This window comes from Procambarus clarkii, chromosome 64 (genome assembly GCF_040958095.1).
Source record: "Procambarus clarkii isolate CNS0578487 chromosome 64, FALCON_Pclarkii_2.0, whole genome shotgun sequence".
Lineage (NCBI taxonomy): Eukaryota > Metazoa > Arthropoda > Malacostraca > Decapoda > Cambaridae > Procambarus > Procambarus clarkii.
Genome location: NC_091213.1, coordinates 17,931,128 through 18,003,216, shown reverse-complemented (window position 1 = coordinate 18,003,216; position 72,089 = coordinate 17,931,128).

The following is a 72,089-nucleotide window of genomic DNA, read 5'->3' as shown; positions in this document are numbered from 1 at the left end:
GCCGCTGCTGGTTGTACTAGCCGCTGCTGGCGGTACTAGCCTCTGCTGGTGGCACTAACCGCTGGTGGTGGTACTAAATTATGGTGGTACTAGCCGCTGCTGGTGGTACTTGCTGCTGCTGGTGGTACTAGCCGCTGCTCGTGGTACCTGCCACTGCTGGTGGTACTAACCGCCGCTGTTGGTACTACCCGCTGATGGTGGTACTAACTGTTGCTGGCTATACTAGCCGCTGCTTGTGGTACTAACCGCTGCAGGTGGTACTAACTGCTGCAGGTGGTACTAACCGCTGCTGGTGTTACTAACCACTGCTGGTAGTACTAACCGCTGCTAGCGGTACTAGCCGCTGCTGGCAGTACTAGCCGCTGTTGGCAGTACTAGCCGCTGCTGGTGGTACTGACCGTTGCTGGTGGTACTAACCGTTACTGGCGCTACTTGCCACTGCTTGTGGTACTAGCCGCAGCTCGTGGTACTAGCTGCTACTAGTGGTACTAACCTCTGCTGGTGGTACTAACCGTTGCTGGCGCTACTTGCCGCTGCTGATGGTACTAACCACTGCAAGTGGTACTATCCACTGCTGGTGATAGTAGCTGTTGTCCTTGGTACTAGCCGCTGCTTGTGGTACTAGCCGCTGCTGGTGGTACTAGCCGCTGCTGGTGGTACTAGCTGCTGATTGTGGTAATACCGACTGCTGGTGGTACTAGCCACTGCTGGTGGTACTAGCCACTGCTAGTGGTACTAACCACTGCTAGTGGTACTAACCACTGCTAGTGGTACTAACCACTGCTGTTGGTAGTAGCTGCTGCTCTTGGTACTTGCCACTGCTGGTGGTACTAACCACTGCTGGTGGAACTAGCTCCTGCTGGTGGTACTATCTGCTGCAGGTGGTACTATCCGCTGCTGGTGGTACCAGCCACTTCTGGTGGTACTAACCGCTGCTGGTGTTACTAGCCACTGCTGGTGGTACTAACCACTGCTGGTGGTACTAGCTGCTGCAGTAGGTGCTATCTGCTGCTGGTGTTACTAACCGCTGACGGTGTTACTAGCCACTACTGGAAGTACTAACCGCTGCAGGTGGTACTATCCGCTGCTGGTTCTACTAACCGCTGCTGGTGGTACTAGCCACTGCTGGTGGTACTAACCGCAGCTGGTGGTACTAACCATTACTGGCGCTGCTTGCCACTGCTGGTGGTACTAACCGCTGCTGGGGGTACTAACCGCTGCTGGTGGTATTAGCCACTACTAGTGGTACTAACCGCTGCTGGTGGTACTAACCGTTGCTGGCGCTACTTGCCGCTGCTGGTGGTACTAACCGCTGCTGGGGGTACTAACCGCTGCTGGTGTATTAGCCGCTGCTCTTGGTACTTACCGCTGCTGGTTGTGCTAGCCGCTGCTGGTGGTACTAACCACTGCTGGTGGTACTTGCTGCTGATGGTGGTACTAACTGTTGCTGGTGGTACTAGCCGCTGCTTGTGGTACTAACCGCTGCTGGTAGTAATAACCGCCGCTGGTGGTACTAGCCGCTGATGGTGGTACTAACTGTTGCTGGTGGTACTAACCGCTGCTTGTGGTACTAACCGCTGCTGGTAGTACTGACCGCCGCTGGTGGTACTAACTGTTGCTGGTGGTACTAACCTCTGCTGGTAGTACTAACCGCCGCTGGTGGTACTAGCCGCTGATTGTGGTACTAACCGCTGCTAGTAGTACTAACCTCTGCAGGTGGTACTAACTGCTGCAGGTGGTACTAACCGCTGCTGGTGGTACTAGCCTCTGCTGGTGGTACTAACCGCTGCTAGTAGTACTAGCCACTGCTGGTGTTACTAACCGCTGCTGGTAGTACTAACCGCTGGTAGTGGTACTAGCCACTGCTGGTAGTACTTGCCGCTGCTGGTGGTACTAACCGCTGCTTGTGGTACTAGCTGCTGCTCGTGGTACTAGCCGCTACTAGTGATACTAACCACTGCTGGTGGTACTAACCGTTTCTGGCGCTACTTGCCGCTGCTTGTGGTACTAGCCGCTGCTGGTGGTACTAACCACTGCTAGTGGTAGTAGCCGCTGCTTGTGGTACTAGCAGCTGCTGGTGGTACTAACCGCTGCAGGTGGTACTAACCGCTGCAGGTGGTACTAACCACTGCATGTGGTACTAACCACTGCTGTTGGTACTAATCGCTCCAGGTGGTACTAGCCGCTGCTGGTGGTACTAGCCGCTGGTCGTGGTACTAACCGGTGCTGGTGGTACTAACTGCTGCAGGTGGTACTAACCGCTGCAGGTGGTACTAACTGCTGCAGGTGGTACTAACCGCTGCTGGTGGTACTAACCGCTGCTGGTAGTACTAGCCGCTGCAAGTGTTACTAACCCCTGCATGTAGTACTAGCCTCTGCTGGTGTTACTATCCGCTGCTGGTAGTACTAACCGCTGCTAGCGGTGCTAGCCTATGCTGGTAATACTAGCCGCTGCTGGTGGTACTAACGACTGCTGGGAGTACTAGCCACTGCTAGTGGTACTATCCACTGCTTGTGATAGTAGCTGTTGCTGGTTGTACTAGCCACTGCTTGTGGTACTAGCCGCTGCTGGTGGTACTAACCACTTCTAGTGGTAGCAGCAGCTGCTTGTGGAACTAGCCACTGCTAATGGTATTAGCTGCTGCTGGTGGTACTAGCTGCTGCTGGTGGTAGTACCAACTGCTGGTGGTACTAGCCACTGCTGGTGGTACTAGCCACTGCTAGTGGTACTAACCACTGCTAGTGTTACTAACCACTGCAGTTGGTTGTAGCTGCTGCTCTTGATACTAGCCACTGCTGGTGGTACTAACCACTGCTGGTGGTACTCGCTCCTGCTGGTGGTACTAGCTGCTGCAGGTGGTACTATCCGCTTCTGGTGGTACTAACCGCTGCTGGAAGTACTCGCCGCTGCTGGTGTTACTAACCGCTGCTGGTGGTACTAGCTGCTGTTGGTGGTACTAACCGCTCCTGGTGGTACTAACCGCTGCTGGTGTTACTAACTGCTGATGGTAGTACTAGCCGCTGCTGGTGGTACTAGCCGCTTCTGGTGGTTCTAGCCGCTGCTGATGTTACTAACAGCTGATGGTGTTACTAACCGCTGCTGGTAGTACTAGCCTCTGCCAGTGGTACTAGCCGCTACAGGTGTTACTAACCGCTACTGGAAGTACTAACCGCTGCTAGCGGTGCTAGCCTATGCTGGTAATACTAGCCGCTGCTGGTGGTACTAACCGTTGCTGGTGGTACTAATCACTGCTGGTAGTACTAACCGTTACTGGCGCTGCTTGCCACTGCTGGTTGTACTAGCCACTGCTGGTGGTACTAGCCACTGTTAGTGGATCTAGCTACTGCTGGTGGTACTAGCCGCTGGTGGTGGTACTAACCGCTGATGGTGGTATTAACCGCTGCTGGTGGTACTTGCCGCTGCTGGTTGTACTAGCCGCTGCTGGCGGTACTAGCCTCTGCTGGTGGTACTAACCGCTGGTGGTGGTACTAAATTCTGGTGGTACTAGCCGCTGCTGGTGGTACTTGCTGCTGCTGGTGGTACTAACCGCCGCTGTTGGTACTACCCGCTGATGGTGGTACTAACTGTTGCTGGCTGTACTAGCCGCTGCTTGTGGTACTAACCGCTGCAGGTGGTACTAACTGCTGCAGGTGGTACTAACCGCTGCTGGTGTTACTAACCACTGCTGGTAGTACTAACCGCTGCTAGCGGTACTAGCCGCTGGCTGGCAGTACTAGCCGCTGCTGGCAGTACTAGCCGCTGCTGGTGGTACTGACCGTTGCTGGTGGTACTAACCGTTACTGGCGCTACTTGCCACTGCTTGTGGTACTAGCCGCAGCTCGTGGTACTAGCCGCTACTAGTGGTACTAACCTCTGCTGGTGGTACTAACCGTTGCTGGCGCTACTTGCCGCTGCTGATGGTACTAACCACTGCAAGTGGTACTATCCACTGCTGGTGATAGTAGCTGTTGTCCTTGGTACTAGCCGCTGCTGGTGGTACTAACCGCTGCTGGTGTAGTAGCCGCTGCTCTTGGTACTTACCGCTGCTGGTTGTGCTTGCCGCTGCTGGTGGTACTAACCGCTGCTGGTGGTACTTGCTGCTGATGGTGGTACTAACTGTTGCTGGTGGTACTAGCCGCTGCTTGTGGTACTAACCGCTGCTGGTAGTACTACCCGCCGCTGGTGGTACTAGCCGCTGATGGTGGTACTAACTGTTGCTGGTGGTACTAGCCGCTGCTTGTGGTACTAACCGCTGCTGGTAGTACTAACCGCCGCTGGTGGTACTAACTGTTGCTGGTGGTACTAACCTCTGCTGGTAGTACTAACCGCCGCTGGTGGTACTAGCCGCTGATTGTGGTACTAACCGCTGCTAGTAGTACTAACCTCTGCAGGTGGTACTAACTGCTGCAGGTGGTACTAACCGCTGCTGGTGGTACTAGCCTCTGCTGGTGGTACTAACCGCTGCTAGTAGTACTAGCCACTGCTGGTGTTACTAACCGCTGCTGGTATTACTAACCGCTGGTAGTGGTACTAGCCGCTGCTGGTAGTACTTGCCGCTGCTGGTGGTACTAACCGTTACTGGCGCTACTTGCCACTGCTGGTGGTACTAACCGCTGCTTGTGGTACTAGCCGCAGCTCGTGGTACTAGCCGCTACTAGTGGTACTAACCTCTGCTGGTGGTACTAACCGTTGCTGGCGCTACTTGCCGCTGCTGATGGTACTAACCACTGCAAGTGGTACTATCCACTGCTGGTGATAGTAGCTGTTGTCCTTGGTACTAGCCGCTGCTTGTGGTACTAGCCGCTGCTGGTGGTACTAGCCGCTGCTGGTGGTACTAGCTGCTGATTGTGGTAATACCGACTGCTGGTGGTACTAGCCACTGCTGGTGGTACTAGCCACTGCTAGTGGTACTAACCACTGCTAGTGGTACTAACCACTGCTAGTGGTACTAACCACTGCTGTTGGTAGTAGCTGCTGCTCTTGGTACTTGCCACTGCTGGTGGTACTAACCACTGCTGGTGGAACTAGCTCCTGCTGGTGGTACTATCTGCTGCAGGTGGTACTATCCGCTGCTGGTGGTACTAGCCACTTCTGGTGGTACTAACCGCTGCTGGTGTTACTAGCCACTGCTGGTGGTACTAACCACTGCTGGTGGTACTAGCTGCTGCAGTAGGTGCTATCCGCTGCTGGTGTTACTAACCGCTGATGGTGTTACTAGCCACTACTGGAAGTACTAACCGCTGCAGGTGGTACTATCCGCTGCTGGTTCTACTAACCGCTGCTGGTGGTACTAGCCACTGCTGGTGGTACTAAACGCAGCTGGTGGTACTAACCATTACTGGCGCTGCTTACCACTGCTTGTGGTACTAGCCGCTGCTCGTGGTACTAGCCACTACTAGTGGTACTAACCGCTGCTGGTGGTACTAACCGTTGCTGGCGCTACTTGCCGCTGCTGGTGGTACTAACCGCTGCTGGTGGTACTCACCGCTGCTGGTGTATTAGCCGCTGCTCTTGGTACTTACCGCTGCTGGTTGTGCTAGCCGGTGCTAGTGGTACTAACCGCTGCTGGTGGTACTTGCTGCTGATGGTGGTACTAACTGTTGCTGGTGGTACTAGCCGCTGCTTGTGGTACTAACCGCTGCTGGTAGTACTAACCGCCGCTGGTGGTACTAGCCGCTGATGGTGGTACTAACTGTTGCTGGTGGTACTAGCCGCTGCTTGTGGTACTAACCGCTGCTGGTAGTAATAACCGCCGCTGGTGGTACTAGCCGCTGATGGTGGTACTAACTGTTGCTGGTGGTACTAGCCGCTGCTTGTGGTACTAACCGCTGCTGGTAGTACTAACCGCCGCTGGTGGTACTAACTGTTGCTGGTGGTACTAACCTCTGCTGGTAGTACTAACCGCCGCTGGTGGTACTAGCCGCTGATTGTGGTACTAACCGCTGCTAGTAGTACTAACCTCAGCAGGTGGTACTAACTGCTGCAGGTGGTACTAACCGCTGCTGGTGGTACTAGCCTCTGCTGGTGGTACTAACCGCTGCTAGTAGTACTAGCCACTGCTGGTGTTACTAACCGCTGCTGGTAGTACTAACCGCTGGTAGTGGTACTAGCCGCTGCTGGTAGTACTTGCCGCTGCTGGTGGTACTAACCTTTACTGGCGCTACTTGCCACTGCTGGTGGTACTAACCGCTGCTTGTGGTACTAGCTGCTGCTCGTGGTACTAACCGCTACTAGTGATACTAACCACTGCTGGTGGTACTAACCGTTTCTGGCGCTACTTGCCGCTGCTTGTGGTACTAGCCGCTGCTGGTGGTACTAACCACTGCTAGTGGTAGTAGCCGCTGCTTGTGGTACTAGCCGCTGCTGGTGGTACTAACCACTGCTAGTGGTAGTAGCCGCTGCTTGTGGTACTAGCCACTGTTGGTGGTACTAACCACTGCTGGTGTACTAGCCGCTGCTGGTGGTACTAGCTGCTGCAGGTGGTACTATCTGCTGATCTTGGTACTAACCGCTGCTGGTGGTACTAACCGCTGCGGGTGGTACAAGCTGCTGTTGTGGTACTAACCACTGATGGTGGTACTAACCGCTGCTGGTGGTACTAGCCGCTGCTGGTGGTACTTGCCGCTGCTGGTGGTACTAGCCGCTGCTGGTGGTACTAGCCACTTCTGGTGGTACTAACCGCTGCTGGTGGTACTAGCCGCTGCTGGTGGTACTAGCCACTTCTGGTGGTACTAAACACTGCTGGTGGTACTAGCCACTACTTGTGGTACTAGCTGCTGCTGGTAGTACTAACCGCTGCGGGTGGTACAAGCTGCTGTTGTGGTACTAACCACTGATGGTGGTACTAACCGCTGCTGGTGGTACTAGCCGCTGCTGGTGGTACTAGCCGCTGCTGGTGGTACTAGCCACTTCTGGTGGTACTAACCGCTGCTGGTGGTACTAGCCGCTGCTGGTGGTACTAGCCACTTCTGGTGGTACTAAACACTGCTGGTAGTACTAGCCACTACTTGTGGTACTAGCTGCTGCTGGTGGTACTATCCGCTGCTGGTTGTACTAGCTGTGGGAACCGACCTGTGAGGCTTATATTTATTTAATTTATATGAGTTTAAACAGAATTTATATTTACGTTAATTTATATATTTCGATAGCAATTTGTATGATGTTTAGTGGACTGTATTTCTGCAATATTCTCACAAATCGATCCCTAGACATTAGGGAGGATATATTAAATTTATGTATAAGCAGCCAATCAAACTGCAGTATTAAACTACATATATTATTAAATAAATGATGAGGCCTTATGTTATTGTACAGCAGGCTTAGTCCACCAGGTATAACTAGGATGTAGACACCAAATAATTCTCGTTTGAGTCTAGCTTCTAACACCCCTAGTAACTTATGTATAAAGATTATTTTTTGCTTCTTCTTCTTGTTCCTGTCAAAGGGCAGGAACAATTGTAATGAACGTATAGTAATGAACTCATTACTATAAGCCGGAATCATAATATATGACAGCTATATCAGATGAAACATTTATATATTATTAGTTAAGGACCAAGGATTAATTACCTGGGTCGAGTCATTCGTTCATGGCCTAACCGGAATTAATTATATCTACCTAACATTACTGGCAAATGATGACTTAGATAAGATTTCGGAAAGACACTTCCCTTGTGATTGTCGATAGCGTGTTGATGATGGTAGAAGCACTAATTTGATCTCAATAACACTTCGTCCATGAGAGAATTATAGGAGCTGAATTTGCTCCACAGTGAATCTGGTCTTTATACAATGGCTGACTTCCCTCACCACTGATGCTCCTGGCTCTCTTTGTCCTAGATGTCAATAAGTGATAGAAGGGTCACATTTACTTTATTTTGATACTGATAATTAAGTTAATTCAAATTATATGTTTTTATGATGTTATAAGTCCAATGACTACTGTATTTAAAATATTTTCCAACAGAATAGCTGGTGAATTTATAGTACTATGTGGCAATGATATCCCGTTTTCTATTGATGGAAAGTTCCACTACAAGCTACATCTTCTATGGGTTAACTTGTGTATACAACAGCAGCAATATTATCTGCCTATTGTATTTAATATTAGTAAATTGTGTCGGGTTTTCCGACACTAACTGCTGGTGGTACTAACCACTGATGGTGGTACTAACCACTGCTGGTGGTACCAGGCGTTGTTGGTGGTACTAACCACTGATGGGTACTAACTACTGATGGTGGTACTAACCGCTGCTGGTGGTTCTAACAGCTGCTGGTGGCACTAGCCTCTGCTAGCGCTACTAGCCGCTGCTTGTAGGATGATTAGAATCCCTATCATGACAGAAGAGAGCATTGTTTTTGTCTGCCGACTCAACACTTCTTTTGTGTTCTTTAAGTCTGTCATTCAGTGTACGGCCAGTTTCACCAAAGTATTAGAGAGGACAAGACGAACATGAAATAGAGTAGACACCAGCAGCATTAGAAGCAGGAGGAGCAGTGTGAACTAGATTTTTACGAAGTGAGTTAGTTTGTCGAAAGGCGAGCTTTATGTCAAGAGGACAAAAGGGATTAGTAAAAGTTTTGAGTTTAGATATGAAGGGAAGGCAGAGCACAGTGCTACTAGTGTTGGAAGCAGGTTTAGGATTAAAGAAATTTCGTTTAGCTTGAGGATAGGCACAGTTGATAAAATGCAAAGGGTAACCAAGGCGAGAGAATGATTTGTAGATAAAGACAATTTCAGAATCAAGAAACATACCACTATGCATGGGTTTGCGGTAGAGAAAGAGAACCCGGACACAGAGCTGTGAACGTGAACGTCAAAAAAAGGAAGGAGGGAATTAGATTCCCACTCAACGTTGAAATGGATGGAAGGAGCCAGATTGTTAAGAGAGGAGAGAAAAGGCTGGAAAAGACTAAGGTCATGAGGCCATAAAGCAAAAATGTCATCAACATAGCGAAGCCAGAGAGAGGGACGAGTATCAATAGAAGGAAGAATGAACAGTTTCGAAGTATTCCATGTAGAAATTAGCAAGAACAGGAGAGAAAGGGAACCCATAGCGACACCGAAAGTTTGAGTGTAATATTTGCCGTTGAAAGAGAAAATGTTTAGAGTCAACGCAGAGCCTAATGACTTCAGGGAAAACATCAAGTGGGAAGCGGGAGAGGAAGAAGGCCCTCAGTCGCCTTCTGTCTAAGGAAAGAGAGAACGTCATCAAGCGGAACATTAGTGAAAAGAGAGTCGACATCAAGACTAAGCATCTTACAGGAGGGTTGCAGGCGCAGTCTTTATATGAAGTCCTGAGAGTGACGAAGGTGGGGTGCCAAGGTAAGGCGTCAGAGTTTTAGAGAGCCAGGAGGCAAGAGGATATCTGACGGAGCCCTATGAAGAAATGATAGGACGAAGAGAAACACCAGGTTTATGAGTCTTAGGTAGACCATAGAAATATGGAAGAGAAGGGCAGATGACACGGAAACGTTTAATGAGATCGAAGTCAGGAGGACAAAGACTAGAGTGATGTCTTAGTTTGCGGTTAAAGGAAGTTTTAAGGCGATTCAAAGGGTTAGAAGTCAATTTTCTAACTGAAAGAAAGAAAGTTTTTTCCGAAAGGGTTAATTTCTTTCATCCTAAACCTGCTTCGAACACTAGTAGCACTGTGCTCTGCCTTCCCTTCATATCTGAACTCAAAACTTTTACTAATACCTTTTGTCCTCTTGACATAAAGCTCGCCTTTCGACAAACTAACACACTTTGTAGCAATCTAGTTCACACTGCTCCTCCTGCTTTTAATGCTGCTGGTGTCTACTCTATTTCCTGCTCGTCTTGTCCTCTCCAATATTTTGTTGAAACTGGCCGTACACTTAATGACAGACTTAAAGAACACAGAAGAAGTGTTGAGTCAGCAGAAACAGCCAATGCTCTTTTCTGTCAAGTTAGGGATTCTAATCATCCTATTGATTGGTCTTCCTCCACAATAAGTCTTTCCTGCCTCTACTCTTACACAGACGCCGTCTTGTTGAATCTGCTCTGATACACAACATTCCCAACATGAACTTGAGTCCTGACTTTGTTGCTGTTGACTCTGCCCTTTCACAGTATATACCCAAATGCTCTAAAGTTTCTAACAAACTTGGCCTAACATAAGCTTACCCTTCCATTTATCTTTCTTTCATTCCTTTTCTCTCTCTTGTTTTCTCTTACGATCCCTTTGTTATTCCTATTACTATTCCCATTTATTACACCTTACCTCTCGTACCTTTTGTCTTGCTTTTTCTTCCTCTAAGACTTCCTTCGCATCACCTCTCTCATGCCTATTTATTGCCTTCGCCTCCTTCCCTCATCAATATTTACAGGCTATTCATGCCCGTGCCACCTCTTATGTGTAGCTTAATCTTTATCATCATCTTCCCTCATCACAATCGACTTCAGAAGGGTCCAGGACGGATCCGAAACGTCGTCGTTCTTTCACTTTCTAGTGTGTGGTTTGGTCAACATGGCTTTTTGGAGCCATGTTGGCTCCTTGGATCCATGGAGTGGATTTTATTGGATAGCCCACTCGGCTGGTATACAACCTTATTGTTACATGTTGCAAGACTGTAACAAGGTTTACTCTGAGTTTTATTTGCAGAGAAATGCAAGTTTTTGCTTGGTTGTGTCATGGTAGTTAAAACAACCAGGTTAGCGTCCCACGCCCGTCCAGAAGGCGTGAGTTGGGGGTTGTTATAATATACAAAATGTGTATGTTATAAATTATACACATTTATATTGTGTATAATTGGAGTGAACATCTGCTTGAACGAACTCCTAACTCCATACACTCCAAGCAACTATAGTCTACAATCATCAGCAGATTTACTAGAATTAATCAAAACTACTCAGCCCGATGGAATCATTGCTTCCCTGGACGTCGAATTCCTATTTACCAACGTCCCAGTCGACACAACCATAGAAATGATACTGGACAGAGTATACAGAGACGAGAGCACCCCCAAATTAGACATACCCGAGCCACACTTGAAGAGTCTTCTCGAGGCATGTACAAACTTGACTTGTATACCATGCAAGGTGATGGAGAAGATCGTGAGAAAAAACCTGGTAACACATCTGGAGAGAAGGGACTTCGTGACAAATCGCCAACATGGATTCAGGGAGGGTAAAAATTGCCTTACAGGCTTGATAGAATTCTACGATCAGGTGACACAGATTAAGCAAGAAAGAGAGGGCTGGGCGGACTGCATTTTCTTGGATTGTCGGAAAGCCTTTGACACAGTACCGCATAAGAGGCTGGTACATAAGCTGGAGAGACAGGCAGGTGTAGCTGGTAAGGTGCTCCAGTGGATAAGGGAGTATCTAAGCAATAGGAAGCAGAGAGTTACGGTGAGGGGTGAGACCTCCGATTGGCGTGAAGTCACTAGTGGAGTCCCACAGGGCTCTGTACTCGGTCCTATCTTGTTTCTGATATATGTAAATGATCTCCCGGAGGGTATCGATTCATTTCTCTCAATGTTTGCGGACGATGCTAAAATTATGAGAAGGATTAAAACAGAAGAGGACTGTTTGAGGCTTCAAGAAGACCTAGACAAGCTGTAGGAATGGTCGAACAAATGGTTGTTAGAGTTTAACCCAACCAAATGTAATGTAATGAAGATAGGTGTAGGGAGCAGGAGGCCAGATACAAGGTATCATCTGGGAGAGGAAATTCTTCAGGAGTCAGAGAAGGAAAAAGACTTGGGGGTTGATATCACGCCAGACCTGTCTCCTGCAGCACATATCAAGCGGATAACATCAGCGGCATATGCCAGGCTGGCCAACATACGAACGGCATTCAGAAACTTGTGTAAAGAATCATTCAGAACTTTGTATACCACATATGTCAGGCCAATCCTGGAGTATGCAGCCCCAGCATGGAGTCCATATCTAGTCAAGGATAAGACTAAACTGGAAAAGGTTCAAAGGTTTGCCACCAGACTAGTACCCGAGCTGAGAGGTATGAGCTACGAGGAGAGACTACGGGAATTAAACCTCACTTCGCTGGAAGACAGAAGAGTTAGGGGGGACATGATCACCACATTCAAGATTCTGAAGGGGATTGATAGGGTAGATAAAGACAGTCTATTTAACACAAGGGGAACACGCACAAGGGGACACAGGTGGAAACTGAGTGCCCAAATGAGCCACAGAGTTATTAGAAAGAACTTTTTTAGTGTCAGAGTGGTTGACAAATGGAATGCATTAGGAAGTGATGTGGTGGAGGCTGACTCCATACACAGTTTCAAGTGTAGATATGACAGAGCCCGATAGGCTCATGAATCTGTACACCTGTTGATTGACGGTTGAGAGGCGGGACCAAAGAGCCAGAGCTCAACCCCCGCAAACACAACTAGGTGAGTACAACTAGGTGAGTACAAAGGAAGCCCCTTTCATCAGTCCACAAGGAGACATGTAATTACAAATAGACGGAGTAGCAATGGGCTCCCCCTTAGGAGTTTTATTTGCTACTTTTTATATGGGAACCATCGAAGATAGGGTCTTCAGTATCAGACAAAAACCAACTGTATATTGCCGTTATGTAGATGACATATTCGTAATAGTAAAAGACTCAGACGATCTAGAAAAGCAATCTAGAGAGAGAGAGTCAGTACTCCGATTTACACATGAAAATAGTGAAAATAACAGTCTGTTATTCTTGGATGTACTAATAACAAAAACAGGAACCTCTTTCAGCACCAACGTATATACCAAGCCCACCAACATAGGATTATGCCTGAACGGTACAAGTGAGTGCCCCCAAAGATACAAAGCCAGTGTTCTCAATGCTTATATTCATCGAGCGCTAACCCACTGCTCCGAATGGAGCAACGTGAGTAGGGAGTTTGAAAGAATAACTCAGGTATTGGTGAACAACGGATATAGCAACACGGAAATAAACGCTGCTATAAGAAGACACCTGGACCGATGGTATAATCCTGAACCTAGAACAGAAACCACAATACCTCCAATAAAATTATATTACAAATCAACCATGCACAGTAAACATAAAAAAGAGGAGAGAATAATGAAAGAAATAATCCATAAAGGAGTAAAAAGCACTACTCCTAACCAAAACATAGACCTGATCATATTCTACAAAACCAAGAAGACTCCTGACCTCCTTCTTAAAAACAGCCCGAAGCCGACGGAGAACCCTCTACAGCAGTATAGCGTTGTATGCATGTACACTTGCCCCCACGAAGGATGTAACCTTCATTCTAAGTACACAGCTATGACGTCGACCAAGCTGACGAGGCGTTTGACCTGTTATTTTCAATCCGGTGCAACCAGGAATCACATGAGACAAGCCCATGACATCACCCTAACAAGGGGGTGATGTGTATATATATATATATATATATATATATATATATATATATATATATATATATATATATATATATATATACATCACCCCATTATATATATACATATATATAATGGGGTGATGTATACACCCCATATACATTATATATATATATATATATATATATATATATACATCACCCCATTATATATATACATATATATAATGGGGTGATGTATACACCCCATATACATTATATATATATATATATATATATATATATATATATATATATATATATATATATATATATATATATATATATATATATATATATATATATATATATATATATATAAACTTTTTCGGCTACCTAACCTAACCTAACCTGTAAAGATAGGTTAGGTTAGGTTAGGTAGGGTTGGTTAGGTTCGGTCATATATCTTCGTTAATTTTAACTCCAATAAAACAGAAATTGACCTCATACATAATGAAATGGGTAGCTTTATCATTTCATAAGAAAAAAATTAGAGAAAATATATTAATTCAGGAAAACTTGGCTTATTAGACAAATCGGGCCTTGCATAGTAGGCTGAGAAGTGCGTTCTGGCTACTAGGTACGACATATATATATATATATATATATATATATATATATATATATATATATATATATATATATATATATATATATAAATATATATATATATATATATATATATATATATATATATATATATATATATATATATATATATAACAAAATGGTCCTGGGGACCATTCAGGCTTGTTCGCATACATACATATATATATATATATATATATATATATATGTTGTGGCATTACATGGCATTACATTGTGGCATTACAGATTACATTGCAACAGACGACCTGCTAGAGGCAATTAAAGCAACGTTAACCAGGACACTCACCCACATCCCAAAGGCCCCTCGCCCATTTGCTGCCGGGAAATACATGGACCGCATCGCAAAAGTCAACAGAGGGTCAAATAACCTTGATGCACCTGATACCATCAAAGCCTGGCACAATCTGCTACTTTTTGGCAATGCATGCTTAGGTGTACTAGACAGAGGAGGCAAGACACTGGCCTCATCCGTCAATAAAGCAATTAGGGATTTTACTAGGGCTGACAACCTAGTCCGCCTCCCCAAACACACCAAACACCGCCGAGGCAGACCAAGTACGACAATCAGCGACAACAGAAAATTAGGTACCCAAGTTAGCAAGAAAATTGAAGAGGGCAATACAGTCGGGGCACTCAGGTTGATCACAAGTGAGTACAAAATTTTGCCCAGGGATGAAACCACAGCCCAAACACTGAGAGAAAAACACCCCCTCAGGGCCGAAGGTGGACCTCCCCGACAGGTCAGGCTCGCCCCTAACCAGGAACCTCTCGTCCTCCGGGAGTCAGAGGTTTATAAAGCTATCGTTTCATTTCCCCCGGGCTCCTCAGGAGGCTACACAGGGGTAAGACCTCAACATGTGAAGGAAATGGTGAACCCTGTTCTTGGCCCAGCTGCAGAAGCGCTCCTGACAGAAATCACATCGTTTGTCAATAACTGCCTCGCCGGGTTAATCCCTGATGAAATCAAACCATTCTTCTTTGGTGCATCCCTATGTGCCCTGAAAAAGATGGGGGGAGGGATCAGACCCATTGCCGTTGGTAGTACCCTTCGCCGCCTAGTTGCAAGGGCTGCTGTCAGAAGTATCCGAATGGAAGCAGCCACCATGCTGCAACCCAACCAGCTGGGGTTTGGAGTCCCCCAAGGCTGTGAAGCAGCGGCTCATGCTGCACGAGCCTACATTAGCTCTCTTACTGAAGACCAGGCAGTAGTAAAATTAGATTTTAAAAACGCTTTCAACTCGGTCAAAAGGGAAGCAATCCTCACTGCAGTCCAGGAACATTGCCCAAGCATTCTCCCGTTTGTGTCAGCAGGCTACAGCAAAGACTCAACCCTCCTGTTTGGCAAACATGAAGTCACCTCAGCAGAGGGAATTCAACAGGGTGACCCACTTGCACCGTTCCTCTTTTGCATAGCGGTTCGAGAAATTACAACCAGACTGTCCAGCGAGCTCAACATCTGGTTCCTGGATGATGGCACTCTGGCAGGCACACAAGATTCCCTGCTAGAAGACCTACAGCTGGTGAAGACACGGGGGGAGTCCATGGGTCTCGTTCTTAACCCCTCCAAGTGCGAAATTATTGCATCCAGTGAAGTAATCATTAGAGCAGTGAAATCAGTTCTACCAGAAGCCTCAGTCGTTAAACCTACCGACAGCACACTACTCGGAGCACCTCTGGGCCACAATGCTATTGCTGCGGTCCTTGACGAAAAGTTTAGAGACCTAAAGAGGATGGAAGAGAGAATTGGGGACTTGGACTCCCACGATGCCCTCTACCTTCTCACAAAGTGCCTTACCTTGCCCAGGCTAACATACTTCTTAAGGTGTGCACCAACTTTTGGCAACCCACTTCTAAATCAATATGATGAGCTCCTCAGGTCAATATTCAGGAAGGCGCTCAACCTAGATTTAGATGACAGTCAGTGGGACCAAGCAACACTACCAGTGAGATTTGGAGGGATAGGCATACGAAAGGCAACTGAGGTAGCACTTCCAGCATTCTTATCCTCATGTACAGCAGCCAACGAATTGGTAGGGCAGATCCTACCAGAGCGTATGAGAGAGACAGCGGAAACTCATGATCAAACGTTCATCGAAGCAGCCAGACAATGGGACACCATTGCACACCCTCAACCCCGACCACAAGTCCCAAAAGACCACAAGCAGGCCCACTGGGATAGCCCCATAATGGAAAAGACTGTCACAGCAATGATTGACAACGCCGATGCTGAAAACAAAGCCCGCCTCTTAGCGGTAACAGCACCCCACGCCGGGGATTTCTTATTTGCGGTGCCCAATGCAGCCCTGGGAACTCGCCTCAGTCATGACGCTCTCCGCATTGGAGTTGCCCTTCGCCTTGCCGCCCCCATCCTCACCGAACATAGGTGCATCTGCGGAACTGCGATGGCAGACCAATATGGTCGTCATGGTCTGGTATGTCGTAAATCACATGGTAAAATTGCAAGACATGAAGAAGTCAACGACATCATCAAGAGGAGCCTCGCCACAGCCCGCCACAAAGAGAACCACACTCATCCAGACCTAACGACCCTCAGAAGCGCCCTGATGGGGTCACCTTGCTTCCTTGGAAGGATGGTAAGCAAGTGGTATGGGACTACACGTGCGCTGCCACACTGGCCAGTACCTACCTCCACTACAGCACACGTGAAAGCGGTGGTGCTGCTTCTTTCAGGGAATCGCAGAAAGTTATTAAATACAGAGGTCTAGCACACTGCTACAGCTTTGTTCCGATCGGCTCGGAGACCCTCGGTTCGTGGGGAAAATGTGCATTGAAGTTCCTGAAGGAATTGGGGGACAAATTGATCAGCGCTACAAAAGACCAGAGAGCAAAAAGTTTCTTGTTCCAGCGCCTCAGTGTTGCGATTCAGAGGGGATATGCCTGTTGCGTCTTGGGCACTAGTCCAACTTCAGAGGAGTTCGAAGAAGTGTTTGACTTGCAACAATGATCGAACCCGTCTGTGACATTCATCAATGTTTGCCATTGTTGTGTTTTTCAAGAGATCCATAACCTTTAAGCACCTTTTTGCATTATTATTTTTGTATCAACCCATGTATATCTTGTAACCATCAAATGCATAATAAAGTACAAAAAATAAAAAAGGAAGGGGGTGGTAGGAGAAAAGCACACAGAAACTGTATTGGAGGGGATCTAAACATTCCCTCTAATGTGTTATGCGTGGTTTCCTCCGAGGCTATGGGTCCCCCTTCTTCCAGCTAGAGGTGGTACTCCCTTCCTTATATGTATATATATATATATATATATATATATATATATATATATATATATATATATATATATATATATATATATATATATATATAACCTATAAAACCACCTTATGAAATATGACCGAAAAAGTAAGATTAATAATTCTATCACGAATTTTCTCGATCTTTCTTATGTTACTTTTCACTGTTGATGGTAATTGAAAAATCAATTCTCCAAAATTCATTTTTATTTCTAGTCTGACGCGACACTTGAGCGCGTTTCGTAAAACTTATTACATTTTCAAAGACTTTAGTTTACACACACACAACTGTAACTGAATAGAGCTTAAACATCTTCGATTTGTTATACCTGCATTTGGGTGAGGTGATATATTACAACAGTTTTGGATGAGGTGAAAAGAAACTTTCAACACAAGACAGAACACGAAACAATTGGTATTGAATGGAAGTAATTGCAGAAAGCCTATTGGCCCATATTTCTTGATGTTTCTATATTGGAGCGGAGTCTTGAAGTGGGTAGAATATAGTTGTGCATTAATTGGCTGTTGATTGCTGGTGTTGACTTCTTGATGTGTAGTGCCTCGCAGATGTCAAGCCGCCTGCTATCGCTGTATCTATCGATGATTTCTGTGTTGTTTGCTAAGATTTCTCTGATGATGGTTTGGTTGTGGGAAGAGATTATATGTTCCTTAATGGAGCCCTGTTGCTTATGCATCGTTAAACGCCTGGAAAGAGATCTTGTTGTTTTGCCTATATACTGGGTTTTTTGAGGCTTACAGTCCCCAAGAGGGCATTTGAAGGCATAGACGACGTTGGTCTCTTTTAAAGCGTTCTGCTTTGTGTCTGGAGAGTTTCTCATGAGTAGGCTAGCCGTTTTTCTGGTTTTAAAGTAAATCGTCAGTTGTATCTTCTGATTTTTGTCTGTAGGGATAACGTTTCTATTAACAATATCTTTCAGGACCCTTTCCTCCATTTTATGAGCTGTGGAAAAGAAGTTCCTGTAAAATAGTCTAATAGGGGGTATAGGTGTTGTGTTAGTTGTCTCTTCAGAGGTTACAGGGCGTTTCACTTTCCTTCTTATGATGTCTTCAACGAAACCATTGGAGAAGCCGTTGTTGACTAGGACCTGCCTTACCCTATAGAGTTCTTCGTCGACTTGCTTCCATTCTGAGCTGTGGCTGAGAGCACGGTCGACATAAGCGTTAACAACACTCCTCTTGTACCTGTCTGGGCAGTCACTGTTGGCATTTAGGCACATTCCTATGTTCGTTTCCTTAGTGTAGACAGCAGTGTGAAAACCTCCGCTCCTTTCCATGACTGTTACATCTAGAAAGGGCAGCTTCCCATCCTTCTCCATCTCGTAAGTGAAACGCAACACAGAATTCTGCTCAAATGCCTCCTTCAGCTCCTGCAGATGTCTGACATTAGGTACCTGTATATATATATATATATATATATATATATATATATATATATATATATATATATATATATATATATATATATATATATATATATATATATATTATATATATATATATATATATATATATATATATATATATATATATATTTATATACATATATATATATATATATATATATATATATATATATATATATATATATATATATATATATATATATATATATATATATTTATATACACATATATATATCTACACACACATATATATATATATATATATATATATATATATATATATATATATATATATATATATATATATATATATATATATATATATATATTTATATACACATATATATATCTACAAACACATATATATATATATATATATATATATATATATATATATATATATATATATATATATATATATATATATATATACATATATAAATTTATTATATACTCACCTAGTTGTACTCACCTAGTTGTGTTTGCGGGGGTTGAGCTCTGGCTCTTTGGTCCCGCCTCTCAACCGTCAATCAACAGGTGTACAGATTCCTGAGCCTATCGGGCTCTGTCATATCTACACTTGAAACTGTGTATGGAGTGAGCCTCCACCACATCACCCCCTAATGCATTCCATTTGTCAACCACTGACACTAAAAAAGTTCTTTCTAATATCTCTGTGGCTCATTTGGGCACTCAGTTTCCACCTGTGTTCTCTTGTGTTAAATAGACTGTCTTTATCTACCCTATCAATCCCCTTCAGAATCTTGAATGTGGTGATCATGTCCCCCCTAACTCTTCTGTCTTCCAGCGAAGTGAGGTTTAATTCCCGTAGTCTCTCCTCGTAGCTCATACCTCTCAGCTCGGGTACTAGTCTGGTGGCAAACCTTTGAACCTTTTCCAGTTTAGTCTTATCCTTGACTAGATATGGACTCCATGCTGGGGCTGCATACTCCAGGATTGGCCTGACATATGTGGTATACAAAGTTCTGAATGATTCTTTACACAAGTTTCTGAATGCCGTTCGTATGTTGGCCAGCCTGGCATATGCCGCTGATGTTATCCGCTTGATATGTGCTGCAGGAGACAGGTCTGGCGTGATATCAACCCCCAAGTCTTTTTCCTTCTCTGACTCCTGAAGAATTTCCTCTCCCAAATGATACCTTGTATCTGGCCTCCTGCTCCCTACACCTATCTTCATTACATTACATTTGGTTGGGTTAAACTCTAACAACCATTTGTTCGACCATTCCTTCAGCTTGTCTAGGTCTTCTTGAAGCCTCAAACAGTCCTCTTCTGTTTTAATCCTTCTCATAATTTTAGCATCGTCCGCAAACATTGAGAGAAATGAATCGATACCCTCCGGGAGATCATTTACATATATCAGAAACAAGATAGGACCGAGTACAGAGCCCTGTGGGACTCCACTGGATATATGTTACATTTTGTAAGTGTGTTCTGTATCCCTCCCTTAATACTTACTGGCACTTGTGCATATGTTAATAACAGGGATTATGGGATCATACCCCTTGAGAGTAGTAAATGTAATGGGCCTGTAATAGGTAATAGGTGGTCCTGTGGCAAGTACGAGCCTGGTTATAACACGGAGGTGATAACATTATGGGGGCCTGTGTCCGGGGAGATGTTCCCACATTATAATTACTGTTTATTAATTTAATTGTGATACTTGTAACTTGTATTAATTGTAAATGCCGTCCTAGGTAAAGTGTGTGAAACTAAGAGTTGTGTCATACCAGTCAGTGCTGCTGTCTGCTACTATGCCTGTGTTCACCACCACGCTTCACGATTTGAGGTAAGTGTCTTCCTTGAGCTTAAGGGTCAAGCAGGTGTTTAGCATTATTGTAATTTTACATTTTATTAAGTGAAATGTTAATAAAAGTGATTAGTTATGGAAAATCAAGTGGAGTTGTTGCTGGAGGAGCCAAACTTTGAGGGGATTAAAAACCTGACAAAGACTGCCTTGATTTATGTGGCAGGTAAATTAGAGTTAACATCTAATAACAGAATGGTTAAAGCCCAGATAGTGAAAGTGGTAGTTACCCACTTAGTGGAAGATGGTAGACTTGAGGAGGACGTTCTGGATGAACTAGCTGAAGGGTCAAATGATCAGTTAGCATTAAAACGTCTTGAGTTAGAATCTCAGCTTGAACTAGTTAGGCTTGAGTCTTAACAGAAAAAAATAGAATTAGAGGCTCAAAAGCAACAGAGAAAATTAGAGGCAGAGGCTCAACAGAGAGACATTGAGGCTCAACAAAGACAACAACAAGTAGAATTTGAGGCACAGAATGCTAGACTTGCAGCTCAGTTAGAGTTATTGGAATCAAAGCAGAAACAGTTAGAGGTTCAACAACAAATGGAGGCAGATAGAAATAGAGTTGAAGCACAGAGAATTGCAGCTGGCCATGGTAATACTAGTAATATTCAAAACAGTACTAACCCTCAGTCTAGAATTATTATATATGTCGACTTGCCAAAATTTAACGAGGAGGATCCTGAGGTATTCTTCTCTAATTTTTCTAAAATTGCAGTCAGCGTGAATTGGCTTGTAGATCAGTGGGTTGCAATAATGCAACGTCAGTTAAGAGGAAAGAGTCAGGAGGTATTCGCACCACTTCCTGATGCTAACAGCTTTGACTATGCTTTTGTTAAAAAGAGCATTTTAAATGCTTATCGATTAAATCCAGAGGCACATAGACCGAAATTTCGTAAATTAAAGAGGGCACCTGATCAAACTATTGCTGATTTTACTAGGTTAAAAGTAAAGTATTGTGTTAGATGGCTTAAATCATTTTCAATTACAGAGTTTGAGACTCGTAAAAACCTAATTACTGAAGAAGTATTGTATTGTCTCCCAGATAGATTATCCACCCTTATGGCTGAACAAAAAACCATTACAGATGTATATGAGCTCTCTAAGCTCGCTGATGAGCATGAGTTACTTACAAGGGTACAATTTAAAGCCCAGTCTAATAATTTTAATAGTAGAGTAAATCCTAATGCTCATAAAAATGTTCATCAGACCAAACCCAGTTATAATCCACCTGCTACTCACATGAATTCTTCTAAACCTAAGATTGAAGATACACAGTCGAGAACGCAACACCCCAGAAATGAGATTAATAAATCATCAGTGAGTGTGACAGGGTCAACCACTGACAGTAGATTTTGTAGTCATTGCATGAGAAAAGGCCATGTCATAACTTCCTGCTTTCAGAAACACCCAGAGTTAAGACCTACAGGTCTCATTTTTTTGTAGGGGTGTGCAAAGAGGAGTTAATAATGAACATGTTACTATAGATCCAAAGTGGATGTCCAATTATCACCCATATATCCATTCTGGAAAAGTTTTATGAACTAATAATAAATGGAATCCAGAAGTTCTTCTTCGTGATACTGGCACTTCCCGAACATTAATTTCAGGTTGTGTACTCTCTAATGTTGCATAGAGAGATGTTTGGGAGTCTGTAGTTCTTCAGTGTGTTGCAGGATGTCAAACTGTACCTCTGATAGATGTTAATTTGAGGTCCAGCCTTACCCCAAGTTTGTACACTGTTGGTGTTATTAAACTGTTGCCCATCCCAGGTGTGGATGTTATTTTGGGTAATGATGTGGCTATAAATCATGTTGTGGAGAAGGTTGATCCAATTTTGTTACCAGAATCAGTTATGTTGAATCAACAGCCAGTTGCAGTCGAGAGTGTTGTATACCCTGCTTGTGCTGAGTCTAGTTCTGTGAATGAACAGTCTGTTGTAGTGGATAGTGTTAGCTACTCTACCTGTGATGATTCCAGTTTTATTGTTCCAGTCGTCAGTTCTCCAGAGACCAGTAACTCTTCAGAGGAGAAGTGGGATATGAGTTTTCAGGATTCCTGTATGGCTAACCTAGTTGTTGAGAGTGAGTCTGGTACTATGACCCCCTTTATTCTAATCCATGTTGACGGGTTGAAACAGGACGTCCATGTGCCATTGTCTTACCCACTCACTTCGAACATTGTGCTAGGAGTTCAGAGAAAATCAGTTGTTGCCACGACTCCGCTTTATTCTAACCAGGTGAATGGGTTAGGAAAGGATGTTGGGTTGTCATAGGGTTTTCCCTGCCTACTCCAAAGTTAAAATCAGTTGTCTAGAGCGAATCCGTTGTAGAGGCCCCGCCTCACCCTAGCCTAGAGAATGGTGCAGGAGAGGAGGCTAAATTACCTGATACTTGCCCGCTCGCTTCAGATTTTGAGTAGTTTAATTTGTGTATATGGAGTAGAACTGACTCCAAGATTTCAGAGAGTAGCAAGGAGACAGTCGGTACTGTATTTCCATTGTTGGAGAGTGTGGGAGAGCAGTCAGAGGATTAGCTTCTGACAGATAGATGGAGACCCATTGCGCCTCCCTCTTCAGTTGTCTGTGAGGATGTGACCCAGCCTGGTAGAGTTATTGATTGTAAAGAGACAGTAATCCAAGCATCTCCAGACTATATCATGGTAGGAAAATTTGGTGAATCTTGGGTGACCATTAATAGTGGTATAATTTCTTTTAGGCCCAAGTCGCAGAGAGTTGTGGCCAGCTATTCTTATTCCATGGGGAGTAAGTGTTTATCATTGGGTAAATTGAGTCAGAGTGTTCTTAGGACGTTTGTGCAAGCTATTGTTATTCCGCAGGAGACATTCTCCCTTGTAGTAATGGACTGTGGGACATCTTTGTCCAGCCGTGTTGTTGAGCAGAGACAGTTTACTCCAGTAAGTTGTACATCCAGTTGTTCTGAGAAAGTTGTGTTGAATTATAGAGCCGTGTCTTTATCTTTAGATCTAGTTTATTTTGTTGCAAAAGTAGTAAACAAAATATATGTTCCGCTCAAGTGTGGTACTGACTTTCAGAGTCAAAATGGGGTTGGAGGATTTCGTCAGACTTTGGAGCAGATGTTCAAAGTCACAGGTGTGAGGTACAAGTTGGAGTGGGACACGGTTATCCCACCTATTTTGTTTGATGAGTGTAAAGGGTTACAGGTTGTCCTTGGGTGGTTCCCAGGTAATCTGCTGTGCATCTTCAAGGTGATAAGACCCTTAACACTATTGTTGGATTGTTCGATGTCCCTAGAAGGAAGTCACTTGCGGAGTGAAGTCCATAGTAAGGGTTGTCCAGGTTTCAGCATGATTCTGTTAATTTCTTTGGAGACCAGGATGGTTATGAAGGTGTGGTTTGTACTAAAGTTCACCATGAGAGAGTGAGAGCTTGTTCTTGGAGTTGTGATTTGGATATTGTGCATGGAAATAATCCTGTTTTGTTGCACTGATCGTTCTGACAGAGTTATGAAGCAACTGACTTATGTGTTCCCTGATGGTCATCTGTGTCAGTTCAATCAGGTAGTCCTTGCACTGGTCCTCGTGGTTTGTGTCTGGTGGGTTGGATATCAAAGGTCTTCTGAGAAGTTGTGTTGTGTTTCTGATCGTTCTACGAGTGAAGAGGTTTTAGATGTATCTCTGTGGTTTAACCCTGTTTCTTCTACTTTTAGTACAAACTGGTCGAAGCTGTATGTTCTACAGAAGAGCTAGTGTGATGGGAAACAGATGTCCTTGCCGGAGCATGCCCAGAACAACCACATTACCCAGAAGTCCCTGAACCACCCTACATCCTGTCATTTTCATCTAAGTGATTCAACTCCAGAAACAAGGAGAAAAAGCCAGGGGAACATGTATTGGAAATATTTACCAGGTAGAAAATGGGTACTATGGAAATATGGGACTAATGTAAAATTGACAGTGGAAACAGATGAAAAGTTGAATCATGGCATAGATCTTGTTAGTGTGTTTGAAATAATTGACATTACTACTCATGTACATCAGGATAAAATTATTGATAAAGGGATAGATGTAAGTGAACAGCATGAGATAGTGCCCTGGAGAGATAAATTTGCATACTCCAGAGGAACAGGTGTGAAATTCCTGATATATACAGACAGTGATGTAGGACATGATCATAGGACTGACCTTTTTTATTTGCAAAAAAAATAAAAGTGAGACCTTATTGGCTCAAATTTAACTGTGGAGCAAAAAGTATACCAGTGTTTTCATTTTTGCCAACAGATATTCCATGTATATTGGATATATTTTACACATTCTTTTATGCATGTATATTTTTCCATTCATGTACTATGTATTGTACTTACTTTAGTCAAAAATGTATTTAATCTTCAATTAATTCCACTTTTTTTCTCTGAGATGAGGGTGTGTTACGATATAGGTAATGATTATGATTATCTGGCTCTTACAGAAATTATACTGTATAAACTCATCCCAGATGGTAGCATTTTGTATGAGAGAAACTTGCATACATAATATAAATATTGTATTGAGTGATAGGGCAGAGTGTATGATAGTATTGTATGATGTATTATACTGTATAATGTATACTGTATGCTGTAAGATGGGTGTCGTGGCTGGCCGGTTAAGTGGACAAGAAGTATTCCTATCAAATACCTGTATGCTTGTATGAGAGTGGGAAGCTAGAGACGTGTCCAGTGAGTGTGGCCAACTTGTTAAACTTGTATATACATAAATGTTATATAAAACCAATTAAGAATGTTTATACTTTAGTTATTCTTTTTAGTATGTATGAAACATTATATTAGTATGATTGTGAATGTTTGGGAATGGTTGATATCATTTATATTCTGAATAATTGGAGTGAACATCTGCTTGTGGTAACCTTGAGGAGTTGCCAGGCAGCGCTTGAGTAAAGCCAGAGAACTCAGTTGCTGGTGAAAGTTCAGTTTGAAAGCATCTTAAGTTAGGTAATGTGTTTAATTTTTTGTTCATGTTTAGTTTAGATATTCTTATTTGTGAGTACAGGAAATTCGTGCATGAGCCATCTTCTTGTATATATATATATATATATATATATATATATATATATATATATATATATATATATATATATATATATATATATATATATATATATATATATATACAAGAAGACACTTCTTGCATATATATCACGAGTCACTTCTGGGGTGTGAGTTTTCAGTTATATATAGTCCTGGGGACCATTCAGGCTTGTTTGCATTTGTGTTATTCACGTGTTGCCCCAAAGAATGAGGTGATTTGATAAAATGCTATGCCCAAGATTACTATCCGAGTGCCGGCGGGGAAGTGGTTCAAATAGCTTAGGCTATCACTTCCTTATGTCTGGTCGTGATGGTCAAGCGGATTAAGGCGTCCCTGTACATACCAGTTGCGTTGCTCCTGGCAGTATGGGTTCGAGTCACTTCTGGGGTGTGAGTTTTCAGTTGTATATAGTCCTGGGGACCATTCAGGCTTGTTTGCATTTGTGTTCCTCACGTGTTGCCCCAAAGAATGAGGTGATTTGATAAAATGCTATGCCCAAGATTACTATCCGAGTGCCGGCGGGGAAGTGGTTCAAATAGCTTAGGCTATCACTTCCTTATGTCCGGTCGTGATGGTCAAGCGGATTAAGGCGTCCCTGTACATACCAGTTGCGTTGCTCCTGGCAGTATGGGTTCGAGTCACTTCTGGGGTGTGAGTTTTCAGTTGTATATAGTCCTGGGGACCATTCAGGCTTGTTTGCATTTGTGTTCCTCACGTGTTGCCCCAAAGAATGAGGTGATTTGATAAAATGCTATGCCCAAGATTACTATCCGAGTGCCGGCGGGGAAGTGGTTCAAATAGCTTTGGCTATCACTTCCTTATGTCCGGTCGTGATGGTCAAGCGGATTTAGGCGTCCCTGTACATACCAGTTGCGTTGCTCCTGGCAGTATGGGTTCGAGTCACTTCTGGGGTGTGAGTTTTCAGTTGTATATAGTCCTGGGGACCATTCAGGCTTGTTTGCATTTGTGTTCCTCACGTGTTGCCCCAAAGAATGAGGTGATTTGATAAAATGCTATGCCCAAGATTACTATCCGAGTGCCGGCGGGGAAGTGGTTCAAATAGCTTAGGCTATCACTTCCTTATGTCCGGTCGTGATGGTCAAGCGGATTTAGGCGTCCCTGTACATACCAGTTGCGTTGCTCCTGGCAGTATGGGTTCGAGTCACTTCTGGGGTGTGAGTTTTCAGTTGTATATAGTCCTGGGGACCATTCAGGCTTGTTTGCATTTGTGTTCCTCACGTGTTGCCCCAAAGAATGAGGTGATTTGATAAAATGCTATGCCCAAAACTACTATCCGAGTGCCGGCGGGGAAGTGGTTCAAATAGCTTAGGCTATCACTTCCTTATGTCCGGTCATGATGGTCAAGCGGATTAAGGCGTCCCTGTACATACCAGTTGCGTTGCTCCTGGCAGTATGGGTTCGAGTCACTTCTGGGGTGTGAGTTTTCAGTTGTATATAGTCCTGGGGACCATTCAGGCTTGTTTGCATTTGTGTTCCTCACGTGTTGCCCCAAAGAATGAGGTGATTTGATAAAATGCTATGCCCAAGATTACTATCCGAATGCCGGCGGGGAAGTGGTTCAAATAGCTTAGGCTATCACTTCCTTATGTCCGGTCGTGATGGTCAAGCGGATTAAGGCGTCCCTGTACATACCAGTTGCGTTGCTCCTGGCAGTATGGGTTCGAGTCACTTCTGGGGTGTGAGTTTTCAGTTGTATATAGTCCTGGGGACCATTCAGGCTTGTTTGCATTTGTGTTCCTCACGTGTTGCCCCAAAGAATGAGGTGATTTGATAAAATGCTATGCCCAAGATTACTATCCGAGTGCCGGCGGGGAAGTGGTTCAAATAGCTTAGGCTATCACTTCCTTATGTCCGGTCGTGATGGTCAAGCGGATTTAGGCGTCCCTGTACATACCAGTTGTGTTGCTCCTGGCAGTATGGGTTCGAGTCACTTCTGGGGTGTGAGTTTTCAGTTGTATATAGTCCTGGGGACCATTCAGGCTTGTTTGCATTTGTGTTCCTCACGTGTTGCCCCAAAGAATGAGGTGATTTGATAAAATGCTATGCCCAAGATTACTATCCGAGTGCCGGCGGGGAAGTGGTTCAAATAGCTTAGGCTATCACTTCCTTATGTCCGGTCGTGATGGTCAAGCGGATTAAGGCGTCCCTGTACATTCCAGTTGCGTTGCTCCTGGCAGTATGGGTTCGAGTCACTTCTGGGGTGTGAGTTTTCAGTTATATACATATATATATATATATATATATATATATATATATATATATATATATATATATATATATATATATATATATATATATATATATATATGTATATATATATATATATATATATATATATATATATATATATATCTATATATATATATATATATATATATATATATATATATATATATATATATATATATATATATATATATATATATATATATATATATGTCGTACCTAGTTGCCAGAACGCACCTCTCAGCCTACTACGCAAGGCCCGATTTGCCTAATAACCCAAGTTTTCATGAATTAATTGTTTTTCGGCTACCTAACCTACCTAACCTAACCTAACCTAACTTTTTCGGCTACCTAACCTAACCTAACCTATAAAGATTGGTTAGGTTAGGTTAGGTAGGGTTGGTTAGGTTTGGTCATATATCTACGTTAATTTTAACTCCAATAAAAAAAAATTGACCTCATACATAATGAAATGGGTGGCTTTATCATTTCATAAGAAAAAAATTAGAGAAAATATAATAATTTAGGAAAACTTGGCTTATTAGGCAAATTGGGCCTTGCATAGTTGGCCAAAAAGTGCGTTCTGGCTACTAAGTACGACATATATATATATATATATATATATATATATATATATATATATATATATATATATATATATATATGTCGTACCTAGTAGCCAGAACTCACTTCTCAGCCTACTATTCAAGGCCCGATTTGCCTAATAAGCCAAGTTTTCCTGAATTAATATATTTACTATAATTTTTTTCTTATGAAATGATAAAGCAACCCTTTTCTCTATGTATGAGGTCAATTTTTTTTTATTGGAGTTAAAATTAACGTAGATATATGACCGAACCTAACCAACCCTACCTAACCTAACCTAACCTATATTTATAGGTAAGGTTAGGTTAGGTAGCCCCAAAAAGCTAGGTTAGGTTAGGTTAGGTAGGTTAGGTAGACGAAAAAACATTAATTCATGAAAACTTGGCTTATTAGGCAAATCGGGCCTTGAATAGTAGGCTGAGAAGTGCGTTCTGGCTATTAGGTATATATATATATATCAGGAGACCCTTAGCCTCGGAGGAAACGACACATAACGCATTAGAGGGAATGTTTAGGTCCTCTCCAATACTTTTTCTGTGTGCTTTTCTCCTACCACCCCCTTCCTTTTGATTTTTGTTGCTTTCTTATGTATTTAAAGGTTACAAGATATACATTGGTTGATACATAGAGTGCTTAAAGGTTATGAATCTCTTGAAGCTTCTCCACTTCCGGACAGGAACCGAGGATGCAGCAGGCGTTTTCCCTCTGGATTGCCACACTTAGGCGCTGAAACAAAAAACTGGCAGCTCTTGGGTCTCTGGTGACGTCAATGAGCTTGGAGCCCAATTCCTTGAGAAATCCCAAGGCCCTCTTGCCCCAGGGGCCATGTGTCTCAGACGCTATGGGAACAAAGGTGACCTTCCATCCCCTGTATTTGGCTGATTTTGCTTTTTCCCTGTGGTTGACCGCCCCACCTGCTTGATCAGCTCTGAGGTGTACATAGGTGTCAGCCAGGGTGGATACACATGTGTAGTCCCACACCAACTGTCTACCCTCGTTCGAGGAGTCTATGGTGACACCATCAGGGCAAAGTGCCAGGAAATCCGGGTTTTGGACCCCTAGGATGCGAGGTTCTCTCTCCGCTGGGCACTGAGCTGAGACGAGGCTTCTCTTCATGATATCATTGACCTTGTTGTGTTGCATGCCAGCCCTTTTCGCTTCCGCAATGCAACCCATGCAGTCCATATTGGTCTGATTCCATCCTGTTGCAAATACACTTGTATTCAGTGAGAATTGGAGCACCAAGGCGGAGGGCCACTGCTACACTTACATATATATATATATGTGTGTATATATATATATATATATATATATATATATATATATATATATATATATATATATATATATATATATATATATATATATATATATATATATATATAATTCAATTTATCATATATATGTCGTACCTAGTAGCCAGAACGCACTTCTCGGCCTACTATGCAAGGCCCGATTTGCCTAATAAGCCAAGTTTTCATGAATTAATATATTTTCTCTATTTTCTTCTTATGAAATGATAAAGCTACCCATTTCATTATGTATGAGGTCAATTTTTTTATTGGAGTTAAAATTAACGTAGATATATGACCGAACCTAACCAACATTACCTAACCTAAGCTAACCTATCTTTATTGGTTAGGTTAGGTTAGGTAGCCGAAAAAGTTAGGTTAGGTTAGGTAGATTAGGTAGTCGAAAACAAATAATTCATGAAAACTTGGCTTACTAGGCAAATCGGGCCTTGTATAGTGGGCAGAGAAGTGCGTTCTGGCTACTAGGTACGACATATATATATATATATATATATATATATATATATATATATATATATATATATATATATATATATATATATATATATATATATATATATATACATATATATATATATATACATATATATATATATATATATATATATATATATATATATATATATATATATATATATATATACATATATATATATATATATATATATATATGTATATATATATATATATATATATATATATATATATATATATATATATATATATATATATATATATATATATATATATATATATATGTCGTACCTAGTAGCCAGAACGCACTTCTCTGCCCACTATACAAGGCCCGATATATATATATATGTATATAAATATATTGGTGTATACTGGCAGCAGGTTTTCTTTCAAACATGTTTCATTGAATATGACCGCATGTTCTGTATTTATTATTTTCTGGTTTAGGGCTTCTATCCATCTAACTATTTTCTTAGCATCAGGGCTTAATTGAAATCGGAGTTCTCCAAAACTCATTTTCGTACTTTTAAGGTGAAGAAAAGAAGTGATTTACTATAGAGTGTATTACACTTATTTGTATAATTTGCACGACGTTTCGAACCTCCATGGTTCATTCTCAAGTGAACAGATCTTACAATACTAGTTGATTTTATACCCGCATTAGGTCAGGTGATAATACAATGAAGGTGAAAACATGGGGGGATACATAAGGGATAAACATAGGGGCTGCAGAAGGCTTATTGGCCCATACGAGGCATCTCCTATCCAAACACAAAGATTAATCCAGTGTAATTGGCCTGTTATGTTGGACATTGTCTTCTGTGTTGGCATCGATATGTTCTTGTCTTGTCCTTACTCTCATGGTGGGTAGAGTAAATAGTTCCGTGATTTGGGTGTTCATGGTAGGTCGCTCTATTCTTATGTGAATTGCCTCAAGAATTTGTAATCTTCTTGAATCTTGGGTTTTGTCTATTATGCAAGTATTCTTGTTCAACATTTCTCTTGTTAGAGTAATGTCATGGGCTTGTCTCATGTGATTCCTAGGGGCACCAGATTGAAGATGGCATGTCAAACGCCTCGTCAGCTTGGTCGACGTCATACCTATATACTTACATTGAAGGTTACATCCTTCGTGGGGGCAAGTGTACATGTATACAACGCTTGACTGCTGTAGAGGGTTCTCCGTCGGCTTCGGGCTGTTTTTGATAAGGAGTTCGGAAGTCTTCTTGGTTTTGTAGAATATTATCAGGTTTATGTTTTGGTTAGGAGTAGTGCTTTTTACTCCTTTATTTCTTATGAAAGAAATAATCCGTAAAGGAGTAAAAAGCACTACTCCTAACCAAAACATAAACCTGATAATATTCTACAAAACCAAGAAGACTTCCGAACTCCTTATCAAAAACAGCCCGAAGCCGACAGAGAACCCTCTACAGCAGTCAAGCGTTGTATACATGTACACTTGCTCCCACGAAGGATGTAACCTTCAATGTAAGTACATAGGTATGACGTCGACCAAGCTGACGAGGCGTTTGACATGCCATCTTCAATCTGGTGCCCCTAGGAATCACATGAGACAAGCCCATGACATTACTCTAACAAGAGAAATGTTGAACAAGAATACTTGCATAATAGACAAAACCCAAGATTCAAGAAGATTACAAATTCTTGAGGCAATTCACATAAGAATAGAGCGACCTACCATGAACACCCAAATCACGGAACTATTTACTCTACCCACCATGAGAGTAAGGACAAGACAAGAACATATCGATGCCAACACAGAAGACAATGTCCAACATAACAGGCCAATTACACTGGATTAATCTTTGTGTTTGGATAGGAGATGCCTAATATGGGCCAATAAGCCTTCTGCAGCCCCTATGTTTATCCCTTATGTATCCCCCCATGTTTTCACCTTCATTGTATTATCACCTGACCTAATGCGGGTATAAAATCAACTAGTATTGTAAGATCTGTTCACTTGAGAATGAACCATGGAGGTTCGAAACGTCGTGCAAATTATACAAATAAGTGTAATACACTCTATAGTAAATCACTTCTTTTCTTCACCTTAAAAGTACGAAAATGAGTTTTGGAGAACTCCTATTTCAATTAAGCCCTGATGCTAAGAAAATAGTTAGAGGGATAGAAGCCCTAAACCAGAAAATAATAAATACAGAATATGCGGTCATATTCAATGAAACATATAAATATATATATATATATATATATATATATATATATATATATATATATATATATATATATATATACATATTTTTTTTTTTTTTTAAATAGGGAAGGGAGTACCACCTCTGGCTGGAAGAAGGGGGACCCATAGCCTCGGAGGAAACCACACATAACGCATTGGAGGGAATGTAGGTCCCCTCCAATACAGTTTCTGTGTGCTTTTCTCCTACCACCCCCTTCCCCCTTATATATATATATATATATATATATATATATATATATATATATATATATATATATATATATATATATATATATATAAATTTGGAGCATCTCTCTGTGCTCTAAAGAAAAAGGACGGAGGGATCAGGCCAATAGCTGTGGGCAATTCTCTCCGGCGTCTCGTCGCAAAGGCAGCTGCAAGAACAGTTAGTGATGCAGCGGCCAACATGCTGAAGCCAAAACAGCTCGGGTTCGGCATTCCACAAGGGTGTGAGGCGGCAGCCCATGCAGCTCGAGCCTTCATCGCCAACATCACAGACGAAAAGGCCCTTATCAAGCTAGATTTCAAAAATGCCTTCAATTTGGTGCGGAACGATGCTGTACTCCGTGCGGTTCATAGTCATTTCCCTTCCCTCTACCTTTTTGTACATTCATGCTACAGTATGGATCTTAAGCTACTTTTTGTCGAACATGAAATTGACTCACGAGAATGGCGTCCAACAGGGTGACCCCCTTGCTCCTCTCCTTTTCTGCATAGTCATCAAACAAGTCACAGAGGTCTTGTCCAGCGAGCTTAACATCTGGTTCTTGGATGATGGTACCCTAGCTGGTTCCCAAGACTCCCTCCTGGAGGACATCAGAAAAATCCAGGAGCAAGGTGCAGTTTTAGGCCTCACCCTGAACCATTCTAAATGTGAAATAATATGTTCCAACCAGGGCATCGTAGAGAGAATAGAGGGTCTTCTGCCAAATATCCATAAAACTAAACCTGAAGACAGCACACTCCTAGGAGCTCCCCTGGGGTTGAAAGCCATCGATGAGGTCCTTGATAAGAAAATCGCCGACCTTAAGAGGATGGATGGGAGGATTGAGGATATTGATGCTCATGATGCATTCTACCTCATCACCAGATGTCTGTCCCTCCCCAGGTTAACCTACTTTCTGATGTGTTCACCATCTTACAGTAGCCAAAATATGACCGGACCGAAAGTGAATATGACCGGTTACTGAAATCAAGTGCTAGAAAAAACCCTTAACCTCTCTCTTGATGACCTACAGTGGAAACAAGCCTTTCTTCCCGTAAGACTTGGGAGCCTCGGAGTTCGAACAGCAACACAAATCTACTGTTCCAGCCTTCCTGTCCTCCTTATTAGCATCCGACGACCATTGTGAAGGAAATTCTACCTGCCCACTTACATCAGCTGGCAGGTGTACATGATCCCAATTTTACACGCTGTGCCACAGAGTGGGCCTCTCGTGCAGGCCCACCACTTCAACCACCATCCCCAAAAGCCCACAAGCAATCCAGCTGGGATGGCCCCATTGTAGACCAAGTTGCTGCAGAGTGCCTGGGTGCTGCAACAACACAACACTGACATTGCTCGCCTCACAGCAGTAGCAGCCCCACATGCAGGGGATTTCCTGTTAGCAACCCCAATGTCGGCAACTGGCACGCGTCTCACGCCACACGCCCTCCGAATTGCTGTGACCCTTCGCCTTGCTGCCCCAATCCACACCAGATATAGGTGTATTTGCGGTGAGGTGGTGGCTGACAGGTACGGCCACCATGGCCTACTCTACCAAAGCACAGGGGGATGGCACTCGAGGCACAGTGAAGTTAACGACATCATCAAGAGGAGCCTCACCACAGCTGGATGCCCAGCTGAAAGAGAGCCCCGTTACCTAACGCCCTGTAACTCTGATGCTCTTATTGGTCGCCCGAATGGTATCACAGTGAACCCCTGGAAGAATGGCAAGCAGTTGGTATGGGACTACACGTGCGTATCAACTCTGGCTAACACCTACATTAACCTCAGTGTTGCACAACCAGGTGACGCTGCCACCCACAGGGAAGCAGCCAAATCCTGTAAGTATAGAGAACTGGATCACCACTACTATTTTGTCCCCATTGCTTCTGAGACACTCGGCGCCTGGGGTAAAAGTACTACCAGTTTTTTGAAGGAACTGGGTTCTAGGCTCATTGAAACAACAAGGGACCCTAGAGCTGCCAGCTTTCTTTTCCAGCGCCTCAGCGTGGCGATACAGAGGGGAAATGCGCACTGCATCCAGGGTTCCTGCCCGCCATCTGAGGAGCTGGAGGAACTCGACAACCTATGATAACCATCTTTGTAACCTATATGTAACTCCTTTTTTGTAACAAAGTTCAAATAAAGCAAATATATATGTGTACATACAAAAGAATAGGGGGTGGTAGAAGATAATATTAGTGTTCAGTGAGAAACCACAAGGTCTCCTCTGAATACTTTTTATTTTCTTCTCCGAGGCTATGGGTCCCCACATTGGCACCAGAGGTGGTACCATATATATATATATATATATATATATATATATATATATATATATATATATATATATATATATATATATATATATATATATATATATATATATATATATATATATATATATATGACAATGTCAGACCACGGAGGAAAAAGAAACAGGAATTTCCTTAGGTACTTTCGTATATTAAATACATCTTCAGAAGGAATCTGAATACATTGATTCCTTCTGAAGATGTATTCAATATACGAAAGTACTTAAGGAAATTCCTGTTTCTTTTTCCTCCGTGGTCTGACATTGTCACATTCTTAATCACGTGTTTATTTTCGTGATATACACACACATATATATATATATATATATATATATATATATATATATATATATATATATATATATATATATATATATATATATATATATATATATATATATATATATATATATAAATATAAATATATATATATATTGTCGGGGTTCACCGTAAGAGGGGCGAGTAACAGTATACACAAGGTCACTCACCGTAGCCCTGCGGGTCTTCACTCTATCCTCACGGCGCCACTGTATGCCAGGAGAGTATCCCAGTCAATCCCAACCGGCCTCTGATCGAGAATGAGTGAGAACACAGCTTGTTCTCTTTGCAGCTGCATGCCCGCCCCGAGACTAGGCTCTACTACTAACCGCAAGGTCGCCAACTGGTGTTTTCTGTGTCCAGTAACACGTCAGTGGTATTGTGGAATTGTGGTAACAGCGGCAAGAACACACTCTCAATAGATCTGATATCAGGCAGGTATTTATTTCTATCACTCTATTTCCTTTCATGTATTATATAGCCACAAGAAATATGGAGGGGATGATACAAACGCCAAGGTATTTTGTGTTTTACTTAAAACTCAAGACATCACATAATTATATCAATAAACAAACAGCTATTTCATGCGAAAGTCGCTCGTTCTCACAGATAATCATGAACTCGCCAAGATGGCAACTGCTCCCCCTCACGTCAATGTCAAAATCAGCTGGGCGACTCCCCTCTCACTGCACTTGTTTGTTGGCGAAATATGCCCGTTTCTTTAAATTCTCAAGGATCACTAAATGTTCAAACACACAATATCTGTGACAATAGGCAATAGAACGTAACTACTTCGCTGCACTGATCTTGAGCTCAATCAAACATTTCTATATTAATGAACACAATAATTCACTATCCTGGTATGATACACTGCCCCTCATTTAATGATAACGCATGCAAGTATATATTACTGGAGTTCTCAGTAATTCCTTTCATGGGCGAATATTCAATAGATCACTGCACACATGAATGATTATTCAATACACAAGCATAGACATATATATATATATATATATATATATATATATATATATATATATATATATATATATATATATATATATATATATATATATATGAATGAAAACTCACACCCCAGACGTGACTCGAACCCATACTCCCAGAAGCAACGCAACTGGTAACTACAGGGCGCCTTAATCCGCTTGACCATCACGGCCGTCAAAAGGAAGTGATAGCCGAGGCTATTTGAGCCACTTCCCCGACGGCAACTCGGATGGTAATCTTGGGCATAGCATTTCACCAAATCACCTCATTCTTTGGGGCACACGTGAGGAACACAAATTTGTGTTCCTCACGTGTGCCCCAAAGAATGAGGTGATTTGGTGAAATGCTATGCCCAAGATTACCATCCGAGTTGCCGTCGGGGAAGTGGCTCAAATAGCCTCGGCTATCACTTCCTTTTGACGGCCGTGATGGTCAAGCGGATTAAGGCGCCCTGTAGTTACCAGTTGCGTTGCTTCTGGGAGTATGGGTTCGAGTCACTTCTGGGGTGTGAGTTTTCATTCGCATATAGTCCTGGGGACCATTCAGGCTTGTTCGCATATATATATATATATATATATATATATATATATATATATATATATATATATAGATAAATCATAGACATCAATAATAGTAATAATATAGTTACTGGGCACATAGCCTAACACCAAATACTGGCACACATATATATATATATATATATATATATATATATATATATATATATATATATATATATATATATAACATAGGAAGGGAGTACCACCTCTAGCTGGAAGAAGGGGGACCCGTAGCCTCGGAGGAAACCAAGCATAACGCATTAGAGGGAATGTTTAGATCCCCTCCAATACAGTTTCTGTGTGCTTTTCTCCTACCACCCCCTTCCTTGAATATTTTTTGTGCTTTATTATGCATTTGATGGTTACAAGATATACATGGGTTGATACAAAAATAATAATGCAAAAAGGTGCTTAAAGGTTATGGATCTCTTGAAGAACACAACAATGGGAAACATTGATGAATGTCACAGACGGGTTCGATCATTGTTGCAAGTCAAACACTTCTTCGAATTCCTCTGAAGTTGGACTAGTGCCCAAGACGCAACAGGCATTTCCCCTCTGAATCGCAACACTGAGGCGCTGGAACAAGAAACTTTTTGCTCTCTGGTCTTTTGTAGCGCTGATCAATTTGTCCCCCAATTCCTTCAGGAACTTCAATGCACATTTTCCCCACGAACCGAGGGTCTCCGAGCCGATCGGAACAAAGCTGTAGCAGTGTGCTAGACCTCTGTATTTAATAATTTTCTGCGATTCCCTGAAAGAAGCAGCACCACCACTTTCACGTGTGCTGTAGTGGAGGTAGGTACTGGCCAGTGTGGCAGCGCACGTGTAGTCCCATACCACTTGCTTACCATCCTTCCAAGGTAGCAAGGTGACCCCATCAGGGCGCTTCTGAGGGTCGTTAGGTCTGGATAAGTGTGGTTCTCTTTGTGCCGGGCAGCGGGCTGTGGCGAGGCTCCTCTTGATGATGTCGTTGACTTCTTCATGTCTTGCAATTTTACCCTGTGATTTACGACATACCAGACCATGACGACCATATTGGTCTGCCATCGCAGTTCCGCAGATGCACCTATGTTCGGTGAGGATGGGGGCGGCAAGGCGAAGGGCAACTCCAATGCGGAGAGCGTCATGACTGAGGCGAGTTCCCAGGGCTGCATTGGGCACAGCAAATAAAAAATCCCCGGCGTGGGGTGCTGTTACCGCTAGGAGGCGGGCTTTGTTTTCAGCATCAGCGTTGTCAATCATTGCTGTGACAGTCTTTTCCATTATGGGGCTATCCCAGTGGGCCTGCTTGTGGTCTTTTGGGACTTGTGGTCGGGGTTGAGGGTGTGCAATGGTGTCCCATTGTCTGGCTGCTTCGATGAACGTTTGATCATGAGTTCCCGCTGTCTCTCTCATACGCTCTGGTAGGATCTGCCCTACCAATTCGTTGGCTGCTGTACATGAGGATAAGAATGCTGGAAGTGCTACCTCAGTTGCCTTTCGTATGCCTATCCCTCCAAATCTCACTGGTAGTGTTGCTTGGTCCCACTGACTGTCATCTAAATCTAGGTTGAGCGCCTTCCTGAATATTGACCTGAGGAGCTCATCATATTGATTTAGAAGTGGGTTGCCAAAAGTTGGTGCACACCTTAAGAAGTATGTTAGCCTGGGCAGGGTAAGGCACTTTGTGAGAAGGTAGAGGGCATCGTGGGAGTCCAAGTCCCCAATTCTCTCTTCCATCCTCTTTAGGTCTCTAAACTTTTCGTCAAGGACTGCAGCAATGGCATTGTGGCCCAGAGGTGCTCCGAGTAGTGTGCTGTCGGTAGGTTTAGCGACTGAGGCTTCTGGTAGAACTGATTTCACTGCTCTAATGATTACTTCACTAGATGCAATAATTTCGCACTTGGAGGGGCTAAGAACGAGACCCATGGACTCCCCCCGTGTCTTCACCAGCTGTAAGTCTTCTAGCAGGGAATCTTGTGTGCCTGCCAGAGTGCCATCATCCAGGAACCAGATGTTGAGCTCGCTGGACAGTCTGGTTGTAATTTCTCGAACCGCTATGCAAAAGAGGAACGGTGCAAGTGGGTCACCCTGTTGAATTCCCTCTGCTGAGGTGACTTCATGTTTGCCAAACAGGAGGGTTGAGTCTTTGCTGTAGCCTGCTGACACAAACGGGAGAATGCTTGGGCAATGTTCCTGGACTGCAGTGAGGATTGCTTCCCTTTTGACCGAGTTGAAAGCGTTTTTAAAATCTAATTTTACTACTGCCTGGTCTTCAGTAAGAGAGCTAATGTAGGCTCGTGCAGCATGAGCCGCTGCTTCACAGCCTTGGGGGACTCCAAACCCCAGCTGGTTGGGTTGCAGCATGGTGGCTGCTTCCGTTCGGATACTTCTGACAGCAGCCCTTGCAACTAGGCGGCGAAGGGTATTACCAACGGCAATGAGTCTGATTCCTCCCCCCTTCTTTTTGAGGGCACATAGGGATGCACCAAAGAAGAATGGTTTGATTTCATCAGGGATTAACCCGGCGAGGCAGTTGTTGACAAACGTTGTGATTTCTGTCAGGAGCGCTTCTGCAGCTGGGCCAAGAACAGGGTTCACCATTTCCTTCACATGTTGAGGTCTTACCCCTGTGTAGCCTCCTGAGGAGCCCGGGGGAAATGAAACGATAGCTTTATAAACCTCTGACTCCCGGAGGACGAGAGGTTCCTGATTAGGGGCGAGCCTGACCTGTGGGGGAGGTCCACCTACGGCCCTGACGGGGTGTTTTTCTCTCAGTGCTTGGGCTGTGGTTTCATCCCTGGGCAAAATTTTGTCCTCACTTGTGATTAACCTGAGTGCCCCGACTGTATTGCCCTCTTCAATTTTCTTGCTGACTTGGGTACCTAATTTTCTGTTGTCGCTGATTGTCGTACTTGGTCTGCCTCGGCGGTGTTTGGTGTGTTTGGGGAGGCGGACTAGGTTGTCAGCCCTCGGAACATCCCTAATTGCTTTATTGACGGATGAGGCCAGTGTCTTGCCTCCTCTGTCTGGTACACCTAAGCATGCATTGCCAAAAAGTAACAGATTGTGCCAGGCTTTGATGGTATCAGGTGCAACAAGGTTATTTGACCCTCTGTTGACTTTTGCGATGAGGTCCGTGTATTTCCCTGCAGCAAAAGGGCGAGAGGCCTTTGGGATGTGGGTGAGTGTCCTGGTTGACGTTGCTTTAATTGCCTCTAGCAGGTCGTCTGTTGCAATGTAATCTGTTGCGATTTGTACTGGTGCAACAGGCTCCTGAGTGCTGCCTCCTCCCACGGGAGGCCTCCCTGACCCAGGACAGTCACCATGCTGGCGTATGACTCTGGAGACAGAGTTGATGCTGACGATGTTCCCACAACCACTGCATGTGCCTCTCCTTTGATTGGCTTCGGGAGGGGTGAGCTGGCTGGTAGCGGCTTCTTCTGCCATCCCCTTAGGTAAAGTGAATGTCACCTTGCACTGGAGTATTTGTCTCTCCCTCCTGGCTGGGGGGGACGAGGTTGTCCCCTATACTATGCGTCATGTCTGGGCAGATGTCTGGGGTGGGTGGGCTCGTGGAGGTGGTGGGTGGGGGTTGGGAGGCTGCGCGCTGGCCCGGTCTGGGAGGGGGGCCGGGGAGGGAAGGCGCGACCACCTGATTGTGGGAGGTGGGGGCGGGGGAGCGGAAGACACTGCACCACACGGAGGGGGGGGGGAGACACTACACAGGTGGAGTGGTCGAGCGGGAGACACTACACTCAGGGGGTGGGGGGGGGGCACTACACTCAGGGGGTGGGGGGAGGCACTACACTCAGGGGGTGAGGGGAGGGTTGATGTGGCACGTAACACTTGGATAATTTCCTTTTTGTCACTAAACACTGGTGAATGTGTCCTGGCTCACTGGGTGTGGTGCTCTCAACACGATACTCACAATGGTCCAGTCACCACAGGACTGGACTCAACTTATCTTTTTCAAGCACTTATTGGCACACTGGTGACCCAGTCTCTTGACCCCACCACATGTGTCCTTCCACCCTTTCCTGGTGAGGGAGCCGTAGGGCGTGTGGCGTGTGTGGGCGTGGGCTGGCGGTGGGCGTGGGGTAGCGGTGGGCGTAGGGTTGCGTGGGGTGACGGTGGGCGTGGGGTGGCGGTGGGCGTAGGGTTGCGTGGGGTGACGGTGGTCGTGGGGTGGACGATGGTCGTCGGGTCAGCCGCCGGGAGCGGGTAGCTGGGTGGGCTGGCGAGGCCTGTGGGAGGCTAGGGAGAGGGGGGGAGAAGGTATCCCGGTCACACACAATTAGCACAAAGTTTCACAGGTGCATTATGTTTATCACTACAAACTCACCGTTCATCTGAAAAGACGCACACATTCACTTATAAGACTGCTGGAATACAAGCAGGTTTGTGAGCCTCCCCTTCACTCCCCCCCTCCTCCACATGAGGCCTCCTCCCCGCCTGGAGGCTGTTGTTTATGGAGGCACTGAGATAACCCTCACCCAGGCCTGTGTCCTTCCCCTCCATAGCACGCCTCCCGCCAGGACAACACACCTTTTACAGTTGATTCTGTTGCACTGCTGGAGAGGTAGGCTTCCTCGACCCACTAAGAGTCTTCAGCAGGTATTAACACAGACATGAGTCGATTCTTGACTTCCTCAGGCACTGTTATCCTTGTTGAATGGGCACAAATGTGGGACCCAACCCCCTGCACGACCGACTGTTACGGCTGCCACCTCGATATATATATATATATATATATATATATATATATATATATATATATATATATATATATATATATATATATATATATATATATATATAATGTATATATATATATATATATATATATATATATATATATATATATATATATATATATATATATATATATTCTCTCACTAAATGATCATATTAAAGTCTCATGAAAGACATTATCAACACAGTAAATTCATCAATTACTCCGGGTGCCTGCACACACCAATAATAATAATAATACCGTGAGTGCCCTATGTAGCCCCACTCTGCACCTTGTGCCTTACTGTGACATAGGTGAGCCTTGCTCACGACATACAAAATACTCTGGCTAAATAATATAGCTGACTAAAGGGGAATTGGGAGGGAAACTAGAATCACCTACTTCCACCTATCCTCCTGTGAGAGTTGAGTTGTAGCTCCTGGTCCAGGCTCCTGCCTCATGTAGGGAACGCCCCCATACATACCCTGTCGTGTCCTCCAGGAACTCAATCAACGTCCCAAAATAAACACATCGTCTCAGTGTTCTGTCCTCCGCGGGTCCCTGCTCCTCCTCCACGTCTTGTAGGGTTGGAGTCGGTCTCCCGGCCGTCAACTTCTCCTCCCAACTACGGCTGCCAACCTACGTCTCGGCTGCAGTCGTATGGATTCCCAATTAGTGTCTTCTTTCACTGCTTCCCAGTGGATTGGCCCAGCCGCTACGTCGTCACTGTGAAGCTATCAGACGTCCCAGACGATACTGCCTAGACTTCACCTGCACAGCACCCGACCCTGGAGCACTTGATGCTCGATATTCCGTTAATTCCCTCTTCGGTCCACACATGGAATGAAGGAAGACCTCCCGGCGTACTGGCAGACTACGGGTGACGCGTAAGATCCACGGGAGTGGCGTATTACTGTCAGATTGACAGGATCAACCTTCACACATCCGTTCACCTTGACGTGTCGTGTCAGACTGATGGCGCCGCCGAGGCGCTATGACCGGACCCCCCTGCCTTCGTGACGTCATACTTGCCAAGGGAGGTTTTCATTGGCTCCCTGTGCCACATCGCTGTCGGTGACCAATCTGGTGTCACTGACGTCACACAGTTTTGGCGGCAAAACAGAGGAGCCCGCGCCATATTGGCTTCCTAAAGGGCCTATACCACAGGCCAAAATACTTTTCTTTCACGAATTTCTCGCCACCTCGAGAACACTACACTCTCCCACATATATCAAACTGATGCCTGCGACGTAGAGAACGCTTGGGTAAAGTGGACATGACTCTTACGGCAGGCGTGGGAGAAATATAAGGGGGGGGGGGGGGGAACACCATCACAATATATATATATATATATATATATATATATATATATATATATATATATATATTGTGACTTAATATATATATATATATATATATATATATATATATATATATATATATATATATATATATATATATATATATATATATATATATATATATATATATATATATATATATATATATATATATATATATATATATATATATATATATTGTGACGGTAAAGCGTTGGTGTTCGGCTGTTTCAAAAGCTAGGGGCAGGGCCTCGTCACATGATCAAAAAAAAAGAGAAAAGTTGGTCCTTTCGTCTGTGGTAAGGTAATGGGAAGACACACAAAACACTAGTATATAAACAATGAAATTTTAATTACTCTAGAAAAACAAGACATGAATAAAGGTAATCACATAAAATAGGCAAGACAAGTCAACAAACAAAATAATATGAATAATCACTGGCAAATGAAAAGTTACGTTAAGACAAGTAAGGTACAGTGATAGCAAAATAAAATATAAGTGGTGCTGGAATACTGGCTTCGAGCTGCCACCTCCCTTAGTACACGAAAGCCAAGGCTTAGTCTACCAGCGAGAGATGTCAACTGCTTGGAGCACTGAGATATTCTGACGATACTGCTGCACTGCAGCCCAGACGTCGACTTGTGGTGGAGGCGGAGGGCAGGGGCGACGAGTCACCAGCCAATCAGCGACAGGCATTCAGAGGATGAGCTGGTGGTTAGCTGGTTACGGCGGTGGTAGCAGGTGTCACGGTGTGCTGGGTACGATTTGCTCTCTGGGCAAAACGTTTGGCGATACTTGGTGAACGTATTTTGTATATAGTCTCTTGTATATTGACGTACTTATGTAGGGAAGAGCAGGCTCAATCTCTCTTGAAAGAGATTATCATCACAATATATATATATATATATATATATATATATATATATATATATATATATATATATATATATATATATATATATATATATATGACTGAAAACTCACACCCCAGAAGTGACTCGAACCCATACTCCCAGGAGCAACGCAATTGGTAACTACAGGACGCCTTAATCCGCTTGAACATCACGATTGGACAAAAGGAAGTGATAGCCGAAGCTAATTGAACCACTTCCCCGCCGGCACTCAGATGGTAATCTTGGGCATAGTATTTTATCAAATCACCTCATTCTTTGGGGCACACGTGAGGAACACAAATGCGAACAAGCCTGAATGGTCCCCAGGACTATATGCGACTGAAAACTCACACCCCAAAGGTGACTCGAACCCATACTCCCAGGAGCAATGCAACTGGTAACTACAGGACGTCTTAATCTGCTTGACCATCACGACCGGACAAAAGGAAGTGATAGCCGAAGCTATTTGAACCACTTCCCCGCCGGCACTTGGATGGTAATCTTGGGCATAGCATTTTATCAAATCACCTCATTCTTTGGGTACACGTGAGGAACACAAATGCGAACAAGCCTGAGTGCCGGCGGGGAAGTTATCCACTCCACCGTCCTTTTGTTCTCCCTACCATCCCCCCCCCCCCACTCCACCGTCCCTTTGTTCTCCCTATCATTCCCCCCCCCCTCCCCCTGTCCCCTCGTTCTTCCCACCATTCCCCACTCTTCTGTCGCCTTGTCAGTCCCATAATTCTCCATTCCCCTGTCCCCTCCTTCCCAGTATCCCCAACTCCCCCTTCACCTCGTCCTACCCATTATTACCCCCCTTCCCTGTTCCCTCGTCCTTCCCAACATCCCCCCACTTGTCTCCTCATCCTCTCCACAATTCCCCACTCCTGTCCTCTCGTCCTGCCCACAATTCTACACTCCTTCGTCCGATACATTCCCAAATGTTCTAATGTTCCCATCAGAAAATTGGGAACATCAAATGATCTGATGTTCCCATCACTGATATATAAGAAAATCAGTTAAAAAAATCGAAATGAAAAACAATAAACAAAAATAAAAAAAATAACTATGCTCATGAAATGAACGGTATGGTAAACAACACAGCTCAATTCCAACGCAATGTCACACAAAATAATTAAATTAAAATGAAAATAAATCGAAATCTATGAAAATTCAATTTATCAAGGAACCCACCATTACCCCCTCTCCTGTTCCCTTGCCCTCCCCACCATCCTGCACTCCTGTCCCCTCATCCTCCGTACCATTCCCCACTCCCTCGTCCTATGCATTCTCAAATGATCTGATGTTCCCTTCAGAAAATTGGGAACATCGAAAGTTCTGATGCTCCCATCACTGAAATATAAGAAATCCATTAAAAACGAAAATAAAAAAATAAAAAAATAAAATAATAAACTATACTCACGAAATGAACGGTATGGTAAACAACACAGCTCAATTCCAACGCAATGTCACACAAATTAATTAAATCAAAATGAAAATAAATAAAAATCTATGAAAATTCAATTTATCAATGAAATCGGAAACATTGAAAAGGAATTGTAACATATTTAGTTTTGCGTGTGTTGCTGTTAAGTTTAACAGATGGCGCTTTTTTAAAAAAATGCATGGTTTTCCCTGTCGTAGGTGTGGCATCTATATAGTAGGCATATGAAAGCACACGCGTATTCGAATGGAATGCTGTGTCAAAATTTCTTAGCAATCGGTTTACAACTTTTGGAAATAAAAACGTGTGTGTTGCTCTTACGTCTAACAGATGGCGCTGTTGAAAAAAAATCCTCTCACAGGTGAGGCATGTATATAGTATGTATATAAAAACACACGCCAATTTGAATGCAAAGTTGTGTCACAATTTCAAAGCACTCTGTAAATAGGTTTCGAAGATTTGCTTCACATGAAAAACACAGTTTAAAAAAGACATGTTCTTTCCCGTCACAGACGTGACATCTATATAGTATGTATATAAAAACTCGCTCGGATGCAAAGGGAACGGTGTGTGTGAAAATTTCAAAGCAATCAGTGAAGAACATTTGGAGATTAGCGATTTTGAACAAACGAACACTTCCATTTTTATTCATATATTAGCAGTACCCGCCACGCGCTGCTGTGGCTCAGTCTGGGTAAGTGGGAAAGAAAGAAAAGAGAAAGTGCACGTTTCTAATGTGTTTAATTTTACAATGCTTGTGGGTATACAATATTTTTTGTTGTTCAATTGTCTGTGGAGATATAGAGATTGTCTGGTTTGCAGACTCTAGAACAAGCAAAATATAATTGTCCATGTGAGAAGCAATCCGTGTCTAGATATAAACTGCACAATTCTAAAGATTGGCCCTGAGCTTTGTTGATAGTGATTGCAATCGCCAGTCGAATTGGAATTTACAATCTCTTAAATTGAAATGGCATATCTGTTGGAATCATAGTAATGTGAGGAAGGAGGACATCTTCACCTTTTAAAGGTCCTATCAAGATTGTTACTTCTACAACGTCACTGATTAATTTTTTTACTGCAAGCCGCGTTGCGTTGCAAAGTTTTGCCTGGTTGATATTTCGCTGCATGATAATTGGCACGCCGATTTCCAATTGCCGTACGTGTGATGGTATCCCTGGCAGATCGAGAGAATTAAAAAATTCTGTTGGATAATTAACCGCTTCATCTGCTTCCTCAATAGTGTCGACGGACTTGTATGTGCCTGCCTCGCTTTGAATATTAGACTGAATACTATTGTTTAGTTCGTGTGCCAGATGCTTTGGAAATGTTGCACGTGGGAGTTTCAGTGAATTCCATGTTCAATGCAAATTTCAAAACCGAGGTAGCAGTTCTTTCACCTGGTAGCAATGTCGCAGCTATTCCGGACGATGCAAGAGCTAAGGCTATGCCATTTTGGGATCGAAATGCTGCCAGAATCAATCTAATTAGGAAGGTTCTACCAGTTCTTCCTGGTGCATCTAAGAACATTTCTCTAAGCCCGTTATTGACAGTTTGAACTATTTGATTGTAAATGCCTTTTCGCTCAAGCGTTAGATTAGGAATATTTGATTGCACATACGACAACAGATCACCCTTGTTATAACTTTGTTCACGACGCCATTCTACATCGAGCGAAGCAGCAGCTGATCGATTCGGTGATGTCATTTCCAATTGATTGAGAACTTTGTTCGCGATTTCTAAGCACAAATCTTCAATCATTATCAACGCTTCGTTGTAGATTTCTGTTGTGAAACCCATAATCATATTAGAATTTTCCTAGTGTATTCGACGGACAATATCTTCAGCCATGTGCGATTTATATTTCTCCCATAACTCTGTTGGAGATGAAGGAGAGCTGGTGGTCAATATGATTGCAAACAATGCACGAATTTGATTTGAATGTGACGTGTTATACACGTCATTAATGCATACATCCTAGTGTCGGTCGTTCTCCAATTAATTCAGAGCTTGACATGCACTACGGAAAGTGGGTTGTGTATCGCCGTTGACAAATCTCAATTGCTGGAAGACGTTGATCCAGGCACATTTACCAACAGCATACGAAGAAAGAAGCATTCATCTTGATTGGGATGCACGGCGGATGTGTGCCTATCGTAGTTTATTTCAATATGCCAGGTTGTCCATCGACTCGCTCTCCTCGTTTGCGTTGTTCAAATGATTTTCTACTGGCATTCCACGTGTAATACGTAGGCACTTCCGAATACAGCAGTATTTTTGCAAACGCGTCATTTGACATAACGTAAAGAAAGCAGTTAACGTTGTAGCCCAGTGATTCATAGCTGTTTGTTGCACATTTGCAGCTGCGAAATAAACGTGTTTTTCATTTTCTTGTTTTTAAAACAAAACCAAAAAATACTAACGAAATATTTCAATTCAAACGTAGATCAATCGACACAGCTCAATTTCACCACCAATTGTACTGAAAAATAAAAAGAACAGTTAAGAAAACGAAATGAAAAAATGAAAAAAGAAACAAATAAACTTTACTCACGAGATGAACACTATGGTAAATAACGCAGCTCAATTTCCATGCAATGTCACACAAAATAATTAAATCCAAATGAAAATAAATCAAAATCTATGAAAAATCAATTTATCAATGCAATTGGGAACATTGAAATGAAATCGTAACATATTTTGAATAGAGTGTATTACTCTTACGTGCAACAGATGGCACTGTTTTTCCAAAAAAAACATGTTTTTACCTGTCACAGGTGTGTCATCTAAATAGTAGGTATATAAAAAAATGCACGTATTCCAATGGAACGATATGTCAAAATTTCAAAGTTATTAGAGAAGAACATTCGGAGATCACAGCATGTGTTGCTCTTACGTCCTACAGATGGCGCTGTTTTATAAAAAAACACGTTTTTTTCCTGTCATAGGGGGAGACATATATATAGTAAGTATACAAAAACACTCGTCTATTCGAATGCAACGTTGTGTCAGAATTTCAAAGCAATCGGTAAAGACGTTTCGAAGATTTCCCTCACATGAATAACTCATAAAAAACACAGTTTAAAAAAAAACATGTTTTTACCCATCACAGACGTGAAATCTATATAGTATGCATATAAAAACCCGCTCGGATGCGAAAGGAACGTTGTGTGAAAATTTTAAAGCAATCCATGAAGAACTTTCGGAGATTAGCGATTTTGAACAAACGAACATTTCCATTTTTATTTATATAGACTAGCTGTACCCGGCCATGCGTTGCTGCGACTCAGCAATGCATGCGCATTGCTGAGTCACAACAACCTTCCCCTGTCCCCATGTCCACTCCATCATTCCCCCCTCCCCCATCCCCTCGTCCTCCCAACCAATCCCAACTCTACCCTCCCCTCATCCTCCCCACCATTTCCCCCGTCCCCTGGTCCTCCTCACACTCCCCATCTCCTTGTCCTCCTCACCATTCCTCACTCCTCTGTCCCCTCGTTCTCCCTACCATACCCAACACCCCTGTCCAACTGTCGTCCCCATTTCCCCCCCTCCCCTGTCCCATCGCCCTCCCCACCATCCTCCACTCCACTGTCCCCTTCTCCTCCTCACTATTCTCCTTTCCCCCGTCCCCTAGTCCACCTCACCATGCCACACACCGCTGTCTTCCCTGTTATTTTCCACCAATACCCCCCTTCCCCGTCCTCTCATCCTCCCCACCATCCTTCCCTCCCCTGTTCCTTTGTCCTCCCACCATTTTCCATTCCCCATCCCCTCGTTCCCACCATCTCCCACTCCCATCCCCTCATCCTCCCCACCATTCCCCACTCCCTCGTCCTATGCATTCACAAATGATCTGATTTTCTCACCAGAAAATTGGAAACATCAAATGATTTGATGTTCATATCATTGAAAAATAAGAAGAATAGATAAAAAATCGAACTGAAAAAATGGAAAAATAAAAAAATAAACTATACTCACGAAATGAACGATATGGTAAACAACACATCTGAATTGCAACCCAGTGTCACACAAAGTAATTAAATCAAATGATATTAAGTCAAAATCTATGAAAATTCAATTTATCAATGCAATAGGTAACATTGAAATGGAGTCGTAACATGCTTAGTATAGCGTGTGTGTTGCTGCTACATGCAACAGATGGCGCGGTTTTTCAAAAAAAGTATGTTTTACCCATCACAGGTGTAGCATCTATATATTAAGTACATAAAAACACGCGCATATGCGAATGCAATGTTGTGTCAAAATTTTAAAGCAATCGTTAAAGAGGTTTCGAAGATTTCCCTCACATAAAAAAACATCGTTTTTCATCAAAATGAATGTTTTTCGCATCACAGATGTGACATCTATATAGTACGTATATAAAAACCCGCTTGGATGCGATTGGAACGTTGTACTCACCTAATTTTGCTTGCGGGGGTTGAGCTTTGGCTCTTTGGTCCCGCCTCTCAACTGTCATTCAACTGGTGTACAGATTCCTGAGCCTACTAAGCTCTATCATATTTACATTTAAAACTGTGTATGGAGTCAGCCTTCACCACATCACTTCCTAGTGCATTCCATTTATTAACTGCTCTGACACTGAAACAATTCTTTCTAACGTCTCTGTGGCTCATCTGGGTACTAAGTTTCCACCGGTGTCCCCTTTTTCGTGTCCCACCCGTGCTGAAGAGTTTGTCTTTGTCCAGCCTGTCAATTCCCCTGAGAATTTTGTAGGTGGTTATCATGTCTCCCCCTTACTCTTCTGTTTTTCAGGGATGTGAGGTTCAACTCCTTTAGCCTTTCCTTGTAGCTCATACCTCTCAGTTCCGGGACGAGCCTGGTGGCATACCGCTGAATCTTCTCTAACTTTGTCTTGTGTTTAACTAGGTATGGACTCCAGGGTAGAGCTGCATACTCCAGGATTTGTGTCAAATTTTCAAAGCAATCGGTGAAGAACTTTCGGAGATTAGTGATTTTGAACAAACGAATATATACATTTTTATTTATATAGACTAGCTGTACCTGCAACGAAATTGCTGTGGCCCAGTCTGGTTAAATGGAAAAGAAAGAAAAGAGAAAGTGCACGTTTCAAATATGTTTAATTTCACAATGCTTGTGGGTATACAATATGTTTTGAGGTTTTATGAGTGTCTGTGGAGAAATAGAGACTGTCTGGTTTGCCAACTCTAGAACACGCAACATATAATTGTCCCTATGAGAAGCATTCCATGTCTAGATATAAACTGCACAGTTCTAAAGAATGGCCCTGAGCTTTGTTGATGGAGATTGCAAACACCAATCGAATTGGAAACTACAAACTCTTAAACTGAAATGGCATATCTGTTGGAATCATAGGAATGCGAGGAATGAGGACATCTTCACCTTTGAAAGATCCTGTCAAGATTGTTGCTTCTACATCGCTGCTGATTATTTTTTTTACTGCAAGACGCGTGGTGTTGCAAAGCTTCAGCTGATTGATATTTCGCAGCATGATAATTGGCACACAGATTTCCAATTGCCATACATGTGATGGTATCCTTGGCAGATCGAGTGAATTCAAAAATTCTGTTGGATAACTAACCACTTCATCGGCCGGTCGGCCGAGCGGACAGCACACTGGACTTGTGATCCTGTGGTCCTGGGTTCGATCCCAGGCGCCGGCGAGAAACAACGGGCAGAGTTTCTTTCACCCTATGCCCCTGTTACCTAGCAGTAAAATAGGTACCTGGGTGTTAGTCAGGTGTCACAAGCTGCTTCCTGGGGGGGTGGAGGCCTGGTCGAGGACCGGGCCGCGGGGACACTAAAGCCCCGAAATCATCTCAAGATAACCTCAAGATTCATCTGCTTTCTCAACAGTGTCGACGGACTTGTATCAAGGAATTACAGGTAATGTTTGCTTGAAATCTCCTGCAAGCAATATTAATGCGTTCGCAAATGGTCTGATGTTTCCAAGCAAATCTTGCAATGATCGATCAAGAGCCGCAGACGATTTTTGTGGCCAATTGTGCATTCATCCCAAATGATTAGTTTACATTTCTGCAAGACTTTTTCCAAGCCGGATGCTTTGGAAATGTTGCACGGGCGAGTTTCATTGAATTGCATGTTCAATGACAATTCCAAAGCCGAAGCAGCAGTTCTTCCACCTGGTAACAATGTCGCAGCTATTCCGGACGATGCAATAGCTAAGGTTATGCCATTTTGGGATCGAAATGCTGCCAGAATCAATCTAATTAGGAAGGATTTACACTTCCTCCTGGCGCATCTAAGAAGATTTCTCTAAACCCGTTGTTGACAGTTAGAATTATTTGATTGTAAATGCCTTTTCGCTCAAGTGTTATCTTAGGAGTATTTGATTGCAAATACGACAACAGATCACTCGTCTGGTAAGTTGGTTCACGACGCAATTCTACATCGAACGAAACAGCAGTAGATCGATTCGGTGATGGCATTTCCAATTGATTTAGAACTTTTTTCGCGAATTCTAAGCACAAATCTTCAATCATTATCAACGCTTCGTTGTAGATTTCTGCTGTGAAATCCATATTCATATATGAATTTTCCTTCATATTCGACGGATAATATCTTCAACCATGTGCGATTTATATTTCTCCCATAACTCTATTGGAGATGAAGGAGAGCAGGGGGTCAATATGATTGCAAACAGTGCATAAATTTGATTTGGATGTGACGTGTTGGACGCGTCATTAATGCATACATCCCAGTGTCGGTCGTTCTCCAATAAATTCCGAGCTTAACATTCACTACGGAAAGTGGCATGTGTTACGCCGATGACAAATCTCAATGGCTGGAAAGACGTTGGACCGGGCACATTTTCCAATAACATGCAAAGAAAGAAGCATACATCTTGATTGGGATGCATGGTGTACAGTCTGCCTATCGTAGTTTATTTGAATATGCCAAGTTGTCCGTCGACTCGCTCTCCCCGTTTGCATCGTTCAAATGATTTTCTACTGGCATTCTATGTGTAATACGTAGGCACTTCCGAATACAGTAGTGTTTTCGCAAACGCGTCATTTTGACATAACGTGAAGCAAGCGGTTAACACTGTAGCCGGGGTGTGGGCTCCTGAGCTACCGTGCAGTGAGGACGTGTCGCCTGCTGCTCCGGTGGTTTGAGTCGGTTCTCACTACGTGTAGAGAGCCATGGGGAAGGCTCAGCGCAAGAGGGAATGGAAGCAGCTTTCGGACGAGGAAGGACGGGGGACCGATGTGCAGCAGGCCCCAAAGAAAACTGCTCTCGAGGCTTTACCACTTGCTTCTACCAGCAAGTCAGCGGACGTAATGGACCTAGAGAGGACAGCGTCAGTCACACACCAGCCAGTGTCAGTCAATGCTTCTCTGTCCGCAACGCTGCCGCGGGACGGCAGTATGAGTCAGGAGAGGACACCACCGGTTTCACGCCAGCCAATGTCGGCCATTGTTCCTCTCTCCACAGCCCAGCCGCAGGACAGCAGTATGGGACAGGGGAGGACACCACCAGTCTCACACTAGACATCGCCAGCCTCTGCACTTCTTCCGAAATTCAAGATCATGCAGACCGACCACTTTCCTACAGCATATGGAGTAGTAACGGCGATGGAAAAAGAACAACCAGAGCTCAAACTTTCCATTACAGTCAACCTGAAGGGAGAAATAATACTGACACCTCAAGACCAACAGACTGCACATTACTTAGAGAAGGTAAGAGTCCTGCAGGGGAAACCTGTGTGCTTGGTAAAGCTGGATCCTTCCGAACGACGCACACGAGTCGTGCTTTTGGGATACCCAATCGACTTTCCCCTGGATCCAGTGCTAGAACACAAGCAAGTCCTGAGTGTGGAACGTTGCCACACAAAAGTAGACAAGGCAGCGACGCGTCAGGTTCTGGTGACCGTCATGGGACATGTGCCGGAAACTTTCGGTCTTGGAAATTGGGGGACATACCGAAAGAGGCCATACGTCCCGGAACCCCTACGCTGCTTCAGGTGTCAGAAATACGGCCACCATCAGTCACGCTGCACAGGACAGGAGAGGTGCGGAGTGTGCAGCCTGAGACATCCCACCAAAGACTGTATTGCCAAGCACAAGGCAAACCAGACCACAACAGCCAAATGTCCAAATTGTGGAGGCAAACATCATGCCTGGAGCACAACCTGCTCTGCACGGAAACGAAAAGTGCAGACAGCTCAGGCCAGGGTCAACACACTGACCAGCGGTACATCCACCAACTCCAACGTCTGGAACACTCGTGCACAGCCACAACAGCCACCCGCTCTCACAGAGCAAAATTTCCCGAATCTGTCAATTCCGAATCAGACATTACACGAAAGTGTTGCAGAAGTCCAGCAAGTGCAAATGAGCAGAAAACACTTACTTTCGGAATCTACTCCCCAGCTATACAGTTTTACCGAGGTCCAGCTGCAAACCATCGTGAAGATCATGGCGGAAACCATTATCAATTGCCTACAGATGACGCAGAACGCCTCACAACAACAGACTCAAGACATCACTTGTGTGATGATGGACAAGATCGTGCAGCAGACCACAGTTACACGAGAAATAGACAGTCTCCGACAGGATGGAGCACAAGAGGACAAAGAACGCAACTTGGACATACTGACTACCGACAACAGTCGGCTAGTCAAGACACCGGAACATCGACATTCACAAACGCAACTGCAAGACGCAGTGACCACCCACGATCAACAGAATCTTCCAACACAGGAGACAGACAACAACAGCCAATGCAGTCTGATCTGCAGCAACGCCAACAGAGACGTATTGAACAGCAGAGATGCGCAGGTTCCGCCAACACAAGAAACGGCCGCGAGCGATCAATGCAGTCCGACTTGCAGCAATACCAACAACAAAGTGATGGACCACAGTTCTGCACAGCTTCCAACAATGCCGGGGTTGACCACGGACAATCAATGCAGTCCGACCTGCAGCGCTTCCAACAACATAGCGATGGACCACAGTTATGCACAGATTCCAACAACGTCGGGAATGACCACGAACTATCATTGCAGTCCGATTTGCAGCGACACGACTTGCGAGGCGGAGAATATAGAGGTCGATTCCGAGGAGGAGTTCTAGTAGAACCAGCAACACCACCCGAACCCGTCGTCTGGCCATTACGAATTCTGCAGTGGAACATACAAGGTCTTGGAAATAAGAAACACACACTTCAGGAGGCTGCAATCAGCACGAAAGCAGATATAATCGTTTTGGAAGAAACTCTTTTCCCAGCCACGAAATCCTTCAGATTAGCTGGATATCAGCACTATGTTCTCCCGTATGAGCAGGGGAGACTAAGAGGATTAATGACCCTAGTCAGAAACACCATACCCAGCAAGAAAATAGACTCGGTTTCATGTGGGGATGGAGTAGAGGTATTAGCAGTTACAGTGAATATGGCTAATTTTGAGCTCCTCATATACAACGTCTACAAGCCCCCTAGACGTAAACTAGAAGCAGAGGCAGTGCTTGCCTTGGCCACGCAGGAAAATTTAATTCTTGCTGGAGATTTTAATGCTCATCATCCAGAGTTAGGTGCAACTGGGCCAGCCAATGCAGATGGGCGCCATTTAGCTGCAGCTCTGCGAGAAGTACCTGAAATTACACTTCTCAACACTGGGGAACCCACTCACATTCTAGGAGGTTCCCTTGATCTTACATTCATCTCAACAGCACTCCAGCAACAGGCGAAGTGGGCAGTAGACCCGGTGATCACATGTGACCACTATGCTACTGTCACGACACTCAACCTGGCACGACCTCCTACACCTCCTGCGCGGCCTCGGTGGAATTTAGGAAAGGCCAATTGGAATGTATACCAGGAAGAACTTGAAAAATGGTATGCAACGTACACGCCACCTGAGGATTTGAACATACACGAGACCAATCTGCAGGAAGCCGTTGCAGCTGCTGCGAACAAAGCTATTCCAATCATTATCACAGGTAACACGAAACGAAAGAACTATTGGTTCTATAGTAATGACGTTAAAGAACAGAACCACAGAGTCAATATCTTCAGAAAGCATCTAAAGAGAAACCCCACACCAGAAGGAAGAACTCTGCTACGAGCGGTGATATCTGAAGCAAGGCGAGTTTCTCGAGAAGTAAAGGAGGCAAGATGGTTTGAGTGGTGTCAAACTCTAAATGAACATAGTAGTCTTGGCAAGATATGGGGTCAGATTAAAACTATATCAGGTCGACCAGCCCGGCCACAGGCATGTATTCAACCATTGCAGGAGGCTGAGAGACTTGCTCTCCAATTTGCAGAAAGAACAGCTTCATATCAGCTTCCTGCAATGGTCCGAAGGCAGCAAGAACACTTAAAACAAGAGAGGATGACAGTCATTCATGAGGGCATAGCTATAAATGACGAATGTGACTGTCCCTTCACCGAACAGGAACTAAGCAGAGCCAAAAAAGGTGGTAAGGACACTGCTCCAGGTGTTGATAACATTACATACTCAATGATCGCACATGCAGGTCCTGCTGGAGACCGAGGGATGTTGGACGTCATCAATGCGTCTTGGCAGCAAGGCAAACTACCGCCCTCTTGGAAGAAAGCAGACATCATACCGATTCCTAAGCCGAATGAACCTGGCAATTACAGACCCATTTCCTTAACGTCATGCGTTAGTAAAACTGCAGAACGGATGGTCTTAAATAGGCTACTGTGGAAGACTGGAGACCTTCATAAACACATATTTGGCTTCACTAGAGGTGTAGGTACTGCCAACTGCATAGCAACATTACTAGGAACAGTTAACTCGGGTCCAGCTATAGTGGTCTTCCTTGATCTGGAAAATGCATTTGAACTTGCAAGCCCGCCAGCAATACTACACACCTTAGTTAAAAAAGGTGTGAGGGGGAAAATGCTAGCATGGATTCAAGATTACCTAAGTCACAGGTATGCCAGAGTAAAGTTGCAAGGACAAGTGTCGGACTACCACTTGCACGTGAATGGGACTCCACAAGGAGGAGTCCTCAGTCCTAGTCTTTTTAACATCCTTATGGAAAACCTTGTTACCATGTCCTTTACAGAAGGGGTTACATTGCTAAGCTATGCTGATGATCTAGCATTAGTCGTTACGGGTCCTTCACTTCTAAATAAAGCACAAGGTGCTTTAGATCAAGTGACATCTGAATGCAGTGTTTTAGGGCTAAAAATATCTGCACAGAAGTCTAAGGCGATGAGACTCGGTGGCAAGGCTCCAGACAGGCACCTACGCATTCAGGACATTAACCTTCAGTGGGTTCCACAATATCGATATCTCGGAGTGTGGATTGATTTTAAGATGACATTCAATAAGCAAATTCAATATCTAAAGGAGAAAGCAAAGTCACGAATAAATATAATGAGAGCAATCACAGGGCCCCGTCTAGGAGCGGGACACAGAGTGTTGAGAATGTTTTACATACACGCCGTTCGTTCCCTGGTTGATTATGCAGCACCTGCCTTACTCACTCTTTCTCCTGGTCAGTGGGCAAACGTTGAGGTTCTTCAAAATGATGCATTGCGAGTCATAACAGGTGCTCCCAGATGGACTAAAATCCTGAACCTAAGACTAGAGACAAAGCTAACGTCGATTGAAATAAGGGTAAAGGAGATTGCTGCGTGCATGCTGACCAAGATATTGACTAGACCTAGAATCAGTTCACTTAAAGATTTGATCACTGGAGCACTAACTCTGGACAGAAGAGCCTCCAATAGCAACAGGTGGACCCATTGTGCGATAAACGCCCTCGATACGTTCGATATGGCAAACACAGTCACTGAGAGGGGTGTCGACGACATACATGCAGACTTTGTTATGCAAGCCCCTTGGGAATCTCTGCCAGCAGACTTTCAGATTATGGCTCTTGACGGAAAGAAGACCCAGACACATCCTCATCTGCTACGTCACATTGCACAGATGCATATAGAAGCAAACATGGCATCCGACAGCTTCACTTACTTCACGGATGGGTCAGTAGACCAGCAGGGACAGGAAACCGGAGCTGCAGTTAATGCAGGAAACTCTGTATATAGTTGGAGGCTCTCAAATGGGTGTTCGACTTTACAGACTGAGATGCTAGCCATTCAAAAGGCTTTGGAACATGCTCTTGCTGAACACCGCCAACATGTTATCGTCCATACAGATTCGAGAACCGCCATTGAAACCTTGCAACAGGAACACATATGTGATAACATCCATCTGATCACCAATGTCTTATCATTCATGCACACACTCCACCGACAAGGCCGACGGGTGCTTATCAACTGGGTGCCAAGTCATGTGGGACTATTAGGTAATGACATTGCAGACGAAGCTGCAAAACTTGCTACTAAGAGGAGGAATGTAGACATTTCCATACCACCGAGTCTCTCCCAGATGAAGAAAGTGATTCGAAACAGAGCAATGCGAAGGCTGTACAGTGACCACGACGCAGCAGTTGCAACATCAGGATCTGCGGGTTGGTACAAGAATTCCACCAACTACGAACCACTTAGTTTGATGAAAGGGGGCGGTAGAACAACAGAAGTGCACTTACATCGCATCAGGCTTGGATACCCATGTGCATGGGAAATAGGCTTACGGGTTCCGGAAGGTGAGAGGAAATGTCAACACTGTGGAGAAATGCCCGACAGACCACTGGAACATTATCTAACGCAGTGCACAGTTACAAACCCGTTAAGATTTCACCTTCGATTCGACAGAGCAGAGGAAGTTGTTAAACACATATGGCAAAATCTTACTGAAGCGACCATACGGGTCATACATACTCATCCTCCGCCCAGGTAAACCAGAACCGAGCATCACTTAGTGGGCCAGCCAGAGGCTTAGGGCCCGCGCAGGATTATCCCTGCTAAAAAGAAAAGAAAAAAAAAAAAAAAAAAAAAAAAAAAAAAAACACCAATTGCACTGAAAAATAAGAAGAACAGTTAAAAAACTAAATGAAAAACTATAAAAAAAAACAAAAAACAAATAAGCTATACCCACGAAATAAATGGTATGGCAAACAACACAGCTCAATTCCAATGCAACGTCACACAAAAGTATGAAATCATAATGAAAATAAATCAAAATCTATAAAAATTCCATTTATCAATGCAATCAGAAACATTGAAATGGAATCGTAACATATTTTGTATATCATGTGTTGCTCTTACATGCAACAGATGGCTCTGTTTAAAAAAAATGTTTGTTTTTACCTGTTACAGGTGTAGCATCTAAATAGTAGGTATATAAAAACACGCAGGTATTCGAATGGAACGTTCTGTCAAAATTTAAAAGCAATCGGTAAAGAACTTTTGGAGATTTACAGCGTGTGTTGTTCTTACGTCCTACAGATGGCGCTGTTTTTCGTTAAAAGCATGTTTTTCCTGTCACAGGTGAGGCATCTATATAGTAGGTATGTAAAAACACTCGCCAATTCTAATGCAATGTTTTGTCAAAATTTCAAAGCAATCAATAAAGAGGTTTCAAAGATTTCCTTCACACGAAAAACACAGCTTTTAAAAAAAACATGTTTTTTCTCATCACAGATGTGACATCTATCTATATAGTATGTATTTAAAACCCCGCTCGGATGCGAAGGGAACGTTGTGTGAAAAATTCAAGGCAATCGGTGAAGAACTTTCGGAGATTAGCAATTTTGAACAAACGAACATTTCTATTTTTATTCATGTAGACTTGCAGTACCCGGCCACGCGTTGCTGTGGCTCAGCAACGCATGTGCGTTGCTGAGCCTCAACAACCTTCCCTGTCCCTCAGTCTTCCCCACCATTATCACCCCCCCCCCCTCACCAGTCTCTTCGGCCTCAAAACCGTTCCCCCACTCCACCGTCCCCTCGTTCTCCCCACCATTCCACACTCCACCATTCCCTCTTCCTTCCCACCATGCCCCACTCCCCTATCTCTTTGTCCTCCCCACCATTCTCCTTTACCCCATATTCTTGTCCCTACCATCCCAAACTTCCCTGTCCCCCTCGTCTTTCACTACCATTACCCTCTCCCTCGTCCACCCACCATCTCTCACTTCCATCCCCTCGTCATTTCCCACTCCCTCGTCCGATGCCTTTCCAAATGGTCTGATGTTCCCATCAGAAAATTGGGAACATCAAGTGATCTGATGTTCCCATCATTGAAATATAAAAAAAAATAAAAATGAAATGAAAATATGAAAAAATTTAAAATAAACTATACTCACAAAATGAACGTCTGGTAAACAACACAGCTCAATTCCAATGCAATTCACACAAAATAATTAAATCAAAATCAAAATAAATCAAAATCTATGAAATTTCAAAGTATCAATGCAATCAGAAACATTGGAAAGGAATTGTAACATATCTAGTATAGCATGTGTGTTGCTCCTACTTGCAACAGATGGCGCTGTTTTTTAAGAGAACCATAGTTTTACCTGTCACGGGTGTAGCATCTATACTTATACATACGAAATGAACGGTATGGTAAACAACACAGCTCATTTCCAAAACAATGTCACACAAAATATTTCACTAAAAAATAAAACAAATCGAAATCTATGAAAATAAAATTTATCAATGCAATCGGAAACATTAAAATGGAATTCGTGACATATTAAGTATAGCGTGCATGTTGCCATTATGTGTAACAGATGGCGCTGTTTTTTAAATGCATGTTTTTACCCGTCACAGGGGTGGCATCTATATAGTAGGTATATGAAAAGATGCACCTATTCGAATGCAACGTTGTGTCAAAATTTCAAAGCAATTCATGAAGAATTTTCGGAGATTACTGCATGTGTTGCACTTACGTCCAGCAGATGGCGCTGTTTTTCAAAAAAAAAAAAATCCTGTCACAGGTGAGGCATGTATATAGAGAATATATAAAAAGACACGCCTATTCAAATGCAACGTTGTGTCAAAATTTCAAAGCAATCGGTAAAAAGGTTTCGAAGATTTCACTCACATGAAAAACACATGCAAAACACAGTTTTTCAGAAAAAGCATGTTTTTTTTTACCGTCACAGACGTGACATCTATATAGTATGTATATAAAAAATTCTGCTCAGATGCGAATGGAACGTAGTGTGAAAATTTCAAAGCAATCGCTGAAGAACTTTCGGAGATTAGCGATTTTGAACCAACGAACATTTTCATTTTTATTTAAATATATATATAATATATATTTAAATATATATATATATATATATATATATATATATATATATATATATATATATATATATATATATATATATATATATTTAAATATATATATATATATATATATATATATATATATATATATATATATATATATATATATATATATATATATATATTTAAATATATATATATATATATATATATATGTCGTACCTAGTAGCCAGAACTCACTTTTTGGCCTACTATTCAATGCCCGATTTGCCTAATAAGCCAAGTTTTCCTGAATTAATATATTTACTATAATTTTTTTCTTATGAAATGATAAAGCAACCCTTTTCTCTATGTATGAGGTCAATTTTTTTTTATTGGAGTTAAAATTAACGTAGATATATGACCGAACCTAACCAACCCTACCTAACCTAACCTAACCTATATTTATAGGTAAGGTTAGGTTAGGTAGCCAAAAAAAGCTAGGTTAGGTTAGGTTAGGTAGGTTAGGTAGACGAAAAAACATTAATTCATGAAAACTTGGCTTATTAGGCAAATCGGGCCTTGAATAGTAGGCTGAGAAGTGCGTTCTGGCTATTAGGTACGACATATATATATATATATATATATATATATATATATATATATATATATATATATATATATATATATATGTCGTACCTAGTAGCCAGAACGCACTTGTCAGCCTACTATGCAAGGCCCAATTTGCCTAATAAGCCAAGTTTTCCTGAATTAATATATTTTCTCTAAATTTTTTCTTTTGAAATGATAAAGCTACCCATTTCATTATGTATTAGGTCAATTTCTTTTTATTGGAGTTAAAATTAACGTAGATATATGACCGAACCTAACCAACCCTACCTAACCTAACATAACCTATCTTTATAGGTTAGGTTAGGTTAGGTAGCCAAAAAAGTTAGGTTAGGTTAGGTTAGGTAGGTTAGGTAGTCGAAAAACAATTAATTCATGAAAACTCGGCTTATTAGGTAAATCGGGCCTTGCAAAATAGGCTGAGAAGTGCGTTCTGGCTACTAGGTACGACATATATATATATATATATATATATATATATATATATATATATATATATATATATATATATATATATATATATATATATATGTCGTACCTAATAGCCAGAACGCACTTCTATGCCTACTATTCAAGGCCCGATTTGCCTAATAAGCCAAGTTTTCATGAATTAATTGTTTTTCGACTACCTAACCTACCTAACTTAACCTAACCTAACTTTTTCGGCTACCTAACCTAACCTAACCTATAAAGATAGGTTAGGTTAGGTTAGGTAGGGTTGGTTAGGTTCGGTCATATATCTACGTTATTTTTAACTCCAATAAAAAAAATTGACCTCATACATAATGAAATGGGTAGCTTTATCATTTCATAAGAAAAAAATTAGAGAAAATATATTAATTTATGAAAACTTGGCTTATTAGGCAAATCGGGCCTTGAATAGTAGGCATAGAAGTGCGTTCTGGCTATTAGGTACGACATATATATATATATATATATATATATATATATATATATGTCGTACCTAATAGCCAGAACGCACTTCTCGGCCTACTATTCAAGGCCCGATTTGCCTAATAAGCCAAGTTTTCATGAATTAATGTTTTTTCGTCTACCTAACCTACCTAACCTAACCTAACTTAGCTTTTTTTGGCTACCTAACCTAACCTTACCTATAAATATAGGTTAGGTTAGGTTAGGTAGGGTTGGTTAGGTTCGGTCATATATCTACGTTAATTTTAACTCCAATAAAAAAAAATTGACCTCATACATAGAGAAAAGGGTTGCTTTATCATTTCATAAGAAAAAAATTATAGTAAATATATTAATTCAGGAAAACTTGGCTTATTAGGCAAATCGGGCCTTGAATAGTAGGCTGAGAAGTGAGTTCTGGCTACTAGGTACGACATATATATATATATATATATATATATATATATATATATATATATATATATATATATATATGTCGTACCTAGTAGCCAGAACGCACTTCTCAGCCTACTATTCAAGGCCCGATTTGCCTAATAAGCCAAGTTTTCATGAATTAATTGTTTTTCGACTACCTAACCTACCTAACCTAACCTAACCTAACTTTTTCGGCTACCTAACCAAACCTAACCTATAAAGATAGGTTAGGTTAGGTTAGGTAGGGTTGGTTAGGTTCAGTCATATATCTACGTTAATTTTAACTCCAATAAAAAAAATTGACCTCATACATAATGAAATGGGTAGCTTTATCATTTCATAAGAAAAAAAATAGAAAAAATATATTAATTCAGGAAAACTTGGCTTATTAGGCAAATCGGGCCTTGCATAGTAGGCCAAAAAGTGAGTTCTGGCTACTAGGTAAGACATATATATATATATATATATATATATATATATATATATATATATATATATATATATATATGTCGTACCTAGGCTCGATTTGCCTAATAAGCCAAGTTTTCATGAATTAATTGTTTTTCGACTACCTAACCTACCTAACCTAACCTAACCTAACTTTTTCTGCTACCTAACCTAACCTAACCTATAAAGATAGGTTAGGTTAGGTTAAGTAGGGTTGGTTAGGTTCGGTCATATATCTTCGTTAATTTTAACTCCAATAAAAAAAAATAGACCTCATACATATTGAAATGGGTAGCTTTATCATTTCATAAGAAAAAAATTAGACAAAATATATTAATTCAGGAAAACTTGGCTTATTAGGCAAATCGGGCTTTGCATAGTAGGCTGAGAAGTGCGTTCTGGCTACTAGATACGACATATATATATATATATATATATATATATATATATATATATATATATATATATATATATATATATATATATATATATATATGTCGTACCTAGTAGCCAGAACTCACTTCTCAGCCTACTATGCAAGGCCCGATTTGCCTAATAAGCCAAGTTTTCCTGAATTAATATATTTTCTATAATTTTTTTCTTATGAAATGATAATGCTGCTCTTTTCACTATGTATGAGGTCAAATTTTTTTATTGGAGTTAAAATTAACGTAGATATATGACCGAACCTAACCAACCCTACCTAACCTAACCTAACCTATCTTTGTAGGTAAGGTTAGGTTAGGTATCCAAAAAAAGCTAGGTTAGGTTAGGTTAGGTAGGTTAGGTAGACGAAAAAACATTAATTCATGAAAACTTGGCTTATTAGGCAAATCGGGCCTTGCATAGTAGGCTGAGAAGTGAGTTCTGGCTACTAGGTACGACATATATATATATATATATATATATATATATATATATATATATATATATATATATATATATATATATATATCTAACTTTATTTGAAAATATCATTACACAAAAATGTTACAATATTGATTACATGCAGGGTACAAGGCTGCTTGTCACAAGTTGAACATCTCCTCCAGCTCCTCAGATGGCGGGCAGGAACCATGGATGCAGTGAGCATTTCCTCTCAGGATTGCCACACTAAGGCACTGAAAAAGAAAACTGGCAGCTCTAGGGTCTCTAGTTGTTTCGATTAGCTTAGACCCCAATTCCTTCATAAAGCTAGCAGCACTTTTACCCCAGGCACTAAGTGTCTCTGAGGCAATGTGGACAAAATTGTAGTGGTGCTCAAGGTCTCTGTATTTACGTGACGGCCGCTTCCCGGTGATTGGCAGCTCCTCCTGCTTGTGTAGCACTGAAGTCAACATAGGTGTTGGCTAAAGTTGAAACGCAAGTGTAGTCCCACACCAACTGTCTACCATTCTTCCAGGGGTTCACCGTGATTCCGTCTGGGCGACCGACAGGCTCATCAGAGTTGCGGGACATTAGGTAACGGGGCTCTCTCTCTCTACTGGACACCCGGCTGTGGTAAGGCTTCTCTTATTAATGTCATTGACCTCGCCGTGTCTTGCATGCCATCCTCCTGTCCTTTGGCAGAGAAGGCCATGCCGTCTGTATCTGTCGGCCTTTGCCTCGCCGCAAATACACCTGTTTTTGGTGTGGATTGGGGCAGCGAGGCGGAGAGCCACGGCAATTCGGAGGGCCTGCGGTGTGAGACGGGGGCTGGTTGCTGACATTGGGGTTGCTAATAGGAAATCACCTGCATGGGGAGCTGCTACAGCTTCAAGTCGGGCAGTGTCATGTGGTGTTGTCGCAGCTTCTAGCAAAGTCACAGCTTCTTGGTCGGCAATGGGGCGATCCCAGCTGGATTGCTTATGGGCTTCAGAAGGCGGTGGTTGGGGTGCTGGTCCTGCAAGAGAGACCCATTTGGTTGTGTAGTCTTTGAAGCTGGCATCATGTACCCCTGCCTGTTGAACTAAGTGCTTGTAACGAACCGTACTAGGATTCTACCATTACTCTTGATTCTTAGATTACTTTATTGTCTTGTTCTATAATTAATATAGCATCCATTTGTATGATAAATGATTTTTGTATGTTATATATTATAGCGTGCTGTAGTGTGCCTGAGTTGCATTATATTGTATGAGGCTTTTGTGTTAGATTTCTCATGTGGTTTCTCCGTGTGGACGGTTGACCATATTTGGATATGGCCAGTGTGGGAACATTGTTGTCAAGCGAGTGTTTATAGTTTAACCTTAATTAATTCTCATTATTGTTTGCCATTATATTATATTGAGTAATGTATCGTCAGTATGTACTCTTAAGATTAATAATGTTTTGAATATTAGTACTACATTTTGTTAATAGAATTTCCACAATGTTTATGTGGATGTTTAGTTGATATTTTCGTTGATATTTTAACCTGCAATATTACATTGCAGTTTATTGCACATATATTATATGTGCAATATTACAACTGAAAAATGGATCAAGCTTGTACATACCAGTATTAACATTAAGAAAATTTGGATACTGACTGATTAGAGCAGTCTTTATAGTGTTACCAGCTGTTTGGGGCTTTTTATCAGTTTTACCAGCTCTAGGGGGCTCTTTATCAGTGTCACCAGCTCTTGGGGCTCTTTATCAGTGTTACCAGCTCTAGGGGCTCTTTATCAGTGTTAGCAGCTCTAGGGGGCTCTTTATCAGTGTTAGCAGCTCTAGGGGCTCTTTATCAATGTTACCAGCTCTAGAGGTTCTTTATCAGTGTTTCTAGCTCTCGGGGATCTTTATCAGTGTTACAAGCTGTAGGGGCTCTTTATCAATGTAACCAGCTCTAGGGGGCTCTTTATCAGTGATACCAGCTCTAGGGGGCTCTTTATCAGTGTTACCAGCTCTAGAGGTTCGTTATCAGTGTTACCAGCTGTAGGGGGCTCTTTATCAGTGTTACCAGCTCTAGGGGCTCTTTATCAGTGTTACCAGCTGTAGGGCTCTTTATCTGTGTTACCAGTTCTAGGGGCTCTTTATCTGTGTTACCAGTTCTAGGGGCTCTTTATCAGTGTTACCAGCTCTAGGGGGCTCTTTATCAGGGTTACCAGCTGTAGGGGCTCTTTATCAGTGTTACCAGCTGTAGGAGCTCTTTATCAGTGTTATCTACTGTAGGAGCTCTTTATCAGTGTTACCAGCTGTAGGGGCTCTTTATCAGTGTTACCAGCTGTAGGGGATCTTTATCAGTGTTACCAGTTCTAGAGGATCTTTATCAGTGTTACCAGCTCTAGAGGTTCTCTATCAGTGTTACCAGCTCTAGAGGTTCTCTATCAGTGTTACCAGCTCTAGAGGTTCTCTATCAGTGTTACCAGCTCTAGAGGTTCTCTATCAGTGTTACCAGCTCTAGGGGTTCTCTATCAGTGTTACCAGCTCTAGAGGTTCTCTATCAGTGTTACCAGCTCTAGGGGTTCTCTATCAGTGTTACCAGCTCTAGGGGTTCTCTATCAGTGTTACCAGCTCTAGAGGTTCTCTATCAGTGTTACCAGCTCTAGACGTTCTCTATCAGTGTTACCAGCTCTAGAGGTTCTCTATCAGTGTTACCAGCTCTAGAGGTTCTCTATCAGTGTTACCAGCTCTAGAGGTTCTCTATCAGTGTTACCAGCTCTAGAGGTTCTCTATCAGTGTTACCAGCTCTAGGGGTTCTCTATCAGTGTTACCAGCTCTAGAGGTTCTCTATCAGTGTTACCAGCTCTAGGGGTTCTCTATCAGTGTTACCAGCTCTAGAGGTTCTCTATCAGTGTTACCAGCTCTAGGGGTTCTCTATCAGTGTTACCAGCTCTAGGGGTTCTCTATCAGTGTTACCAGCTCTAGAGGTTCTCTATCAGTGTTACCAGCTCTAGAGGTTCTCTATCAGTGTTACCAGCTCTAGAGGTTCTCTATCAGTGTTACCAGGAGTGTCATGTCCACTAACAGTGTTACCAGCGCCGCCTTCTCACCGGCAATCTTACCAGACTCCCTCGGAAATCACGTCACATTTTCTAAGAATTTTTAGCAGCTCACTTTTTTAAAGGAGGTTGGTGCAGCGAGAGTTTTTATCGGAGGATGAGATAACTGAGGCTACTTTGTCCTGGGGAGGAGCCCTAGAGTGAAGGAGATAGGGAGCGTGGGAGGGAGAGAGGGAGCGTGGGAGGGAGAGAGGGAGCGTAGGAGGGAGAGAGGGAGCGTGGGAGGGAGAGAGGGAGGGAAGGAGAAACGGAGGGAGGGTGAGAAGGAGCGATTGAAGTAGATGGTTTAAGAGAGAGAAAGTTGAGGCACCTCGCGGTGAACGTTTTTCATCTCCTCTTAATATCAACCTGTCTGGCTGTACCACTACATCACAACCACAGTCCCTCTACAGCACAACCTCTGTACCACTACAGCAGAGCCTCTGTACCACTACAGCACAACCTCTGTACCACTACAGCACAACCTCTGTGCTACTATAGCACAACCTCTGTACCACTACAGCACAACCTCTGTACCACTACAGCCCAACCTCTGTACCACTAGAGCACAACCTCTGTATGTACCACTACAGCCCAACCTCTGTCTGTACCACTACAGCACAACCTCTGTACCACTACAGCACAACCTCTGTACCACTACAGCACAACCTCTGTGCTACTATAGCACAACCTCTGTACCACTACAGCACAACCTCTGTACCACTACAGCCCAACCTCTGTACCACTAGAGCACAACCTCTGTATGTACCACTACAGCCCAACCTCTGTCTGTACCACTACAGCACAACCTCTGTACCACTACAGCACAACCTCTGTCTGTACCACTACAGCACAACCTCTGTACCACTACAGCCCAACCTCTGTCTGTACCACTACAGCACAACCTCTGTACCACTACAGCACAACCTCTGTCTGTACCACTACAGCACAACCTCTGTACCACTACAGCACAACCTCTGTACCACTACAGCACAACCTCTGTACCACTACAGCACAACCTCTGTAACACTACAGCACAACCTCTGTACCACTACAGCACAACCTCTGTAACACTACAGCACAACCTCTGTAACACTACAGCACAACCTCTGTCTGTACCACTACAGCACAACCTCTGTCTGTACCACTACAGCACAACCACTGTCTGTACCACTACAGCACAACCTCTGTACCACTACAGCACAACCTCTGTACCACTACAGCACAACCTCTGTCTGTACCACTACAGCACAACGTCTGTCTGTACCACTACAGCACAACCTCTGTACCACTACAGCACAACCTCTGTCTGTACCACTACAGCACAACGTCTGTCTGTACCACTACAGCACAACCACTGTCTGTACCACTAGAGCACAACCTCTGTATGTACCACTACAGCCCAACCTCTGTCTGTACCACTACAGCACAACCTCTGTACCACTACAGCACAACCACTGTCTGTACCACTACAGCACAACCTCTGTACCACTACAGCACAACCTCTGTACCACTACAGCCCAACCTCTGTACCACTACAGCACAACCACTGTCTGCAACACTACAGCACAACGTCTGTCTGTACCACTACAGCACAACCTCTGTACCACTACAGCACAACCACTGTCTGTACCACTACAGCACAACCTCTGTAACACTACAGCACAACCTCTGTACCACTACAGCACAACCACTGTCTGTACCACTACAGCACAACCACTGTCTGTACCACTACAGCACAACCTCTGTACCACTACAGCACAACCTCTGTCTGTACCACTACAGCACAACCTCTGTCTGTACCACTACAGCACAACCACTGTCTGTACCACTACAGCACAACCTCTGTCTGTACCACTACAGCACAACCTCTGTCTGTACCACTACAGCACAACCACTGTCTGTACCACTACAGCACAACCTCTGTCTGTACCACTACAGCACAACCTCTGTCTGTACCACTACAGCACAACCTCTGTCTGTACCACTACAGCACAACCTCTGTCTGTACCACTACAGCACAACCTCTGTCTGTACCACTACAGCACAACCTCTGTCTGTACCACTACAGCACAACGTTTGTACCACTACAGCACAACGTCTGTCTGTACCACTACAGCACAACGTCTGTACCACTACAGCTCAACGTCTGTCTGTACCACTACAGCACAACGTCTGTCTGTACCACTACAGCTCAACGTCTGTCTGTACCACTACAGCACAACGTCTGTCTGTACCACTATGGCACATCCTTTGCCTATCTCACTTCAGCTCAACCTCTGCACTGTCACTACACCTGAACCTCTGCCTTTCTTACTCCAGTTCAACCTCTCCCTGTATCACCTCACCTCAACCTCTCCCTTTATCACCTCACCTCAACCTCTCCCTGTATCACCTCACCTCAACCTCTCCCTGTATCACCTCACCTCAACCTCTCCCTGTATCACTTCACCTCAACCTCTCCCTGTGTCACTTCACTTCAACCTCTCCCTGTGTCACTTCACTTCAACCTCTCCCTGTGTCACTTCAGCTCAACCTCTCCCTGTATCACTATACCTCAACCTATCCCTGTATCACTATACCTCAACCTCTCCCTGTATCACTGTATCACTATACCTCAACCTCTCCCTGTATCACTATACCTCAACCTCTCCCTGTATCACTATACCTCAACCTCTCCCTGTATCACTATATCACTATACCTCAACCTCTCCCTGTATCACTATACCTCAACCTCTACCTGTATCACTACACCTCAACCTCTCCCTGTATCCCTGTATCACTATACCTCAACCTCTACCTGTATCACTACACCTCAACCTCTCCCTGTATCACTGTATCACTATACCTCAACCTCTACCTGTATCACTACACCTCAACCTCTCCCTGTATCACTGTATCACTATACCTCAACCTCTACCTGTATCACTACACCTCAACCTCTCCCTGTATCACTGTATCACTATACCTCAACCTCTCCCTGTATCACTATACCTCAACCTCTACCTGTATCACTACACCTCAACCTCTCCCTGTATCACTGTATCACTATACCTCAACCTCTACCTGTATCACTATACCTCAACCTCTGGCCGTCTCACTGCAGCTCACACTCTGGCCGTCTCACTGCAGCTCACACTCTCTGCACCTTTCATGAATGGAAGCTGAAATCTTTGAAGTTGTGCGTTGTAATATTTAGAGTGTCTAGGAGACGTCAGCTTTGGGAAGGTCGATATGCCTTACAGCTTTGTGGTTTCCTCTCCAGAATCAAAGGAGGATCTGAACAGAGTCAACAACAATGGGCTCATTCTGGAAATGTATTTGCGTGATATAATGTACCGGATATCAATACACTCAGATTTTTCTTTTATGGATGATGCAAAACAATTGCGTGTCAGCATAGTTCATTTTTCGTTAAAAACATGTTTCATGATCACGTGTTGGCAAACATGTCAAGCACTTCTGACTGTAGATGTTACGTATATCACTATTAATAAATTATGATCTCTAGTGGTTATATTTAAAAGTGTTTGTGTGTACTTACCTAGTTGTTCTTGTGGGAGTTGAGCTCTGGCTCTTTGGTCCCGCCTCTCAACTGTCAAACAACAGGTGTATATGTTCTGAGATTATTGGGCTCTATCATATCTACACTTGAAACTGTGTATGGAGTCAGCCTCCACCACATCACTTCCTAATGCCAACTTGTCAATTTGTCCAACTTTGACCATTTGTCAACTACTCTGACACTGAAACAATTCTTTCTAATATCTTTATGGCTCATTTGGGAACTCATTTTCCACCTATGTCCCCTAGTGCGTGTGACCCTTGTGTTATATAGTCTGTCTTTATCTATCTTATCAATTCCTCTAAGAATCTTGTATGTGGGTCTCATGTCCCCCATAACTATTCTGTCTTCCAGTGACGTGAGGTTTAATTCCCGTAGTCTCTCCTCGTAGCTCATACCCCTCAGTTCGGGTACAAGTCTGGTGGCAATCCTTTGAACCTTTTCCAGTTTAATCTTATGCTTGACTAGATTTGGACTCCATGTTGGAGCCGCATACTTCAGGATTGGTCTGACATATGTGGTATACAAAGTTCTGAATGATTCCATACACAAGTTTCGAAAGGTCGTTCTTATGTTAGCCAACCTGGCATATGCCGGTGATGTTATCCTCTTGATATGGGTTTCAGGGGAAAGGTCAGCGTGATATCAACCCCCAGGTCTTTCTCTCACTCTGACTCTTGAAGTATTTCATCTCCCAAATGATACCTTGTATCTGGTCTTCTGCTCCCTACACCTATCTTCATTGCATTACATTTGCCTTGTGTTAAACTCTAACAACCAATTATCCAATCATTCCTGCAGCTTGTCCAGGTCTTCTTGAAGCCTCAAGCTGCCCTCCTCTGTCTTAATCCTTCTCATAATTTTGGCGTCGTCAACAAACATTGAGAGGAATGAGTCTATACCCTCTGGCAGATCATTTACGTATATCAGAACAAGGATAGTACCGAGTACAGAGCCCTGTGGGGGACCCCACTGGTGACTTCAGGCCAATCTGAGGTCTCACCCCTCACTGTAACCCCCTGCTTCCTTCTGCTTAGGTACTCCCTTATCCACAGGAGCACCCTACAAGTTACTCCTGCCTGTTTCTCCAGCTTATGCATCAACATTTTATGGGGTACTGTGTCAAAGGCTTTCCGACAGTCCAAGAAAATGCAGTCCACCCATCCTTCTCTTTCTTGCTTAATCTTTGAGACCTGATTGTGGAATTCTATTCAGCCTATAAGGCAATATTTACCCTCCCTGAACCCATGTTGATGGGTTGTCGAAGTCCCTTCTCTCCAGATGTGTTACTAGGTTTTTTCTCACGATCTTCTCCATCATCGTACATAGTATACAAGTTAAGGACACTGCCCTGTCGTTCAGTGCCTTTTGTCTGACACCCTTTTTTGTATATCGGGACTACATTAGCTGTCTTCAATATTTTTGGTAGGTCTCCCGTCTCCAGTGACCTACTATTCACTATGAAGAGTGACAAGCAAAGTGCTTCTGCCCACTCTTTCAATACCCATGGTGAGATTCCGTCTTGGCCAACAGCCTTTCTCACGTTCATATCCAACAGATGCCTCTTGACCTCATCTCTTGTAATTTCGAAACCTTCCATGGCCGCCTGGTTTACTGCCATCTCTCCTAGTGCAGTGACTTTACCTCCATCTATTGTGAAGACCTCCTGGAACCTCTTCACACACCTCTCTACCTTTCTCTGTGTACCTGTCCTCACCCGTTCTGGGTATCATCACCTGTTCCTTCGCTGTGTGTGTGTGTACTCACCTATTTGTGTCTGCAGGATCGAACATTGACTCTTGGTTC